Source organism: Prenolepis imparis, unplaced genomic scaffold, assembly GCF_030444845.1.
Source record: "Prenolepis imparis isolate NDT839.2.m4 unplaced genomic scaffold, iyPreImpa1.0 SCAF_14, whole genome shotgun sequence".
Classification (NCBI taxonomy): Eukaryota; Metazoa; Arthropoda; class Insecta; order Hymenoptera; family Formicidae; genus Prenolepis; species Prenolepis imparis.
In genome coordinates this window covers 11,647,685-11,719,773 of record NW_028141172.1, presented here as the reverse complement: position 1 = coordinate 11,719,773, position 72,089 = coordinate 11,647,685, and the positions used below count along the sequence as shown (strand labels likewise).

At 29.2% G+C, this 72,089-nt stretch overlaps 2 protein-coding genes and 2 pseudogenes across 3 annotated transcripts in view; all 4 read left to right on the top strand.

Annotated features, from left to right (window-relative positions):
* LOC145945063 (proto-oncogene tyrosine-protein kinase ROS-like) overlaps nucleotides 1-16,152 on the top strand; it is a 16,381-nt gene extending 229 nt beyond the window's left edge. Inside the window, exons 2-9 of the mRNA XM_083053898.1 lie at nucleotides 250-425; nucleotides 8,032-8,113; nucleotides 8,240-8,899; nucleotides 9,134-10,542; nucleotides 12,035-12,133; nucleotides 12,286-12,479; nucleotides 14,393-14,863; nucleotides 15,151-16,152. Of these exons, the coding sequence (XP_082910024.1) occupies nucleotides 335-425; nucleotides 8,032-8,113; nucleotides 8,240-8,899; nucleotides 9,134-10,542; nucleotides 12,035-12,133; nucleotides 12,286-12,479; nucleotides 14,393-14,863; nucleotides 15,151-15,489 (3,345 nt within the window). The 5' untranslated portion in view covers nucleotides 250-334 and the 3' untranslated portion in view covers nucleotides 15,490-16,152. The remainder of the gene's footprint in view (nucleotides 1-249; nucleotides 426-8,031; nucleotides 8,114-8,239; nucleotides 8,900-9,133; nucleotides 10,543-12,034; nucleotides 12,134-12,285; nucleotides 12,480-14,392; nucleotides 14,864-15,150) is intronic.
* A 7,497-nt stretch (nucleotides 16,153-23,649) lies between these two features.
* On the top strand, nucleotides 23,650-28,460 carry LOC145945064 (proto-oncogene tyrosine-protein kinase ROS-like; annotated as a pseudogene). Its single transcript, XR_014426789.1, has 6 exons — nucleotides 23,650-24,206; nucleotides 24,442-25,874; nucleotides 26,051-26,152; nucleotides 26,308-26,501; nucleotides 27,317-27,787; nucleotides 28,075-28,460. The product of XR_014426789.1 is annotated as a proto-oncogene tyrosine-protein kinase ROS-like (transcript).
* An 8,171-nt stretch (nucleotides 28,461-36,631) lies between these two features.
* Nucleotides 36,632-46,332, top strand: LOC145945062 (proto-oncogene tyrosine-protein kinase ROS-like). Its single transcript, XM_083053897.1, has 9 exons — nucleotides 36,632-37,620; nucleotides 39,181-39,331; nucleotides 39,892-39,973; nucleotides 40,100-40,753; nucleotides 41,020-42,446; nucleotides 42,614-42,712; nucleotides 42,867-43,060; nucleotides 43,874-44,344; nucleotides 45,454-46,332. The coding sequence occupies exons 1-9, from the start codon at nucleotides 37,513-37,515 to the stop codon at nucleotides 45,796-45,798; spliced, it is 3,531 nt and encodes a 1,176-aa protein (XP_082910023.1). The 5' UTR covers nucleotides 36,632-37,512; the 3' UTR covers nucleotides 45,799-46,332.
* A 10,198-nt stretch (nucleotides 46,333-56,530) lies between these two features.
* On the top strand, nucleotides 56,531-61,663 carry LOC145945065 (proto-oncogene tyrosine-protein kinase ROS-like; annotated as a pseudogene).
* Nucleotides 61,664-72,089: the final 10,426 nt, after the last annotated feature.

The window sequence follows — 72,089 nt, the reverse complement described above, 5'->3', positions numbered from 1 at the left end:
TGCTTCGTATTGTTATTGGTTCCCATCGAAAAATTATAAAAATTACTATTTACTAAAAATTCCTTCATATGATCTAAGATATATATATATATATATATATATATATATATATTGTGATTGATTATAAAAAGATATATTAAAATGTAATATTGGAAGACAGTAACGCGATTCGCAAATTAGATTCTAAAGAATTCATCGAGCTCATAATAAAGTATCGGGTCGATTAGATCAAATCTGAATCATCCATAGAATAAAAAGAAAAACAATACTGGTGACTAAAAATTGAGCGCCAACATTCACCGAAGGAAGAGATTATTATGTTTAAGATGAGATTATGCGTTTTATTGAAAAGTTTAATGCTGGTGAAAGCAGCTATCGCGATTTTGACAAAGAATCATACCGTCACGGACAATCCATTTACGCAGGTAAGAAATTTTTTTTGCTTTATTAAAAAACAATTAACTGTTATTACAAGTAATTGTGCAGTTTATTTGAGTAATTACAACGTGTAATATAATAATATTACTTACTGTATAATAAAATAAAACTATACAAAAAACTAAAAAGTATGATGCAATGAGAAAGGATGTATAAAGTTTGAAAATTATATTTTGTTTATAAAGGATGTATAATATAGTACAAAGTTAAACTTAATTAAGACGAAATATTAAAACTTGACTGCATTATGTTTGTGTTTCTATTGCTATTTTTAAGAATAATAATTATTAATATTAATGAGATTTTCTGTTAATTTACCACTATTTTGATACATATATACATATATATATGGCACTTGAATTGAGTTTTACGTGATTTTTCATCAATTTGTAAATAGATTTTATTTACTTTATTAAATATTTATAATTATTTAATGATATAATAAGACTTGTGACTTAATTTTTTTTTAGCTAAATTAATTCAAAGAGTCAGCGTCATTTTTTTGTCTCAAGGATAGTTACATTTGTGCTATATACATATAATGGAGTATCGACTATATTGGTATAATAAAATTCAAATTGTATCAATTAACTTTATAGGGCCAATAGTTAAATGAACAATATACGTAACAGCAATCTATTCCAATCTAACTTGTAAAAATTTATAGATGTATATATATATAACATTCATAGTATATCCATTTATATAGCCATATGAATATAGATATCCATTTAAACAGTTATATGTAGAATATGCACATATTCTTATATCGTGGTAATGTCAATCGAAAGTTTATGGTATCCTGTTTTCCAGAATTTGTTCGCGTTAAAAGATATAACCATAATCAAAAAGAATTTCGACAAGATTTTAAGTACAAAAATTTATATAATTTCTATAATCACACAAACACATTTAAAAGAGAATATTTAAACATTTTGATTCTTGAAATACAAATATTATTATTGTAAGCGCAGATGAACGGCAGTAAAGAAATTGTTCTAAATCCCTCAGTGTAAAATAAGATAGAATATATTTGGCTCAAGATACAATATAATTTGGCAATGTCAACGGTATTAAATTCGAGCGAGGACTGTCCTTTCCGACAGTTAATCGGCTGTATTTATTTCTTTCGCTTAGATAGTTCTCGATTTTTCGGTTATTGCTTTGTCTTACGACCTCGTCAAGGTAATCGGAGATATTGTTTTTACTTGGCTGTCTCACGAAACAATCCGAGTCGACTTACACTGTTTTGTTTGCGTCCATATAATAATACCGAGTTTGTCTCGAGTAAATATAACGGTCGAGACAAATACTTTTATTATCGATTCGCAATATCTAAGATAAATTATTCACGCGATACAATATTATAATTTAAAATAATTCCGATCCTACATTCGGCCGTTCTGACAATTAAATCTGTCCTCAGATTTCGTCATGATTATTATCGATTCGCAATATCTAAGATAAATTATTCACGCGATACAATATTATAATTTAAAATAATTCCGATCCTACATTCGGCCGTTCTGACAATTAAATCTGTCCTGAGATTTTGTCATGATTATTATCGTCATCGCAAGAATCGTCGTTTTCTAGCCATGGTTTTATGTGATCGGCGGCTGTTGAAGTTTCGATCGGTCCTTCGTGGTCGCCGATTTTTCTAACGACATATCTATCGTTGCGCAAAATTTTAACTATTTGATATGGTCCTAAAAATTTAGCGGCGCATTTTAAACCTGGTCCGGCCTGTGTTCTCTTAATAGCTACCAAATCGTTCTCGCGATACTGCTTCGCTTTTTTACGGCGCTTATTATAATTTCGCCTATTCTCGTCTTGTGTGCGCATTATACATTCTCGCGTCTGCTCTCTTAACTCATCTCGACCAATACTGAACATCGCTTCCATTTCCTCTTCAATTAATTCTCTCAATTGCGGATTATCTCTCAGCCTCATATGCGTACCGAACATTACTTGAAATGGAGTTTTACCCGTGCTTCGACTCGATATCGCGTTTAAATATTGCTGAGTTTGACTCAAATATTTGTACCATTCGTCTGGTTTAGAAGCGGTCAATTTTGTCAATACCGGTATCAATGTTCGATTTATTCTTTCTACTTGCCCGTTCGCCCGAGGAACGCCTGTCGTAATTAATACGTGTTCGATATTTTCTTTTCGACAGTACTCATGAAATTCATTCGAAGTGAAGGCCGTTCCTCGATCCGAAATGATTCTTCTCGGGTTTCCGAAATTAACCGCCAATTTATCAAGCTTATCTATTACTTCCGCTGTATTAGTCGATCGCGTTCCGAAAAGCCATACGAATTTAGAGAATGCATCTACGACAACGAAAATGTGATGATATCTTTTTTTCGTCGAAGGAAGCGGTCCTAGGTGGTCGATATGATATGTCTCAAGAGGTACATGACCTTTATCGGATTTAGGTACCCATCTAATTTACCTGTCTTTTTGTTTGCTAAAATACAATTTACGCAATTCCGAATTATAGTTTCGACGATTTTACGCATGTTTGGGAACCAATAATTTTGCTTAATTAACGCTTCGGTTTTTTCAACCGCAAAGTGACCGTTTTCATGCGCGTGACGAGCTACCTGCGCTTGTAAACATTTCGGGACAATTACTTGTAGGTCGCCCTCTTTATACAACAGTCCGCTTCTCACTACATAACCGTCTCTCTCTCCTTTATTAGCTAATGTATAAATATCTCGCAAATTTACGTCCTCTCGCTGGGCCCTCCGAATTCTCGCAACCATACTCTCTTCTGATTCACTTATTAACATACTATGAGGTAACGGGTTTCGACTCAAGGTATCCACGTGAATCATATTCTTACCCGGACGATGTACAATAGTGTAACTGAATTCTTCTAATAGTAAAGCCCATCTAGCGACGCGAACGCACAGATCTTTTTTGTTCATTGTTAACGCAAATGCTTGACAATCTGTCACAATTTTAAAATTAATCCCCAACAAATAGACTCTAAATTTTCGCAGAGCCTTTATTATTGCTAGAGTTTCTAACTCGTAACTTGTATATTTCGCCTCGGCGTCCGTAGTTTTTCCGCTCGCGTAGTATATCGGGTGTAAAGCACCATCGTTATCGCACTTCTGGAACAATATAGCGCCGAAACCGTACATCGATGCGTCGGTGTGTAATTCTGTTTCCGCTTTTAGCTTATACAATCTTAACAGCGGTTTTTCGCTCAATATAAATTTCAATTTATCAAAGGCTTCTTTTTCTTTCGCGCCGAACTCAAATTTCACATTCATTTTTAACAAATTGCTCAAAGGTCTGGCTATTAGCGCATAATTTTTAATAAATTTCCGGAAGTATCCGGTCAGTCCCAAAAAACTCTGTACTTGTTTTATCGTTTTCGGCTGCGGGAATCTCATCACGGCTTCCGTCTTATGTTCGGTTGGGCGCGTCGAACCATTTTCAATAATTAGGCCCAAAAACTCAACTCTAGTTTGCAAAAATTTACATTTCCCCCAATTGATATCTAACCCGAATTTCTCAGCAACGCACAAAACCTTCTCAAGGCCCGACAGCGCGACTTCAAAATTCGCAGACGGGACAATTATGTCATCCACGTAGGTTAAAACCACGCCGTCCCTAATCAGTTCTCGAAAGATCTGGTTTATGAATCTCTGGAATACTGCCGGAGAATTGCATAAACCGAAAGGCGCGTAGAGAAACTCGTATTGTCCATCCGGAACTACGAAGGAGGTGTACTTCCTACTCTCTTTTTCTACCGGCACGTGAAAGAATCCGTTTCTTAAATCGATTGTACTGTATACCGACGCCCCCTGCAACGCATCTAATTGATCATCAATTAATGGGAGTGGGTATCGATCTTTAATTATTTTTTTATTCAATTGCCGATAATCGACACACAATCTCGTTTCTCCCGTTTTTTTTTTGTACTAGGACTACTGGACTCGCGTAGTCTGAAAGCGAAGGTTGAATAATACCCGCGGTCAACCATTCGCTTACATGTGCGCTAACTTTTTCCTTCTCCGACGGAGACAAACGCCTCGGCCTTTGATAAACCGGTTCATCGTCGCGAAGTACAATAGTCATTTTATATTCGGTCTCGCATTTTTGGGTGGGATTATATTTATTAATTATGTCACTTACATTATTTTTATGCTCGCTCGTCAAATGAGATAAATCGACATCGCTAGACTCGCTCGTTAATTCGATTTTAAAAATTTCAGGGAGTCTGCCGCTCGGATCTCCGCACTAGGTTTTCGCACCGTAATTTTCCCTTCTTCGACATATAAATTAATTTTGTTTATTAAATCGGTTCCTAAAATCAAGTCATATTGCAGCAATTCGTTCGGCACTACCGATAGGCTTGTTAAGAAATAGTCGTCATCAATTTTAATTTTAATGTCGAATTTTCCCTTAGTTTTAAAGTTCTGTGCGCCTATACCGCGAAACACAATTTCTTGATGGGTCAAATTCGGTGACCCTATATTTAAATATTGATCCTCGCGAATTAGTGACAAATCGCTGCCGTATCAATTAACGCGACTAAATTCTCGTTATCAATTTTACGTCTTTAAGATATTTACGCTCCGTTTTCGCGATATCACACGCACTTTTAACTTCATTAATTTTGACTTTCTTTTTCTCGCAATTCGCCGCAATATGACCAAATTCTTTACATTCGAAACATCGTGTACCTTTTGCTTTAGAAGGACAGTTCGCTGCACGATGTCCCTGCGCCCCGCAATTATGGCACCGCATCACACTCTTTGTCGCCACTGAGTCCTCTCTCTCGGCACGTCCCTGGGCGCGCCGCTCTCCCGTGCTTCCTCGGGCTCCCGGCTGCTCTCTCCCTCGCAGCGACACTCTCTCGATCGCCTCAAGTAACGCCCTCCTCGTTCGCAGCCGTTGCACTCGTGCCTGGTCTCGTAATACTGGATCCGGAATTCCCTCAATAACATATTCGACCATTTCGTCTTCCTCAATTTTAATTCGGTTTCCGAGAATTACTTTCTGATGCAAGTATTCGTTGAACGTCTCATCCCTTCGCCAGACACGCTGCTCGAACTGCTTCCTCATATGCACTCTTCCCGGCTCGTGGAAGAACATATTCTTCAACTCGAGTAACAGCTCGTCAACAGCGATCTCGGTGTACGTCGAATTGGAATGAAACCATTCTTGCGCCTTGCTTTTCAGGCGTGCTCCGATCAAAATTCTCGTTAGATCGTCTGTCAGATTATATGCACTTCTCAGGGATCCCACACGCTTCACCCAGGACTCAAACGTGCTGCCGTCGCCCTCGAAATATCCTAATAGACCCGCAATGGCATTGATGTTGGTTGCGCTTGATTCATGGGAGGTCGTCGGACTCCTTGCTATTGTTTCATTTCTCGACTCGCCTCCGTCAATATTTGCATTTTGGGTGCGTCTTAATAAATCATTCTCTCGCCGCATTAACTGCAGCTCGCGCTCCATCAATTGCTTATCTCTCCGACACAACTCCATTTCTCGTCGCAGATATTCGACCTCAGTGTCGATCACGCTCGGTTCGTCTACTTCCTCGTTACTCTCCTCCTCACTCGGCACCCGCGACATCCATCCTCCCGCTGGATCTCTCTCAAAAAGTCTGGCTATTAATTCATTTTTCGCGCCAGTAGTCGCCAGGCCCTTCTCTCGCAGTATCGCTTTAAGTTCATTGACGGTGAAATTGTTTGCGTCTTTCTCAGTGCTTGCCATTCTCTCTCGTCAACCAATTTTCACAACAATCGCGAAAAATCAATACTTGTGGAACAATTATCTATTATCGATTTCGCGTCGCAGCCGTTCACTGCCCTTCGCAGCGTCAACTCACGTCAGATCCCGGCTGAGCCCCCAAAATTGTAAGCGCAGATGAACGGCAGTAAAGAAATTGTTCTAAATCCCTCAGTGTAAAATAAGATAGAATATATTTGGCTCAAGATACAATATAATTTGGCAATGTCAACGGTATTAAATTCGAGCGAGGACTGTCCTTTCCGACAGTTAATCGGCTGTATTTATTTCTTTCGCTTAGACTTCTAGATAGTTCTCGACTTTTCGGTTATTGCTTTGTCTTACGACCTCGTCAAGGTAATCGGAGATATTGTTTTTACTTGGCTGTCTCACGAAACAATCCGAGTCGACTTACACTGTTTTGTTTGCGTCCATATAATAATACCGAGTTTGTCTCGAGTAAATATAACGGTCGAGACAAATACTTTTATTATCGATTCGCAATATCTAAGATAAATTATTCACGCGATACAATATTATAATTTAAAATAATTCCGATCCTACATTATTAAAATTTTAATCATAACGGACGGATTATTAAAAAGTAAACACGCTTACTTTAAATTGTTAACTAACAATCGCAAAAAAACTAAATCATTAGCTATAATTATCAGCAAAATCGCGTCAGGAATCGAAGAGAGTAACATTTTCATATATCATTTATTATAAAAGAAACAATTATGAATTCTTATTAAATAATCCTTATTATGCCTATTCTGCGTGAGTTTTTTTTTTTAAATAAGAATCATGTTTGATATTTCGCAAGAAAATATGTTGAATAATAAGAGTAAATATTTTAGAAATGAAATTACATAATATTTAACACATTATAAATGAGGAATGGAATTATAAATAAAAATATCTAGCTAATATTATTACAAATCAAAAAATGTTTTGCTCCTTTTAGTTATTTCGACATTTATGTTATTATTTAAGGTAATCTTGTTCATATATATTTCTATATATACTATTTTATTTATCATTAAAAATACAGTGGAATTTCTGGCTTAGCTGCATTACTAATTTTTGTTATATGTTATATTTTATTAAGGATATTTCAGAGACCGAAAACAACAATCACCTCATTTTACAAAATCTCCAGGCGGATCAGAATTTTTCTGATAGCGTAACTATAAAAAATAAAGTCGATGAAGTCGATGAAGTTACATTTGCAAATATGTCCATGAACCCAGAATCTATTAGTAAGATGCAATAAATATATAGAACAAATTAATAAAAAAATTAACAAATAATTTACAAGTTGCAAGTATAATGTAAATTCAAGAGAGAGTAAAAATTAAATTTAAAAAAATATCAAACCATTTTCTAATAGCAAAAATAATATAAAATTCATTCTGTCGAAAAGAGAGAAAAAATTTATACACTGTATGTAAAATAAAGCAAAATTTAGATAACACCATCAATTACATTATTATTCTTGTTTATTTTAAATCAGTCGAAAATAATGTACCTCTAATTTGTTAATAAATAGGAAATTTTAGAAAAGAGTTTAGCATTTTATTGGTAGTTTATTTGATTATAACTTAGCAATTACTTTTCTAACACAAGTCTTGAAACACATACACACACAAATACACAAGGGTTTTATGTTATTTCATTATTTTAAAAACTTGCTATGTTAATTTTGTAATATATGTTTATTTTTCACTTTTTTCTTTATTTTTAATGCACGTTAAATTATTATTTTTTTTTTTTAATTTACCGGAATAATCAACTTAAACATATTAATATGTACCATTTTAAAATCTCTAGGAATAATTCCGAGCGAGCCAAGAGCATTCGTAGAGTTCAATGGATTTCTAAATGAGAAAATCAACATTTCTGTGACATTCAGGTGAAGAATCAAAGTTTTCAGTCTATATCCTTTTTTTCTCTAAAATTTAACATAGACATATACAATCAAAATATTAATTCTGTTAAAAAATTATTAAATATGAAAAGGCTAAAATTTATCTTACAGATGGAACCAACCTGAATTTGCAAACAAAGCGATACAAGGATATACAGTGCAATGTTGGTTCATCGAGAACCTAAAAAAGATTCAAATCTATGACGAGAAAACTATTTTAACTACAATGGAGTGCACAGAGTATAATCTAAAACCTGATACAACGTACTATTTTCGAGTACGAGCGCATACTAAAGCTGGTGCTGGTCCTTATACAGATTTAATGAACGTATCAACGACGCACGAAAATCCGATACCTCAATTATTGATTGCAGTGAATAATACTATTGCAATATGGGATCTGGATTCAAGAACCTACGGCAATCTCTTTACCCTTAATAGCAATGTTAATGCAATAGAAGTGGCGTATTCTGTAGCGGAACATAAAATTTATTGGATCCAGTTAATTTCTAATGTGCATGAGTATATACATGAGTTAATGATAGGGGATATGAATAAAAATAATATTACAAAAATAACTAGTTTAAAAAGAAATTCACGCAATCTTTGCATCGATTGGATTCGAAGAAATCTATATTGGATGGAATATGACAGCTCAACGAAATACATTATAAAGCTGGACTTAACAATGTGGCAAAATGGTATAGTCAAATATGATAAGATCTTGAGCAGAGAAAATCTTTTTTATTTCACTCTACAGCCGTCTAAGGGGTACGTTAACTTTTATTCACTAAAAAAATGAACACTTTTGTGTCCTTCAGTTAAGAATTTATATTATTTTCTAATTTTGCAGTAATAAGCTATGATTTTGTAAAAAAGATATAATGAATCATAAAATCATTAATTATCATAAAATTGTAAGAACTTAAGTTTATTATTTTTTTAACTTCACGTTTAAAATTACGTTTTATAATATAAATATATAATAATATATACATTTTCCAGATTTTTATATTGGATAGAAGATTTATCAGATTTGCAGTTTGTAATAATGAAATCGGATGTTGACGGAAGAAATGTGCAATCTTTTTTAATAACCGATTGTCCAACATCATATTATATAGTTTTGCATAAAATGAAGCTTGACATCACAAATACAGAGGAGCCCCTAATATTCTGGATACAAAACAATGAATTAATTGTGGCGAACATTAAAATAAATAAATGCAATTCGATTTCAACTGCTGAAATGGGCGCACATTTTTGGCCAGATTTTATAACTGATAAAACAAACATTTATTTACGTGGACATTATGTAAATACATCAGATTTTAATCTTTTTATTTTAAAAAAGAAGTATGCACTTGTCGACAGTGAAAAAAACGCATCTAAACACGTGCAAATAATAAACAGCACGGATTACTTTAATCCCCTAATATCGTTTGGTAAATCATCCTCCTTACAACCATATCCTCGGACGGAATGCCTTACGCCTGATGAAAAGAATTATAATATTACAATAGTAAAAATAACAGCACACAGTATTGTTTTGAACTTTACAAAACCAAATCGCAAGCACAAATGCAAAAACAACATACCAACTCCTAAATATATCATCTACGTAAGCTGTTTGAATAATAACCTTAATAACGAGTTCGATGAATTCTATATGCAGACATACGAGCGGCATTATAAAATTCAGAATTTAACACCGTTTACAAAATACAAGCTGAAGCTAGCTGTGAGCAATTTTTACTCTGATCAATTATCGACGGACCTGCAATTCAGCTCGGAAGTAATATTGAAAACTAACGTGAGCAAGCTCAATGCACCGGAAAATGTAACGGTTCAGGTTCTGACGCCGACTATAGCGGCAGTTTATTGGATTCCACCCACGAAACTAAATTGTACGACAGTAACTTATAAAGTTTATTGGGAATCAATTAACTCGGTGAAAAGCACGCAACCGATAGAAGAACCATTTATTAATAATAAAGTAGACAACCAACATTTTACAATAATCCAACCGTTGCTACCAGTACAGAAATACTTAGTATATGTACGTGTGTATCCAGCCAACTATACCAATCTCTATAATGACAGTTTGAGCAAAACCGTGTACACATACTCGGAACCGAACAATATAACTTTGAGCGAAGTTAGCATAAACAATATGAATATTTCGTGGATTCCTAGCGTTAATCTGACGATACATTACATACTGGAATACAAAAGTGATGCGATGCAAAAGTGGCAAATCGCAGATAATTTTGAGACGAATAATAAGACAGTAACGTATTATATAGAAAACTTGCTACCGGCAACTTTATACAAGTTTCGTTTGATACTGACATATCCTGAGTACGAGAACTTTACATGGCCATCTGATGAAAGATTTATTTTTCGAACACTTGGTAAGCAAATATGATAATACGAGGTCTGTAAATAAAGTAATGAGACTGGTACCAGACCGCACGAATTGGTAACACTGCGCGTCTCCGCGCCACAGTGGGCGCACTTCAACATCTTATGTAGCTTCAGCGTGAGTGGCGAGTCGCTCGTGTCAACAGGTGGATTGTGAGAGCTTTTTTTGCAAAGTGATTTTTTTTGCTGCGTCACTATAATGAGCGAGCGGAATTACGAGCAACGGTGTGCGATCAAGTTCTGTTTGAAACTTGGCTACAACGCGACTAAGACTCTAGCAAAACTCCAACAGGCCTACGGTGATGCTGCTTTGTCAAGAGCCCAGGTGTTCAAGTGGTTCAAGGCATTTTCCGAAGGTCGGGAATCAGTTGAAGATGAGTCTCGGTCTGGAAGGCCATCAACGTCGAGAATTGACGAAAATGTGGAACGAATTCGAGATCTTGTGCGGTCTGACCGTCGGTTAACTGTCAGATTGATCGCAGACGAGCTGAATTTGAACCACACGACCGTCCATCAAATTCTGACCAACGAACTGGGGATGAGAAAAATTTGTGCGAAAATGGTACCCAAAATTCTCACTCCTCAGCAAAAAGAAAACAGAAAAGAAGTGTGCCGCGATCTTTTGGAGCGGATTGAAAATGATCCAGATTTTTTCAAAAATGTGATCACAGGCGACGAGACGTGGGTCTTTGAGTACGATCCCGAAACCAAAAGACAAAGTGAAGAGTGGCACACTGCAAACTCACCACGGCAGAAAAAAGCAAGAATGAGCAAATCAAGAATCAAAACCATGCTCATTTGCTTTTTTGACAGTAGAGGAGTCGTCCATAAGGAATTCGTGTCTCAAGGGCAAACGGTCAACCAACATTTGTACCGTGAAGTTCTGGAGAGGTTGCGAAAACGGGTTGCTCGCGTGCGGTCAGACATCAAAGACACCTGGATGCTGCATCACGACAATGCACCGTGTCACACAGCGCTTTCGATTACGGAGTTTTTGGCACAGAAAAACATTCCTGTCGTCCCCCAGCCCCCGTATTCGCCTGATCTGAGTCCCTGTGACTTCTTTCTCTTCCCGAGATTGAAAACTCATCTCAAAGGACATCACTTTGATACGACCGAAAACGTAAAAGCGGCTGTAACCGACCAGCTGAAGGCTATTCGGGTTTCTGAGTTCCAGCACTGCTATGAAGACTGGAAACAACGTCTCAGGCGCTGCGTGGCTTCCCAAGGGAACTATTTTGAAGGAGACAGAGTTAAATTATAGTTAAATTATAAATAAAAGTTCATCTCGAAAAAGTCTCATTACTTTATTTACAGACCTCGTATGTAGATATTTTAATATGATCTGTTTATTTGACATACATATAAATGTATTACAGAATTTTAAGAATGAAATATTTTTAATGATAAAATTATAAGAAAAAATTATAGAAATATTCAAATAAGACAAAAAAATTAAAACTATATTTTTATGTAACAAAGGTGATGAATCAAGAATTCGAACTACCCAATATAATCTAACATTGATGTTAAGCCTTGCTGCTACCGTTATTGTAATCTGCATCTGCTACTTTATTTATTGTTGTAAGTATATTTGATACAATTTTTTTAATTACAAATTATGATTAATGTAGTAAATAGAGAGATTTTCTAAAAAAAAGTTAACTTACTTGTTAAAAGAGTAATATTTAAAATTAGCAATATTATTTAAATATATTATAACTTTATAATAGTATACCGACAACGCAAAGAAGGTAACGAGCAAGTTTTGACTAGGATTCTACATGAGGTACGTATGGGAAACGTTCAGCATAATGCGCTATACAGTCCTGCGTTGCAATATAATCCAAATAAATTTATGATGACTAAAATCAAACGTGAGCAAATCACACTAACGAAACTCCTTGGTAGCGGCGCATTTGGAATGGTAAATTTTTCGTAACGTCATATTTTAAGTCATTAATGTTTAGATGTAGAAATAAGAAATACACATGTCTTAGTAAATGTTACACCGAAAAAATTGTTTTTTTTGGTATGCATTAATGAGTCCTCTTAATAGATATTATTAATGAATAAGAATATTTCCATCTTTTAAATTGAGAATACATTCTTATTATTTTTGCAACTTTAGCGCCGCAATAAATAAATTAATAATAAATTTAATATAAAAATTAGTAAAATAAAATTATTTAAATTTATAATAAATTTATAAGTTTACAATTAATATTAAAAATAATAACATAATAAGCAAAAATGTGTATTTAACTATGTCAAATACATAAAAAATATTCAATTATATGTGTAACATTTAAATATACATGTAATAAGTAACAAATGTCCATTTGTAAGACTGTTTTTTGTTATATCGATTAATAATTTTAATAATACACGAATAAAATAACATCTCATCAAGTATATATGTATTCTTGCATGTTAAGAATATCTCTTTAGATAATTTTTCTCCTAAATTAAGAGGATCTTTTTGGCGCCTATTTTATTGAAAGACATTATAAAGATAAGTGGCATATACTTAAGATAAGAATACAATTTTTTCGGATATATAAATCAACTTTTTAATAGAAATAGTAATACATTAATTTTTATGAGATATACATATGCACTTTATTTTTTATCATTGAATTATTTAAAATAAAACGAAATATATCCCAAGTAGCAAAGTGACGTCAGAAGACGACATTAGTTGCTTTCCATTTACATCAAAACTCAGATAATTCTCACTTGTGACGTCATAACTCAGTTGAATGCACGTTCCTTTTGAAGCTGAGAAAGTGAGATTCAACTGAGTTTCTGCACACGATCGAGACCGTGTGCTCTAGTGAGTTTAATAGACTCACATTAAAAGTAAGGTTATGAACCTGTATTATTGTGGCGGGACGTCGTTATGCTTTAAAAACTCACGATTGCTCACGATACAATTTACAATGCTAGATTTAAGATTATTGAGAATAGTTTCTCACTTGCGCGTTCCTTTTACTCACTGAATCAATGACGTCATATCTGAGTATAAAATACTCACATAACTGAGTGACTCAGTATCACTTGAGTGTAAAAGAAAAGCAACTATTATGACGTCTACTTTTAGTCATTTTTGGTCCATGACGTCAGTGACTAATAATGGACGTTTATAAGACGTTATTTTTTAGATCAACTAGACATTATTTTGAAGACGTCTTAAGACGTCTTAAATTCGTCCAAATTTAGTTCTTTCATTTATCGCTATGCGACGCGCGATGCACTATCTATCTTGTATTTAAGTTTTAGTCATGGAATTATATATATATAAAGCTGGCAAACAACTGCTATTAAAATTAAAAGTATCATATAAGTACCAAGTACCTCTAACTATAAGGTACACTTAGCAACTGAAGAATGCCTTTTTAACAAATAAATTTACGTATGCGCGTAAATTTATTTGTTAAGGCTTTCTTCTGTTGTCAAATATACTTTAAACTTTTATATTCTAATTATCTAATTTATCGAATATGTAATATATTTATCGAATGATTTATTCTTACTGGGCTAAAACTGATCCCATGAATTAATTATTAAAATATCGAAGTTTTGTCAATTTTAAGTATTATATTCGTCATATTATGTCGTCAATAAGAAGTCAGAAAATGATGTCTTGTGGATGTGACATATCGGTGTTATTTTCGGGTCTTATAAGACCTAATTAAAACGTCTAATCGGTCTTTTTGTGACCAAAATTTACCGTCATTCTGACGTCATTTTGCTACTTGGGATATGTATAATGTTATAAGAAATTAAATTATCTTTTCTTTTTTAATAAAAGTTACATTAATTTTCATGATTTCGCAGGTGTACCAAGGGAATGTCAAGGATTTAGACGAACCGGGATCAGAGACATCCGTTGCCATAAAAATGTTAGAAAAGTGTGCTTCTGTCGAAGAAAAAAAGAAATTTTTGCAAGAGGCTAAGCTTATGAATCATTTGAGACACGAACATGTGTTAAGATTACTAGCTGTCTGCTTAGACGAGGATTCTCCATTACTCGTGTTGGAATTAATGGAAACTGATCTGCAAAAATATTTGAGAGAGTGTCGAATATTACAACCTTCTGATTTACACGCTTTGCGTCTTCAAGATTTGCTCGCTATGTGCGAAGATGTTGCGCGAGGCTGTTGCTATTTAGAAGAGCTGCGCTTTGTGCATAGAGATCTCGCGTGCCGAAATTGTTTAGTGTCTGCGAGAGATCGTGATAATCGTATCGTCAAAATCGGTGATTTTGGACTTGCTAGAGATATTTGCAGGGATGACTATTACCGCAAGGTAGATATAATTAATTAAAAAAGATGAAACTTTTTGAAAGTGTTTTTCTATTGTAGCGTCTTTATATTATTATATTATATCTTTAAGTCAAATAGAATTTAAGAAAAATGAAGACCATGTATATATTTTTATATATATTTCTCCAATATATATGTAAATAATGTATAATGCAAAATATTAGTAAACAAAATGTATAATGCAAAATATTAGTTTTTTGCTTAAGAATACTTATTGCAAAAATGGATAATTAGAATAGGAGATTTATCTTTGTTAAAATTTTATTTTAGGAAGGAGAAGGTCTGCTTCCTGTTCGCTGGATGGCACCGGAATCCCTAGTGAACGGAATATTTACTTCTCAGAGCGATGTTTGGTCATTCGGAGTACTAATGTGGGAGATTACATCATTGGGTGAGCAACCTTACTCTACAAAATCTAATCTCGAAGTGATGAATTACGTACGCGAGGGAGGCAGGTTGCAGATGTCTCTCGATTGTCCATCCTTGTTATATCTATTGATGCAGCGTTGCTGGGGTGTAGCGAATGCCAGACCAAATTTTAAAATTTGTCTGAACAATATTATAGATCTAAGAAGCGACATAAAAGACGCAAAATTGCATCCAATATGAATATTATTTAGCCGGCACAATTAATTAATTATTTGAACATGTGTATATTAAAGAGAAACGAATTTTTGCACATTTATTTGAAATATTTGAAAATATGTCTGTATTAGACATCTCTATATATGTTTGTAAGTAAATTGGTCATTGTCATTTTATAATCTTATTTTTCAAAGAAACGTAATAAACTATATGTTTACTAGATGTTTTATAACTTGATCGAATGCAGATGCATCGTGATCTATTCAAAAGGAAATCTTAATATGTAAGAGTGAAAGAGATAGTATTTTGCGATTCGTTGATTAGCTTTAAAGAATTTATCGAATGATATACGAAAAACATTTAATATTGGACATTAATATTTTAATTATTGTATTTATTCAGTATCATAGCGCGAAAATTACGAGTGCTCTTTAATTATATAAAGGCTAGTCAATGTTTTATTAGAAAGTGGGAGAATTGTTGCCTTGCTTCGTAAATTCGCCAGTGACCTACAATAGGTGTTATCTCAGAGAGGATATAAATGACTCTTTGAAAAATGGTTCTAATTTATTGCATTATGGCATTGCATGTTTAACTAAAAGTACTAACGAATAATCACGTACTTCTCGTAGGATTTAGGATATATTGCAGTTCTGTTCAGTTTCCAGAAAAAGTACTCTACTATATATGGTTGTAAGTTTCACTCCAGTAAAAGATTTCTTTATTTTAAAAAATTAAATATTTTTACATATGTTAATTTACATGTATAACTGTAAAACTATAAACAAAAAATTTGATGTTAAAAAAATTTACTTAAATAATTTAAACTGCATAATCAAAGAGCTTGACATTATATAAGCTTGATATTAAAAGCTGAGATATAAAAAAGATGTATAAAGTTTGTTAATATTACATTTAAAATTACCACATGTAAAAATAGATGTTATGTAGTATAAAATTATGCTTTTATAATTATAAATATGGCCGTATACATATATTAAAAGGTAACCATAATATAATATATGTATATATTTTTTAAATTTTTATATTTAAAAATAATGATTTTTAATATTAATGAATTTTTATTTTCTATATAAAAGTGTTAAAGTAGCGTAAATCTAAATTTTTACTCGGGATAGTTTTAGCATAATTCGTTTCACCATTTGACATTAAAATATGAAAAGAGATCAAGTTTTATCTATCAAAAAGTATCAGTTCAAATAGGTGGTTATTTTCGATACTTTTGGAAATGACATATGAAGATAGATAAAATTACTATAAAATTTTTTGTTTTTTTAATATCCATTCTCGATATTCTATAATTTTTATTTTAAATTTATAATACACAACTAGAAACATGAAGATGAATTAATGTATAGTGTATTAAATACTTAATAAACTTTCTTACCGATAAATTCTTACCGATTTCATTATTTACAGTCAAGTTTTCAGAATAATCTTGGACACAGATTCGTTGTTTGGTGACATTTAGTAATCCTTGATCTAGAAGTTGATTTAAAATGTTCTATTGATATACATTGTATAGCTTGTAAGTGTGATCTATCTCGTTGGATCGCTTGAAAATATTTCAAAATAAATATTACATGTAATGGTTTGCATTATCTTTAATAAAAAATGAGATGTTAATTTTTAAAGTCAATAATTCGCTTACAATACCTTATAATTATATAATATATGTATAATGTTCTATATTACTATTAACACATTTGCATAAGAAAAATATTAAACTTTAGCATATATTTCGTTTACTAACACTGAAAAATAATAAAATAATTCTTTTTTTATAAATGCGTTTATTATCACTCACAGTTTTAACAATGTTTATATTTCAACAATAAATGTTTTTATTATTATTTTCTTCCTCGTCATAGAAATTTTATAACTTTCTGTGTGCGTGCGCGCACGTGTGTGCGCCTGTGTGCGCCAAATATCTTGTTAAATTTATTTTTCTATTGTTATATTTTTAACGCAAACAAATTTTGAAGAGCACGTTATCATAAACTTTGTATTTCGTGAGAGAAAATATGTACCTAATATGTGTGTATATTAAAGTATACATATACATTAAGTGATAAATAGTATATAAATTCGCACATATAGCGAGTGATAGCTGTTGCGTATATTTATTGATTTATTGATTCAGATTGATTGAGCCAATTCGAAGATTCATTGTATTGATCTTTTACTTCGATACTTAGTAATTGTTTTGTTACAATTTATTTTAACTCTAAAATTTTGATTTTTTAATATTGTATTAAATAAAAAATAATTTGCCTTTTTCTCTGTAAGTTCTATACAAAAATTTATAAATATAAATAGATATTTACAGAGAAATAAAAATGTATAAAAAATTACAGAAAATTCATGAATAAATAAATCAATGTGTCATATATATATGTATGTGTTTATCAATGTAACATTGAGTAAACGGACTCATTAATGTTACAATTTTTTATTCTTATATATAACAATTTTGAACATGACAAAAAATAAATACATACTAGGTTTAAATTTTAATATCGCGTTTTAACTACGTTTAATCGGATAGATTTATTATCTTAAAAAATTAGAAACAATTTAAACATGTGTAAATTCGTGTATTTGCGCAAAATAAAAAAAATTTAAAAAGAAATGAAAAAATCAATTTTAAGCTATAAACAATGACAGATTTCTTCATATTTTGACATGAGAAATAACGGTAATAAATTTGAAAAAATTGCGTCTTATGTTCTCCGAGGTTTACTTGTGAAAAGCGATATAGAAGACGTAAAATTGCATGCAATAAATATTATCTAGTCAACACAGTTAATTAATTATTTGTACATGTGCATATGAAGAAGAAACGAGTTTTTGCACATCTATTTGAGAATAGATGTCTGTATTATACATGAATTGCACATTGTTATTTCATAGTATTATTTAAAAAAAAGAACGTAATAAACTATAATATATTTATTAGAAGTTTTATAACTTGATCATGTGCATCGTGATCTGTTACAAAAGGAAATATGTAAGAGTGAAAGATAATAACTTGCGATTCGTAGATTAGCTTTAAACAATTTACCGAATATATATAAAGATTTATATAAAGATATATATAAAGATTTAATTTATTGGATATTAATGTTTTAATTTTTGTCTTATTAATTCAGTATACACGGCGCGAAAATAACGAGTGCTTTTTAATTATGTAAGGGCTAGTCAATGCTTTATTAGAAAATGATTATGTGTTACCTCAGAGAAGATTCAAATGACTCTTTGAAAAACGATTCCAATTTATCTTATTATAGCGTGACACATGTACGTATAATATATAACTAAAAGTACTATAATATTAATAAGCTGTCACGTACTTCTCGAAGGATCCAAGGTATATTGCAGCTCCGGTCAGCTTCCAGAAAGCCATTCCACTGTGTTCGGATCTAAATTTTATTCAAGTAAAAGATATTGCTATTAAAGAAAATTAAATGTTTTTACAAATGTTAATTTACATGTATAACTGTAAAACTGTACAAAAAAGACGTTAAAAAAATTTACTTAAATAATTAAAACTACATAAGCAAAAAACTTGATACAAAAAAAAGATGTATGTATAAAGTTTGTTAATATTACATTTAAAATTGCCACATTTATAAATAGATGTTATGTAGTATAAAATTATGCTTTTATAATTATAAATGTGGCCGTATATATATATATATTAAAACGTAGCCCTAATATGTTTTTGAAACTTTTATTTAAAAATAAAGATTTTTAATATTAAGTGAGTCTTCATTTTCTATAAAATTGTTAAAGTAGCATCAATACTTTTAGTAAAGCACATAATATTTTTAATGTTTCTAACATAATAATTTTCTTCTATGGTATTCGATCGATTTTTACGAGACTCTCGACTATGAGTGATCGATAAAAACGATAGAATAAAAAAACAAATAATATATTATTTATAATTATTATTAATTAATTATATTATTTATAAATTATATAATTATAAAATATTAAATTATAATTATAAAGTAATTTAATAAACTTGCTTTATTGGAGTGTAAAAATTCCTAGATTTATTATGAATAATATAGATATTATTTTTATGTTTTCGATGTAGTAAATTTACTTCTTAATAGTATATGTTTGCATAAATTAATTTATCTTGCAATCCTATTTAGAGAATAAAGCTACTATAGATCGACATGAATAGAATACCTACAAGCAAACTCAACTTGCCAATTATTTATTGCATTAATTATACTTCGGGACAATATTTGTAAGCATTTATAATTTAAACATTTGACCATTAATTAAGAGCATTTTATGATCATTTGCATGTATTAAAAAATCACTTAATGAATTACGGTTTCCCTTAAAGCTTTAAAGAATGGTCTATGATATATGTGAGGCTGTATATAATATTAAATAGGGTATACATTATGCACTTCTTTTACTTTTTTCACGAAGATTGTAAATATAAAAATTTTTTTATTTTAAATGTAAAGCAGTGCAATTAAAAAATTAAAACTCTCTGTGAACAGTTTGCACGAATAATTATATTATATATTCTCTGATTAATATTTATCACATTAAAAAATAATAATATCTATTACAATAAAATATAAAATATGTTTGATTAATTTTACTAAAAGTATAGTAAAATTAATCAAGCATATTTTTCAAATTCTTTCCATACCATATTGTCTCACGATTATCATGATTTTCAAAGTAAGTTATAAGAAAATATTCTCTGTGTTGGAATAAGTAACTGTTGGAGTAACACTGATTGTGAGTATCGTCGATCATGCAGAGAGAAATGCATAAACAAAGCGCAGCAAATAAAGCATGATCAGATCAGTCTAGTCTGCGAAGTCAGTTACGATTGTGATTGCCACGAAAAAAGACAACGTTGCGCGTCATTTGATTCAAATACTGTCATATAAAAGTCACACAACAATATACACATATAGTGGATCCTAAAAGCACATGCGTTGTATATAATATGCATAAAAAAAGTAATCATAATTTTCTATATTTTAGTGAAACAAAAAATATGACAAATATCAACGTGGATAATATTTTATGCTTGAATAGCGGTGAAAGTGACAGAAAATTTATAATTCTATAATTTTCGGATTGCTTAGAAATTGTTCGATTATATTTTTATTGATTATCTTTTTACGAAATAAATTTAAAAGAAATTACAACAAAGATATATTATTATTTTCGATAGAATCAAGTGAATACGTGTCGCTTCGTATTTATTTTTGTTATTGGTTCCCATTGAAAAATTATAAAAATTACTATTTACTAGAATATTGTGATTAATCATAAGATATATTAAAATGTAATATTGGAAGACAATAACGCGATTCGCAAACTAGATTCTAAAGAATTCATCGAGCACATAATAAAGTATCGAGTCGATTAGATCAAATCTGAATCATCCATAGAATAAAAAAAATACAATAATGGTGATTAAAAATTGAGCGCCAACATTCACCAAAGGAAGATATTATTATGTTTATGATGAGATTATGCGTTTTATTGAAAAGTTTAATGCTGGTGAAAGCAGCTATCGCGATTTTGACAAAGAATCATACCGTTCCAGACAACCTTTTCACGCAGGTAAGAGATCTTTTTCGCTTCATTAAAAAACAATTAAATGTTATTACAAGTAATAGTGCAGTTTATTTGAGTAACTAAATCGTGTAATATAATAATATTACATACTGTATAATAAAATAAAACTATACAAAAAACTATAAAGTATGATGCAATGAGAAAGGATGTATAAGCTTGCAAATTTTATTTTGTTTATAAATAGATGTATAATATAGTCAAAAATTAAACTTAATTAAGACAAAATATTAAAATTTGACTGTATTATGTTTGTGTTTTTATTGCTATTTTTAAGATTAATAATTATTAATATTAATAAGATTTCCTGTTAATTTTTAACTATTTTGATACATACTTACATACATACATATATATATAACACTTGAATTGAGTTTTATGTGTTTTTTCATCAATTTGCAAAAAGATCTTATTTACTTTATTAAATATTTAAAATTATTTAATAATATAATAAGACTTTTGTAAATTAATTTTTATTTAACTAAATTAATTCAATGAGTTCGCGTCATTTTGATGTATCAAGGATGGTTACATTTGTGTCATATACATATAAAGGAATGTCGACTATATTGGTATAATAAAATTCAAATTGTATCAATTAACTTTATACGGCCAATAGTTAAATGAACAACATACGTAACAGCAATCTATTCCAATCTAACTAGTAAAAATTTATAGATGTATATATATATATATATATATATATATATATAATATTCATAGAATATCCATTTATATAACCATATGAATATAGATATCCATTTAAATAATTAGAAGTAGAATATGCACATATTCTTATATATCGTGGTAATGTCAATCGAAAGGTTTTGGTATCCTGTTTTCCAGAATTTTTGTGCATTAAAAGATTAAAAAGAATTTCGACAAAATCTTAAGTACAAAAATTTATATAGTTTCTATAATCACACACATACACATGAATGGGAATATTTTAACATCTTTATTCTTGAAATACTAACGTTATTATTGAAATTTTAATTAAAACAGACGGATTATTACAAAGTAAACTCGCTTATTTTAAAAAGTTAACTAACAATCGCAAAAAAACTAAATCATGAACTATAACTATCAGCAAAATCGCTTCAAGAATCGAAGAAAGTAACATTTTCATATAACATTTATTAAAAAAGAAACAATTATGAAATCTTATTAAATAATCCTTATTCTGCCTATTCTGCGTGAGTTTCTTTTTAATATAAGAATCATGTTTGATATTTCGCACGAAAATATAATGAAAAATAAAAAGAATAAATGTCTTAGAAATAAAATTACATGATATTTAACACATTATAAATGAGGAATGGAATTATAAAGTATCAAGCTAAAATTTTTAAAAAACAAGAAATTTTATGCTTATTTTATTTATTTTGACATACGATGTCATTTTTTATGGTAATCTTATTTATATATATTTTTATATATACTATTTTATTTATCATTAATGATACCGTGGAATTTCTGGTCTAACTTATTTTTTCTATATGTTATATTTTATTAAGGATATTCCAATGTCCGAAAACAACAATCATCTCATTTTACAAAATCTCCAGCCGGATCAGAATTATTCTGAAAGCGTGACTATAAGAAGTGAAGTCAATGAAGTAGATGAAGTTACATATCCAAATATGTCCATGAACCCAGAATCTATTGGTAAGATGCAATGAATATATAAAACGTTAATAAAAAATTTACAAAAAATTTACAAGTTGTCAGTATAATGTTAATTCAAGAGAAAGTGAAAATTAAATTTAAAAAAATATTAAACCATTTTCTAATAACAAGGATAATATAAAATTCATTCTGTCGAAAAGAAAGAAAAAATGTATACACTGTAAAATAAAGCAAAATTTAGATAACACCATCAATTTCATTATTATTCTTGTTTGTTTTAAATCAGTGGCAAATAATGTACTTCTGATTTGTGAATAATAGGAAATTTTAGAAAAGTGTTTGGCACTTTATTGGAAGTTTTTTTAATTATAACTTAGCAATTACTTTTCTAACACAAGTCTTGAAACACATACACACACACAAATACACAAGGGTTTTATGTTATTTAATTATTTTAAAAACTTGCTATGTTAATTTTGATAAATATGTTTATTTTTTTTCTTTTTTCTTTATTTTCATTGCACGTTAAATTATTATTATTTTTTTTTATTTATCAAAATAATCAACTTAAACATATTAATATGTACCACCTCAAAATCTCTAGGAAAAATTCCGAGCGAGCCAAGAACATTCATAGAGTTCAATGGATTTCTAAATGAAAAAATCATCATTTCTGTGACTTTCAGGTGAAGAATCTAAGTTTTTAGTCTATATCCTTTTTTTCTCTAAAATTTAACATAGAAATATAAAAATATTGATACTGTTAAAAATTTATTAAATATGAAAAGGCTAAATTTTATCTAACAGGTGGAATCAACCTACACTTGAAAACAAAGTGATACAAGGATATACAGTGTAATGTTGGTTCATCGAGAATCTAAAAAAGATTCAAATCTTTGACGACAAAACTATTTTAACTACAATGGAGTGCACAGAACATAATCTAAAACCTAATACAACGTACTATTATCGAGTACGAGCGCATACTAAAGCTGGTGCTGGTCCTTATACGGATTTAATGAACGTATCAACGACGCACGAAAATCCGATACCTCAATTATTGATTGCAGTGAATAATACTATTGCAATATGGGATCTGGATTCAAGAAACTACGTCAATCTCTTACCCTTAATAGCAATGTTAATGCAATAGAAATGGTTTATTCTGTAGTAGAACATAAAATTTATTGGATCCAATTGGATGAGCATGATTATATACTACGAGAGTTAATGACAGGGGATATGAATAAAAATAATATTACGAAAATAACTAGTTTATAAAAAAATACACACCCTCTGTGCATCGATTGGATAGGAAGAAATCTATATTGGATGGAATATGACGTCTCAGCGAAATCCATTATAAAGCTGGACTTAACAATGTGGCAAAATGGCACAATCAAATATGATAAAATTTTGAGCAGAGAAAATTATTTTTGTTTTACTGTACAACCGTCTGTGGGGTACGTTAACTTTTATTCACTTGAAAAAATAAACACTTTTGGGTCTTTCACTTAAGAATTTATATTATTTTCTAATTTTGCAATAATATAATATGATTTTGTAATAAAGATATAAAGAATCATAAAATCATTAATTATCATATAATTGTAAGAACTTAAGCTTATTATTTTTTTAACTACACGTTTAAAATTATGTTTTATAATACACATATATAATACTATATATATTTTCCAGATTTTTATATTGGATAGAAGGGTTAGATGCAGAGTCATATATACAGTATGTAATAATGAAATCGGATCTTGATGGAAGAAATGTGCAATCTTTTTTAAGAACCGATATGACCTGTAGTCCATACAAAACACCATTTTTTAAAACTTTTTATCAAATTAAGCTTGACATCACAAATACAGAGAAGCCGCTGATATTCTGGAGAAAAAACCTTGAATTAATTGTGGAGAACATTAAAATAAATAAATGCAATTCGATTTCAACTGCTGAAATGGGCGCAAAGTTTGTGTCACATTTTAATAATGATAAAACAAACATTTATTTAAGTGGACCTTATGCAAATACATCAGATTTTTACCTTTATATTTTAAAAAAGAAGTATGCACTTGTCGACAGTGAAAAAAACGCATCTAAACACGTGCAAATAATAAACAGCACGGATTACTTTAATCCCCTAATATCGTTTGATAAATCATCCTCCTTACAACCATATCCTCGGACGGAATGCCTTACGCCTGATGAAAAGAATTATAATATTACAATAGTAAAAATAACAGCACACAGTATTGTTTTGAACTTTACAAAACCAAATCGCAAGCACAAATGCAAAAACAACATACCTACTATTAAATATATCATCTACGTAAGCTGTTTGAATAGTAATCTTCATAACAAGTTCGATGAATTCTATATACAGACATACGAGCAATATTATGATATTCAGAATTTAACACCATTTACAAAATACAAGCTGAAGCTAGCTGTGAGCAATTTTTACTCTGATCAATTATCGTTGGACCTGCAATTCCGATCGGAAGTCATACTAAGAACTAACGAAAGCAAACTCAATGCACCAGAAAATGTGAACGTTCAGGTTCTGACGCCGACTATAGCGGCAGTTTATTGGATGCTACCCACGAAACTGAATTGTGCGACAGTAACTTATAGAGTATATTGGGGAACAATTAACTCGGTGAACAGTACGCAACCGATAGAAAAGCCATTTATTAATAATAAAGTAGACAACAAATTTTTTACAATAATCCAATCGTTGTTGCCAGAACAGAAATACTTAGTATATGTACGTGTGTATCCAGCCAACTACACCAATCTCTATAATGACAGTTCGATCAAAACCGTGTACACGTACTCGGAACCGAACAATATTACTTTTAGCGGAGCTAGCATAAACAATATGAATATTTCGTGGATTCCTAGCGTTAATTTGACGATCCATTACGTACTGGAATACAAAAATGATGTGATGCAAAAGTGGCAAATCGCAGATAATTTCGAGACAAATAATGAGACAGTAATGTATTATATAGAAAACTTGCTACCGGCAACTTTATACAAGTTTCGTTTGATACTGACATATCCTGAGTACGAGAACTTTACATGGCCATCTGATGAAAGATTTATTTTTGAAACACTTGGTAAGCAAATATGATAATATGTAGATATTTTAATATGATCTGTTTATTTGACATACATATAAATGTATTACAGAATTTTAAGAATGAAATATTTTTAATGATAAAATTATAAGAAAAAATTATAGAAATATTCAAATAAGACAAAAAAATTAAAACTATATTTTTATGTAACAAAGGTGATGAATCAAGAATTCGAACTACCCAATATAATCTAACATTGATGTTAAGCCTCGCTGCTACCGTTATTGTATTCTGCATCTGCTACTTTATTTATTGTTGTAAGTATATTTATACACATTTTTTTAATACAAATTATGATTAATGTAATAAGTGGAGAGATTTTTCAGAAAAACATTAACTTGTTCATTAAAAGAGCAAAATTTAAAATTTGCAATGCATAATATTATTTAAATATATTATAACTTTATAACAGTATACCGACAACGCAAAGAAGATAACGAGCAAGTTTTAACTAGGATTCTACATGAGGTACTTATCGGAAACGTTCAGCATAATGCGCTATACAGTCCTGCGTTGCAATATAATCCAAATAAATTTATGCTGACTAAAATCAAACGTCAGCAAATCACACTAACGAAACTGCTTGGCAGCGGCGCATTCGGAATGGTAAATTTTTGGTAACGTCATATTTTAAGTCATTAATGTTTAGATGTGGAAATAAGAAATGCACATTTCTTAGTAAATCTTACACCAAAAAAATTGTTTTCTTGAAATGCATTAATAAGTCCTCTAAACAGACAAGAATATTTCCAATTTTTAAATTGAGAATATATTTTTAATTTCTTTTGCAACTTCAGCGCCGGAATAAATAAATCTAATAAATTAATAATAAATTTAAAATAAAAATTAATAAAATGAAATTATTTAAATTTATAATAAATTTATAAGTTTACAATTAATATTAAAAATAATAACATAATAAGCAAAAATGTGTATTTAACTATGTCAAATACATAAAAAATATTCAATTATATGTGTAACATTTAAATATACATGTAATAAGTAACTATATAAATAAGTATATGTCCATTTGTAAGACTGTTTTTTGTTATATCGATTAATAATTTTAATAATACACGGATAAAAAAACATCTCATCAAGTATATATTCTTGCATGTTAAGAATATCTCTTTAGAGAATTTTTCTTCTAAATTAAGAGGATCCTTTTGGCGTTTATTTTAGTAGAAAATATTATAAATATAAGTGGCATGTACTTAAGATGAGAATACAATTTTTTCGGATATATAAATCAACATTTTAAAAGAGATAGTAATACATTAATTTTTAAGACATACATATGCACTTCATTTTTTTCGTTGAATTATTTAAAATAATACGAAATATATAAGTATAATGTTATAAGAAATTAAATTATCTTTTCTTGTTTAATAAAAGTTACATTAATTTTCAATATTTCGCAGGTGTATCAAGGGAATGTCAAGGATTTAGAAGAACCGGGATCAGAGACATCCGTTGCCATAAAAATGTTAGAAAGGTGTGCTTCTGTCGAAGAAAAAAAGAAATTCTTGCAAGAAGCTAAGCTTATGAGGCACTTTAGACACGAACATGTGTTAAGATTACTAGCTGTCTGCTTAGACGACGATTCTCCACTACTCGTGTTGGAATTAATGGAAACTGATCTGCAAAAATATTTGAGAGAGTGTCGAATTTTACAACCTTCTGATTTACACGCTTTGCGTCTTCATGATTTGCTCGCTATGTGCGAAGATGTTGCGCGCGGCTGTTGCTATTTAGAAGAGTTGCGCTTTGTGCATAGAGATCTCGCGTGCCGAAATTGTTTAGTGTCTGCGAGAGATCGTGAGAATCGTATCGTCAAAATCGGTGATTTTGGACTTGCTAGAGATATTTGCAGGGATGACTATTATCGCAAGGTAGATATAATTAATTAAAAAAGATGAACCTTTTTGAAAGTGTTTTTCTATTGTAGCGTCTTTATATTATTATATTATATCTTTAAGTCAAATAGAATTTAAGAAAAATGAAGACCATGTATATATTTTTATATATATTTCTCCAATATATATGTATATAATATATAATGCAAAATATTAGTAAACAAAATGTATAATGCAAAATATTAGTTTTTTGCTTAAGAATACTTATTGCAAAAATGGATAATTAGAATAGGAGATTTAACTTTGTTAAAATTTTATTTTAGGAAGGAGAAGGTCTGCTTCCTGTTCGCTGGATGGCACCGGAATCCCTAGGGAACGGAATATTTACTTCTCAGAGCGATGTTTTGTCATTCGGAGTACTAATGTGGGAGATTACATCATTGGGTGAGCAACCTTACTCTACAAAATCTAATCTCGAAGTGATGAATTACGTACGCGAGGGAGGCAGGTTGCAGATGTCTCTCGACTGTCCATCCTTGTTATATCTATTGATGCAGCGTTGCTGAGGTGTAGCAAATGCCAGACCAAATTTTAAAATTTGTCTGAACAATATTATAGATCTAAGAAGCGACATAAACGACGCAAAATTGCATCCAATTTGAATATTATTTAGCCGGCACAATTAATTAATTATTTGAACATGTGTATATTAAAGAGAAACGAATTTTTGCACATTTATTTGAAATATTTGAAAATATGTCTGTATTAGACATCTCTATATATGTTTGTAAGTAAATTGGTCATTGTCATTTTATAATCTTATTTTTCAAAGAAACGTAATAAACTATATGTTTACTAGATGTTTTATAACTTGATCGAATGCAGATGCATCGTGATCTATTCAAAAGGAAATCTTAATATGTAAGAGTGAAAGAGATAGTATTTTGCGATTCGTTGATTAGCTTTAAAGAATTTATCGAATGATATACGAAAAACATTTAATATTGGACATTAATATTTTAATTATTGTATTTATTCAGTATCATAGCGCGAAAATTACGAGTGCTCTTTAATTATATAAAGGCTAGTCAATGTTTTATTAGAAAGTGGGAGAATTGTTGCCTTGCTTCGTAAATTCGCCAGTGACCTACAATAGGTGTTATCTCAGAGAGGATATAAATGACTCTTGAAAAATGGTTCTAATTTATTGCATTATGGCATTGCATGTTTAACTAAAAGTACTAACGAATAATCACGTACTTCTCGTAGGATTTAGGATATATTGCAGTTCTGTTCAGTTTCCAGAAAAAGTACTCTACTATATATGGTTGTAAGTTTCACTCCAGTAAAAGATTTCTTTATTATAAAAAATTAAATATTTTTACATATGTTAATTTACATGTATAACTGTAAAACTATAAACAAAAAATTTGATGTTAAAAAAATTTACTTAAATAATTTAAACTGCATAATCAAAGAGCTTGACATTATATAAGCTTGATATTAAAAGCTGAGATATAAAAAAGATGTATAAAGTTTGTTAATATTACATTTAAAATTACCACATGTAAAAATAGATGTTATGTAGTATAAAATTATGCTTTTATAATTATAAATATGGCCGTATACATATATTAAAAGGTAACCATAATATAATATATGTATATATTTTTTAAATTTTTATATTTAAAAATAATGATTTTTAATATTAATGAATTTTTATTTTCTATATAAAAGTGTTAAAGTAGCGTAAATCTAAATTTTTACTCGGGATAGTTTTAGCATAATTCGTTTCACCATTTGACATTAAAATATGAAAAGAGATCAAGTTTTATCTATCAAAAAGTATCAGTTCAAATAGGTGGTTATTTTCGATACTTTTGGAAATGACATATGAAGATAGATAAAATTACTATAAAATTTTTTGTTTTTTTAATGTCCATTCTCGATATTCTATAATTTTTATTTTAAATTTATAATACACAACTAGAAACATGAAGATGAATTAATGTATAGTGTATTAAATACTTAATAAACTTTCTTACCGATAAATTCTTACCGATTTCATTATTTACAGTCACGTTTTCAGAATAATCTTGGACACAGATTCGTTGTTTGGTGACATTTAGTAATCCTTGATCTAGAAGTTGATTTAAAATGTTCTATTGATATACATTGTATAGCTTGTAAGTGTGATCTATCTCGTTGGATCGCTTGAAAATATTTCAAAATAAATATTACATGTAATGGTTTGCGTAATCTTTAATAAAAAATGAGATGTTAATTTTTAAAGTCAATAATTCGCTTACGATACTTTATAATTATATAATATATGTATAATGTTCTATATTACTATTAACACATTTGCATAAGAAAAATTTTAAACTTTAGCATATATTTCGTTTACTAACACTGAAAATTAATAAAATAATTCAACTTCTTTTTTTATAAATGCGTTTATTATCACTCACAGTTTTAACAATGTTTATATTTCAACAATAAATGTTTTTATTATCATTTTCTTCCTCGTCATAGAAATTTTATAACTTTCTGTGTGCGTGCGCGCACGTGTGTGTGTGTGTGTGTGTGTGTGTAATATCTTGTTAAATTTCTTTTTTTATTGTTATATTTTTAACGCAAACAAATTTTGAAGAGCACGATATCATAAACTTTGTATCCCGTGAGAGAAAATATGTACCTAATATGTGTGTATATTAAAGTATACATATACATTAAGTGATAAATGGAATATAAATTCGCACATATAGCGAGTGATAGCTGTTGCGCATATTTATTGATTTATTGATTCAGATTGATTGAGCCAATTCGAAGATTCATTGTATTGATCTTTTACTTCGGTACTTAGTAATTGTTTTGTTACAATTTATTTTAACTCTAAAATTTTGATTTTTTAATATTGTATTAAATAAAAAATAATTTGCCTTTTTCTCTGTAAGATTTATACAAAAATTTATAAATATAAATAGATATTTACAGAGAAATAAAAATGTATAAAAAATTACAGAATATTCATGAATAAATAAATCAAAGTGTCATATACACATGTATGTGTTTATCAATGTAACATTGAGTAAACGGACTCATTAATGTTAAAATTTTTTATTTTTATATATAACAATTTTGAACATGACAACAAAAAAAATACATATTAGGTTTAAATTTTAATATCGCGTTTTAACTACGTTTAATCGGATAGATTTATTATCTTAAAAAATTAGAAACAACTTAAACATGTGTAAATTCGTGTATTTGCGCAAAATTAAAAAAATTTAAAAAGAAATGAAAAAATCAATTTTAAGCTTTAAACAATGACAGATTTCTTTATATTTTGACATGAGAAATAACTATAATAAATTTGAAAAAATCGGCGTCCAATTTTCTCCGAGGTTTACTTGTGAGAAGCGATATAGAAGACGTAAAATTGCATGCAATAAATATTATCTAGTCGACACATTTAATTAATTATTTGTACATGTGCATATGAAGAAGAAACGAGTTTTTGCACATCTATTTGAGAATAGATGTCTGTATTATACGTGAATTGCACAATGATATTTCATAGTATTATTAAAAAAAAAGAACGTAATAAACTTTAATATATTTATTAAAAGTTTTATAACTTGATCATGTGCATCGTGATCTGTTACAAAAGGAAATATGTAAGAGTGAAAGATAATAACTTGCGATTCGTAGATTAACTTTAAAGAATTTACCGAATATATATAAAGATTTAATTTTTTGGATATTCAAGTTTTAATTATTGTCGTATTAATTCAGTATACATATTAAAATCACGAGCGCTTTTTAATTATGTAAGGGCTAGTCAATGCTTTATTAGAAAATGATTATGTGTTACCTCAGGAAAAATTCAAATGACTATGAAAAACGATTCCAATTTATCTTATAATGGCATGGCACGTATAATATAGGTATAACTAAAAGTATTAATATTAATGGACTGTCACGTACTTCTCTGGAAGAATCCAAAATATATTACAGTTCCGGTCAGCTTCCAGAAAGCCATTTCACGGTGTTCGAATCTAAACTTTATTCAAGTAGAAGATTTCTTTATTAAAAACAAATTAAATGTTTTTACATATGTTTATTTACATGTATAACTGTAAAACTGTACAAAAAAGACGTTAAAAAATTTTATTTAAATAATTAAAACTGCATAAGCAAAAAACTTGATATAAAAAAACAGATGTATGTACCTATAAAGTTTATTAATATTACATTTAAAATTGCCACATTTATAAATAGATGTTATGTAGTATAAAATTATGCTTTTATAATTATAAATGTAGTCGTATACATATATTAAACGTAAACATAATATATGTTATGAAATTTTTATATTTAAAAATAAGAATTTTTTATATTAACGAGTCCTTACTTCCTAGAAAATTGTTAAAGTAGCATCAATACTTTTAGTAAAACACATAATATTTTTAATGTTCCTGACAACAATTTTCTTCTCTTTTACGCGATTTTTACGAGATTCTCGACTATGAGTAATCAATACTGATCAATGTTCCATGCGATCTTCTCAATGATTCAGATATACTCGAATCGATGTTCCTTCATGTCTCTCGATTACTTCTTTGTAACACGTCAACTTCGTGTGCGTGCGTGAATGTGTATAAATTACGAGTTTTTATATCTGAATATTACTTTGTGAAACTCTATTTCATGATTAATTATAATAATCTTTATGATCGAGTTATAAAATAATTGATAAATCAATAATTACTGCATTTTCTTCGATCAAAATGTACGCAGTAAAATGTATGTAGTATATTCAATTGTATTAAAGATTGTTATACACACACAGGCGTAATCAAATTTTTTTCGCAATTTTCAAAATCTACAAGTAGAAAAACGATAGAATAAAAAAACAAATAATATATTATTTATAATTATAAATTATAATTATAAAATATTAAATTATAATTATAAAGTATTATAATTATAATTATAAAATATTAAATTATAATTATAAAGTATTATAATAAACTTGCTTTCTTGAAGCGTAAAAATTCCTAAATTTATTTTGGATAATATAGATATTATTTTTATGCTTTCAATGTATAGTAAACTTACTTCTTATTAGCATATATTTGCATAAATTAATTTATCTTGCAATCCTATTTAGAGAATGAAGCTACTATAGATCGACGTGAATAGAATACCTACAAGCAAACTCAACTTGCCAATTATTTATTGCATTAATTATATTTCGGGACAATATTTGTCCGCATCTTTTAATTTAAACATTTGACCATTAACCCAGCGAGAAATGATTGGTTGAATCGATGTCAATTGTACGATCGATTCAATCACGATTTCTCTGGAAAGAGCATTTTATGATCATTTGCATGTATCAAAAAATCACTTAATGAATTACTGTTTCATTTAAAGAAAGGTCTATGATATGTGTAAGGCTGTATATAATTTTAAATACACCTTATGCACTTCTTTCACTTTTTTCACGAAGATTGTAAATATATATATTTGTTTTATTTTAAATATAAGGCAGTGCAATTGACAAATTAAAACTCTCTGTGAACAGTTTCCACGAATAATTATATTCTATATATATATAGTTTCATGGAAACTGTTCACAGAGAGAAATTTTTTCTTAGAATTTACTCTGAAAATCATGATAATCGTGAGACCATATGGTTTGAAAATAATTTTATGAAAATTTCTTTGATTAATATTTATCACAATAAAAAATAATAATATTCATTAAAATAAAATATAAAATATGTTTGATTAATTTTACTAAGAGGATAGTAAAATTAATCAAGCATATTTAAAAAATTTTTTCATACTATATTGTCTCACGATTACCATGATCTTCTGGGGTAAATTCTAAAGAAGATAAATTCTAAAAGAAAAATATCTCTGTGTTAGAAAAAGTAATTGTTGGAAATAACATTGATTGTGAGTATCATCGATCATGCAGAGCGTAATGAATCATACAGAGCGCAGCAAATAAAGCACGTTCAAGTTCTCGGACCGACTTCTAGCATCATCAGATTAAAGTTTTATTTATTATCATATTAATTCAGTATCATAGCACGAAAATGACAAACGCTTTTTAATTAGGCCAAGTCAATGCTTTATTAGAAAGTGGTAGAGAATTCCGTACTCCGTAAAACCGCTAGTTGCATAGATGCTATCTAAGAGAAGAATCAAATGACTTCTTGAAAAACGATTCCAACTTATCTCATTATGGCATTGCATGTTTATTTAAAACTTTAAACAGGTAAGACATTTCTTTCTCTATTTTTTCTTTAAGTAAGAACTATTTTTCTTAGTAAATAAATCATGAGAGCTTGACTTTCTTCGATTGTTGAAGGAATTTTGTCTCATAATTCAGATTTTATATTAGTTTCAAATTAATTAATTAATTTCTTCTGATAAGTAACTCTATCTTAACTTGACTTTCTTTTTCACGAGTGCGTTTGTTATCACTAAAATTTCAATAAGGTTTATATTTTAATATATATATATGGTATATATGTATATATTTTTATTATCATTTTCTTCATGATCATAAAAATTTTATAAATTCCTGTATTTAAAAACATCTTATATAATATTTCTTAATGCAAACGAATTTTCTGGAGAGCACAATGCTATAAACTTTTGATTTATGTCTGATAAAAATATGTACATACATATATAACACACACACACATATATATATATATATATATATATATATATATATATATTTATTAAGTGATAAATAGTGTATATAAATTCTCACATATAGCAAAAATGACAGCTTATTGCGCATATTATTCATAGATTGATTAATTGTCCCCAATTCGAAGTTCAATTGCACCAATCTTTCACTTCGATGTTTAGTAGCTGTTGAGCATGCGAATTTATTTAACTCAAATTTTCTGATTTTCTATATAAATTTCGTTAAATAAAAAATAAATTACCCTGCAAGTTTTAAATAAAAATTAGTAAATTTAAACATATCTAGAGAAATAAAAATGTTTTAGAAATTACAAACAATTTATGTAAATGTGTCACAAACTTATTAAGTAACAAGAAAGATGAAATCAACGAAATCATTAATTTTTTTAATTCTTTCTTTTAAATCTAACAATTATATTATAATAATACATATTGTTTAAAAATTTTAATATATTGTCTGAATTAAATTAAATTTTAAGTTTTAATTTGATTACATAACATTGATTTTTGAATGTGTGACGTAAAATTAATAAACTTTATATACATTTTTTTTTTAATTAAAACTCTTTAGTTTTACGTATTATACAGTTTCAATTACACAAATAGTGTATTATCTGCAATATATAACATTCAATTTTCTTCATGAAAAAAATCTTTTATTTGTGTAAAGTATATAAATTAGAGTATACGAAAATACTTTTCTTCGTAACTTCTTGGACCGAAGCTTCAAAGATCCTCCAGAATCCCTAGATTTCCTGATGAAAACGTTATGGTCATTCTCGTTAGCATTAACAGTTTTAGTAAAACACATAATGTTTGTAACGTTTCTAACATAACAATTTTCTCTTCTTGTAGATATTTTTATACTCGATCGGCTTTCATACGATTCTCGACTATGACCAATGTTCCATGTAATCTTCACAATGATTTAAATACCACTAATCGAATTGATGTTCCTCCATGTATCTCGATAAATTTTGAGTTTTCTCTTACTTAATAAAACTCTTAGTTGATAAAACTATTTCAAGATCGATTATAATGATTTATATAATCAAGCTATAAAACTATATAGTTTATTTTCTTCGATTAAACTCAATGTACAATGTAACGAGTGTAGTATATTCGATTGTATCTAAAACAATAATATAAGCGTAATTAAATTTCGCAATTCTTCAAAATTTTCAAGTAGAAAAGCGATCGAATGAAAAAAAATATATATTATTATTTTACAAAATATTACTATCTTAATATTTTTAATATATTATTATTTCAAAATTAACTAACAAATTACCGCTTTATTAATATTTTTTGACAGAAATCAGCTATTTAAGACGTTTATTTGCTAACTAAATATTTATAATAATAATATATGTTACAGAATTAAAAATAATATATTTAAAATAATATGTTATAATACTTTAAACTCGATTAATATTTTTGACAATTATCAACTAATTTCTGTGAAAAAAATAATAATCCAGGATAAAATATTATAACATATTATTTACAACATATCACTATTATAACATATTATTTACAACATATCACTATTTTAACATATTATTTTACAACTTAAATAGCAAATTAACGCTTAAAATTAACACTTAAAAAAACAGCTATTTGATGCGTTTATTTGCTAATTAAATTTTCATATTAATATATTACATAAGTAAAAGTAATGTTTTAAATAATATGTTACAATATTTTGAACTGGATTGATATTTTTGACAGTTATAAACTGATATTTCTGTAAAAAAAGTATTATTCGCGGATAAGATATTATAGCATATTATTTTACAACATATTACTATCTTAATATTCTTAATATATTATTATTTTAACATTTAATTAACAAACTAACGTTTCATTAATATTTTTTGACAGAAATCAGCTATTTAAGACGTTTATACGGATTTAATGAACATATCAACGACGCACGAAAATCCAATACCTTAATTATTGATTGTATTGCATAAAAGTATTCAAATGGGATCTGCATTTAAGAACCTACGTTAATCTCTTTAATCATTATTTTAATACGATGTTTGAATTCGCTTGTTCGATAGCAGAACACAAAATTTATTGCAATAAAGTAAGCTAGAAATTTTTGATTTTAATGAATTAAATTTATATGTCAAGATCTTTTCTTATTTCAAACCGGATCTTACTTTAAAAATGCGCCTCATATAGGATATACATATATATATAGAATATTATTATTCGTGAAAACTGTTGGAATAAGTAACTGTTGGAAGAAACACTGAGTATCATCGATCAAGCTGAGAGAAATGAATCATAAAGAGAGGGCAGCAAATAAAGCATGATCAGATCGGTCTAGTCTGGGGAGTCAGTTACGATTGCGATTGCCACGAAAAAGGACAATGTTGCGCGTTATTTGATTCAAATAATATACTGTCATATAAACATCACACATCAATATGCACAAATAGTGGATTCTAAAAACATGCATAGTATACAATATGCATAAAAATAGTAATCATAATTTTTTATATTTTTAGTGAAACAAAAAATATGACAAATATCAACGTGGATAATATTTGATGCTAGAATAGTGGTGAAAGTGACAGAAAACCTATAATTCTATAATTTTCGGATTGCTTATAAATTGTTCGTTTACATTTTTATTGATTATCTTTTTACGAAATATTAAAAGAAATTACAACAAAAATATATTATTATCTTCGATACAATCAAGTGAATACGTGTTGCTTCGTGCTGTTATTGGTTCCCATCGAAAAATTATAAAAATTACTATTTACTAAAAATTCCTTCACATGATCTAAGATATATATATTGTGATTGATTATAAAAAGATATATTAAAATGTAATATTGGAAGACAGTAACGCGATTCGCAAACTAGATTCTAAAGAATTCATCGAGCTCATAATAAAGTATCGAGTCGATTAGATCAAATCTGAATAATCCATAGAATAAAAAGAAAAAGAATACTGGTGACTAAAAATTGATTTCCAACATTCATCGAAGGAAGAGATTATTATGTTTAAGATGAGATTATGCGTTTTATTGAAAAGTTTTATGATGGTGAAAGCAGCTATCACCATTTTGACAAAGAATCATACCGTCCCGGACAATCTTTTTACGCAAGTAAGAAATTTTTTTGTTTATTAAAAAACAATTAAATGTTATTACAAGTAATTGTGCAGTTTATTTGAGTAACTCAAACTCACACATGTGTAATATAATATAATATTACAAATTGTATAATAAAATAAAACTACACATAAAACTAAAAAGTACGATCCAATGAGAAAGGATGTATAAAGCTTGAAAATTTTATTTTGTTTATAAATGGATGTATAATATAGTACAAAGTTAAACTTCATTAAGACGAAATATTAAAATTTGACTGTATTATGTTTGTGTTTCTATTGCTATTTTTAAGAATAATAATTATTAATATTAACGAGATGTTCTGTTAATTTTTCACTATTTTGATACATACATACATACATAAACACACACACACACACACACACACACACACACACACACACACACACACACATATATATATATATATATATATATGACACTTGAATTGTGTTTCATGTGATTTTTCATCAATTTGTAATAAAAACTCATTTACTTTATTAAATAATTATAATTATTTAATGATATAATAAGACTTGTAAATTAATTCTTATATAACTAAATTAATTCAAAATGTCAGCGTCATTTTGATGTATCAAGGATAGTTGCATTTGTTCTATATACATATAAAGAAATGTCGACTATATTGGTATAATAAAATTCAAATTGTATTAATTAACTTTATAAGGCCAATAGTTAAATAAACAATATACGTAACAGCAATAACTAGCTACCCGCGTTTAAATTTATTGATGGATGTATATAATATTCGTAGTATATCCATTTATATAGCCATATATATTCTTATATATCGTAGCAACGTCAATCGAAAGTTTTTGGTATCGGGTTTTCCAGAATTTGTTTGGGTTAAAAGATATAACCATAATCAAAAAGAATTTCGACAAGATTTTAAGTACAAAAATTTATATCATTTTTATAATCACACACATACACATAAAAGAGAATATTTTAAAGATTTTTATTCTTGAAATACAAACGTTATTATTGAAATTTTAAACATAACTGACGGATTATTAAAAAGTAACCTCGTTTATTTTGAAAAGTTAAAACTAACGATTGCAAAAAAACTAATCATTAGCTATAACTATCAGCAAAATAGCTTCAGGAATCGAAAAGAGTAACATTTTCATATATCATTTATTAAAAAAAAACGATTATTAATTCTTATTAAATAATCCTTATTCTGCCTATTCTGCGTGACATTCTTTTTAATATAAGAATAATGTTTGATATTTCGCAAGAAAATATGTTGAAAAATAATAGGAATAAATATTTTAGAAATGAAATTACATAATATTTAACACATTATAAATAAGGAATGGAATTATAAATAAAAATATCAAGCTAATATTATTAAAAACAAAAAATTATATGCTCATTTTAGTTATTTCGACATATATATGTTATTTTTTATGAAAATCTTATTTATATATATTTCTATATATACGACTATTTTATTTATCATTAAAGATACCGTGGAATTTCTGGCCTAGTTGCCTTACTTATTTTTTTTATATGTTATATTTTATTAAGGATATTACAGTGCCCGAAAACAACAATCATCTCATTTTACGAAATCTCGAGCCGGATCAGAATTATTCTGATAGCGTGACTATAAAAAATGATGTCGATGAAGTTGATGAAGTTACATTTGTAAATATGTCCATGAACCCAGATTCTATTGGTAAGATGCAATGAATATATAGAACGTTAATAAAAAATTAACAAAATATTTACAAGTTGTAAGTATAAAGTAAATTTAAGAGAGAGTAAAAATTAAATTTAAAATATATTAAACCATTTTCTAATAACAAGGATAATATAAAATTCATTCTGTCAAAAAGAGAGAAAAAAATGTATACACTGTATGTAAAATAAAGCAGAATTTAGAAAACACCATCAATTTCATTATTTTTCTTGTTTGTTTTAAATCTGTCGCAAATAATATACTTCTGATTTGTGAATAAATAGGAAATTTTAGAAAAGGGTTTAGCACTTTATTGGAAGCTTTTTTGATTATAACTTAGCAATTACTTTTCTAACATAAGTCTTGAAACACACACACACACACAAGAGTTTTATGTTATTTCATTATTTTAAAAACTTGCTCTGTCAATTTTTTAACATAAGTTTATTTTTTCTCTTTTTCTTTAATATATTGCACGTTAAATTATTATTATTGTTTTTAATTTACCGAGATAATCAACTTAAACATATTATAATGTACCATCTTAAAATCTCTAGGAATAATTCCGAGCGAGCCAAGAGCATTCGTAGAGTTCAATGGATTTCTAAATGACAAATTCAACATTTCTGTGACATTCAGGTGAAGAATCTAAGTTTTCAGTCTATATCCTTTCTTTCTCTAAAATTTAACATAGAAATATACAATAAAAATATTAATTCTGATAAAAAATTATTAAATATAAATAGGCTAAAATTTGTCTTACAGATGGAACCAACCTGAATTTGCAAACGAAGTGATACAAGGATATACAGTGCAATGTTGGTTCATCGAGAATCTAGAAAAGATTCAAATCTATGACGACAAATCTATTTTAACTATAATGGAGTGCACAGAGCATAATCTAAAACCTAACACGACGTACTATTTCCGAGTACGAGCGTATACTGAAACTGGTGTTGGACCTTATACGGATTTAATGAACGTATCAACCACGCATAAAAATCCGATACCTCAATTATTAATAAATGCATGGAGCAGTATCAAAATATGGGACCTGGATTCAAGAACATACGTTAATCTATTTAATATATTTGGTTTCTTATATGATGCAAGAGATATCGCTTATTCTGTAGCAGAACATAAAATTTATTGGATCCAGTCGACTGATATTGACAATGAGTATATACGAGATTTAATGATAGGGGATATGAATACAAATAATATTACAAAAATTACTAGTTTAAAAGAAAATTCCCACAATCTCTGCATCGATTGGATAGGAAGAAATCTATATTGGATGGAAGATCGGGAGTCAATTTTAAAGCTGGACTTAACAATGTGGCAAAATGGCATAGTCAAATATGATAAGATTTTGAACAGAAAAAATCTTATTTATTTAACTATACAGCCGTCTATGAGGTACGTTAACTATTATTCACTTGAAAAAATAAAAACTTTTGAGTCTTTCAGTTAAGAATCTATATTATTTTCTAATTTTTTTGCAGTAATTCACTATAATGTAATAAAGATTGTAATAAAGAATGTAATAATTGTAATAAAGATAAAAAATCATAAAATTATTAATTATCATAAAATTGTAACAACCTAAGCTTATTATTCTTTTAACTTTAAGATTAAAATTATGTTTTATAATACACATTTAGAATAATATATATATTTTCCAGATTTTTATATTGGATAGAAAAGTTTTTAGATATGCTGTTTGTAATAATGAAATCGGATCTTGACGGAAAAAATGTGCAATCTTTTTTAAAAACCGATATGACCTCTTGTCCATACAAAACATCATTATTTACAATTTTTTTTGAAATGAAACTTGACATAACAAATACAGAGGAGCCGCTAATATTCTGTAGAAAAAACCATGAATTAATTGTGCAGAACATTAAAATAAATAAATGCAATTTGATTTCAACTGCTGAAATGGGCACACTGACTGTGTCACATTTTATATATGATAAAACAAACATTTATTTAAGTGGACCTTATGTAAATACATCAGATTTCTATGTTCATATTTTAAAAAAGAAGTATGCATTTGTCGACAGTGAAAAAAACGCATTTAAACACGTGCAAATAATAAACAGCACGGATTACTTTAATCCCCTAATATCGTTTAGTAAATCATCCTCCTTACAACCATATCCTCGGAAGGAATGCCTTATACCTGATGAAAATATTTATAATATTACAATAATAAAAATAACAGCGAATAGTATTGTTTTGAAATTTAAGATGACAGAATCGACTCGCAAGCACAAATGCAAAAACAACATACCAACTCCTAAATATATCATCTACGTAAGCTGTGTGAATAACCTTGATAACAAGATCAATGAATTTTATATACAGACACACGAGCGGCATTATGAAATTCAGAATTTAACACCGTTTACAGAATACAAGCTGAAGCTAGCTGTAAGCAATTTATACTCTGATCAGTTGTCGATGGACCTGCAATTCCGATCGGAAGTCATACTAAGAACTAACGAAAGTAAACTCAATGCTCCAGAAAATGTGACCGTTCAGGTTCTGACGCCGACTATAGCGGCAGTTTATTGGATTCCACACACGAAATTGAATTGTGCGACAGTAACTTATAGAGTATATTGGAAAACAATTAACTCGGTAAACACCACGCAACCGATAGAAAAGCCATTTATTAATAATAAAGTAGACAACAAATTATTTACAATAATCCAATCGTTGCTGCCAGAACAGAAATACTTAGTGTATGTACGTGTGTATCCAACCAACTACACCAATCTCTATAATGACAGTTTGAGCAAAACCGTGAACACGTACTCGAAACCGAACAATATAACTTTGAGCGAAGTTAGCATAAACAATATGAATATTTCGTGGATTCCTAGCGTTAATCTGACGATATATTACATACTGGAATACAGAAATGATGCGATGCAAAAGTGGCAAATCGCAGATAATTTTGAGACGAATAATAAGAAAGTAACGTATTATATAGAAAACTTGCTACCGGCAACTTTATACAAGTTTCGTTTGATACTGACATATCCTGAGTACGAAAACTTTACATGGCCATCTGATGAAAGATTTATTTTTCAAACACTTGGTAAGCAAATATGATAATATGTAGATATTTTAATATGATCTGTTTATTTGACATGCATATAAATGTATTACAGAATTTTAAGAATTAAATATTTTTAATGATAAAATTATAAGTAGAAATATTCAAATAAGACAAGAAAATTAAAACTATATTTTTATGTAACAAAGGTGATAATTCGATAATTCGAGCTACGCAATATAATCTAATATTGATGTTAAGCCTTGGTGCTATCGTTATTGTAACCTGCATCTATCTTATTTATTGTTGTAAGTATTTGATACACAATTTTTTAATTACAAATTATGATTAATGTAGTAAGTAGAGAGATTTTCTAAAAAAAAGTTAACTTACTTGTTAAAAGAGCAAAATTTAAAATTTGCAATGCATAATATAATTTAAATATATCATAACTTATAATAGTATACCGACAACGCAAAGAAGATAACGAGCAGGCTTTGACTAGGATTCTACATGAGGTACCTATCGGAAACGTTCAGTTCAATGCGCTATACAGTCCTGCGTTGCAATTTAATCCAAATAAATTTATGCTGACTAAAATCAAACGTGAGCAAATCACACTAACAAAACACCTTGGAAGGGGCGCATTCGGAATGGTAAAATTTTCGTAATGTCATATTTTAAGTCATTAATATTTAGATGTAGAAATGAAAAATACACATTTCTTAGTAAATTATACACCAAAAAAAATTGTTTTCTTGAAATGCGTTAATAAGTCCTCTTAATAGATATTCTTAATGAATAAGAATATTTCCATCTTTTATATTAAATTCAGAATATATTCTTATTTTTTTTGCAATTTCAGCGCCGCAATAAATAAATATAATAAATTAATAATAAATGTAAGATAAAAATTAATAAAATATTATTTAAATTTATAAGTTTACAATTAATATTAAAAATAATAACATAATAAGCAAAAATGTGTATTTAACTATGTCAAATACATAAAAAATATTTAATTATATGTGTAATTAATATTTAAATATACATGTAATAAGTAACAAATGTCCATTTGTAAGACTGTTTTTTGTTATATCGATTAATAATTTTAATAATACACGGATAGAAAAACATCTCATTAAGTATATATTCTTGCATGTTAAGAATATCTCTTTAGAGAATTTTCCTCCTAAATTAAGAGGATCCTTTTGGCGCCTATTTTAGTGGAAGATATTATAAAGATAAGTGGCATATACTTAAGATGAGAATACAATTTTTTCGGATATATAAATCAACTTTTTAAAAGAATTAGTAATACATTAATTTTTATGAGACATACAAGTGCACTTAATATTTTTTCGTTGAATTATTTAAAATAAATTAAAATATATATGTATAATGTTATATAAAATTAAATTATCTTTTCTTGTTTAATAAAAGTTACATTAATTTTCAATATTTTGCAGGTGTATCAAGGGAATGTCAAGGATTTAGAAGAACCGGGATCAGAGACATTCGTTGCCATAAAAATGTTAAAAAAGGGTGCTTCCGTGGAAGAAAAAAAGAATTTCTTGCAAGAGGCTAAGCTTATGAGTCACTTTAGACACGAACATGTGTTAAGATTACTAGCTATCTGCTTAGACGGGGATTCTCCATTACTCGTGTTGGAATTAATGGAAACTGATCTGCAAACATATTTGAGAGAGTGTCAAATATTACAACCTTCTGATTTACACGCTCTGCGTCTACAAGACTTGCTCGCTATGTGCGAAGATGTTGCGCGAGGCTGTTGCTATCTAGAAGAGCTGCGCTTTGTGCATAGAGATCTCGCGTGCCGAAATTGTTTAGTGTTTGCGAGAGATCGTGAGAATCGTATCGTCAAAATCGGTGATTTCGGACTTGCTAGAGATATTTGCAGGGATGACTATTACCGCAAGGTAGATATAATTAATTAAAAAAGATGAAACTTTTTGAAAGTGTTTTTCTATTGTAGCGTTTTTTTATATTATTTTATATTATATCTGTAAGTCAAATAGAATTTAAGAAAAAAGAAGACTATGCATATATTTTCATATGTCTTTCTCCAATATATAGGGTGTCCCATTTTAATCTCCCCAGATAAACATCTCGAAAAATATCGAAGATACAGAAAAATGTTTCAGACAAAAGTGGTAGAACTTGAAGGGGGACAGATGATGAAAATGTGGACTTGACCTTGAGTGACCTATTGAAGGTCAGGTTAAGATCATCGATGTTTTCTTAAATGGAACCCCCTATTTTCTATTGCATATTCTTGTAGGCCTTGTTGAGACGTTTTCAAAACACTACCTATTGATGTCTCTTACACAAGCCGTTCCCAAGATACGAAGCTTCAAAGTTGACATATCATCGGCATTCGCATTATCCAATGTACACCGCGGGGAGGTTGTTCAAATTGTGTATGTGTGTGTGTGTGTGCTTCTGTAGTTTAACTTTTCTCTAATTATTTTTCTTCTGGTTATTTTAATGTAAGGGAAAGAATAAGAAAATGGTAGAGAAAGAGAGATAAAAGTTTTACTAAAGAAGCACACACACGCACACATACACAATTTGACTGAACAACCTCTCCACGGTGTACATTGGATAATGCAAATGCCGGTAATATGTCAACTTTGAAGCTTCGTATCTTAGGAACGGCTTGCGTAAGAGACATCAATAGGTAGTGTTTTGAAAACGTTTCAACAAGGCCTAAAAGAATATGCAACAATTAGGGGGTTCTATTTAAGAAAACAACGAAGACCTTGACCTGACCTTCAATAGGTCATTCAAGGTCAAGTCCATATTTTCATCATCTGTCCCCCTTCAAGTCCAACAACTTTTGTCCGAAACATTTTTTCGTATCTTCCATATTTTTCGAGATGTTTGCCTGGGGAGATTAAAATGGGACATCCTGTATATGTATAATGTATAATGCAAAATATTAGTAAACGTTTTTTGCTTAAGAATACTTATTGCAAAAATGGATAATTAGAATAGAAAATATAACTTTGTTAAAATTATATTTTAGGAAGGAGAAGGTCTGCTTCCTGTTCGTTGGATGGCACAGGAATCCTTAGTGGACGGAATATTTACTTCTTATAGCGATGTTTGGTCATTCGGAGTACTAATGTGGGAGATTACATCGTTAGGTGAGCAACCTTACTCTACCAGAACTAATCTCGAAGTGATGGATTATGTACGCACGGGAGGCAGATTGCAGATGCCTCTGAACTGTCCATCCTCGTTATACCAACTAATGCAGCGTTGCTGGAGTGCAGCGAATGAGAGACCAAACTTTAAACTTTGTCTGAACAATATTATAGCTCTAAGAAGCGACACAGAAGACGCAATAGTGAATCCGACGCATCAATGAATATTATATAGCCGGCAATTAATTAATTGTTTGTATATATATATATGTTAAGAAGAAACGATGAGTTTTACATCTATGGGATATTTGAAATTATACTGTCTGTATTATACGTTTATATATATAGGTATATCTGTATGTGAACTTATCATTTTCATTTCATAATTCATTTTTCAAAGATAGGTAATAAACTATATATTTACTAGAAGTTGTATGACTGCTCGAATGCAGATCCATCGTGATCTGTTACAAAGAGAAATCTTAATACGTAAGAGAAAGATATAACTTGCGATTCGTAAATTAGCTTTAAAGAATTTACCGAATGATAAATAAAAAGTATATCATTTTAGAGATTAAAATTTTATATATTATCATATTAATTCAGTATCATAGCACGAAAATGACAAACGCTTTTTAATTAGGCCAAGTCAATGCTTTATTAGAAAGTGGTAGAGAATTCCGTACTCCGTAAATTCGCTAGTTGCATAGATGTTATCTCAGAGAAGAATCAAATGACTTCTTGAAATAAGATTCCAACTTATCTCATTATGGCATTGCATGTTTATTTAAAACTTTAAACAAGTAAGAAACTTTTTTTCTCTATTTTTTCTCTAAGTAAGAACTATTTCTCTTAGTAAATAAATCATGGGAGCTTGACTTTCTTCGATTGTTGAAGGAATTTTGACTCATAATTCTGTTTTTATATTAGTTTCAAAATAATTAATTAATTTCTTCTAATAAGTAACTCTATCTTAACTTGACTTTCTTTTTCACGAGTGCGTTTGTTATCACTAAAATTTCAATAATGTTTATATTTTAACATATATATAAGATATATATATTTTTATTATCATTTTCTTCATGATCATAAAAATTTTATAAATTCCTGTATTTGAAAACATCTTATGAAATATTTTTTAATGCAAACGAATTTTCTCGAGAGCGCAATGCTATAAACTTTAGATTTATATCTGATAAAAATATGTACATACATATATAACATATATATATATATATATATATATATATATATATATACATTAAGTGATAAATAGTGTATATAAATTCTCACATATAGCAAAAGTGACAGCTTATTGCGCATATTATTCATAGATTGATTAATTGTCCCCAATTCGAAGTTCAACTTCACCAATCTTTCTTCGATGTTTAGTAGCCGTTGAGCATGCGAATTATTTTAACTAAAATTTTCTGATTTTCTATATTAATTTCGTTAAATAAAAAATAAATTACCCTGCAAGTTTTAAATAAAAATTAGTAAATTTGAACATATCTAGAGAAATAAAAATGTTTTAGAAATTACAAACAATTTATGTAAATGTGTCACAAACTTATTAAGTAACAAAAAAAATGAAATGAACGAAATCATTAATTTTTAAAATTCTTTCTTTTAAATCTAACAATTATATTATAATAATACATATTGCTTAATAATTTTAATATATCGTCTGAATTAAATTTAATTTTAAGTTTTAATTTGATTACATAACATTGATTTTTGAATGTGTGACGTAAAATTAATAAACTTTATATACATTTTTTTTTAAATTAAAACTTTAGTTTTACGTATTATACAGTTTTAATTACACAAATAGTGTATTGTCTGCAATATATAACATTCAATTTTCTTCATGAAAAAATCTATTATTAGCGTAAAGTATATAAATTAGAGTATACGAAAATACTTTTCTTTGTAACTTCTTGGACCGGAGCTTCAAAGATTTTCCAGAATCCCTAGATTTCCTGACGAAAACATTATGGTCATTTTCGTTAGCATTAACAGTTTTAGTAAAACACATAACGTTTGTAACGTTTTTAACATAACAATTTTCTCTTCTTGTAGATATTTTTATACTCGATCGGCTTTCATACGATTCTCGACTATGACCAATGTTCCATGTAATCTTCACAATGATTTAAATACCACTAATCGAATTGATGTTCTCCCCTCCATGTATCTCGTATAAATTTTGAGTTTTCTCTTACTTGATAAAACTATTTCAAGATCGATTATAATGATTTATATAATCAAGCTATAAAACTATATAGTATATTTTCTTCGATTAATCCCAATGTACAATGTAACGATTGTAGTATATTCGATTGTATCAAAAACAAAAATATAAACATAATTAAATTTCGCAATTTTTCAAAACTTTTAAGTGGAAAAGCGATCGAATGAAAAAAAATATATATTATTATTTTACAACATATTACTATCTTAATATTTTTAATATATTATTATTTCAAAATTTAACTAACAAATTAATATTTTTTGACAGAAATCTGCTATTTAAGACGTTTATTTGCTAATTAAATATTTATAATAATAATATATGTTACAGAATCGAAAATAATATTTTTAAAATAATGAGTTATAATACTTTAAACTCGATTAATATTTTTGACAGTTATCAGCTAATTTCTAGGAAAAAAATATTATAATCCAGAATAAGATATTATAACATATTATTTACAACATATCACTATTTTAATTTTTTTAACATAATATTTTACAACTTAATTAGCAAATTAACTTTTTAAAGCTTAATTAAGACTTTTTAAAGAAAGCAGCTATTTGAGGCGTTTATTTGCTAATTAAATTTTCATATTAATATATTACATAAGTAAAAGTAATGTTTTAAATAATATGTTACAATATTTTAAACTGGATTAATATTTTTGACAGTTATAAACTGATTTCTGTAAAAAAAATATTATTTGCGAATAAGATATTATAGCGTATCATTTTACAACGTATTACTATTTTAATATTCTTAATATATTATTATTTTAAAATTTAATTAACAAATTAATTTTTCATTAATATTTTTTGACAGAAATCAGCTATTTAAGAAGTTTATACAGATTTAATGAACGTATCAACGACGCATAAAAATCCAATACCTTAATTATTTATTAATTAATTCGTATTGCATAATTCGTATAGATTAATTGATTCGTATTGCATAAAAGTATTCAAATGGGATCTGGAATCAAGAACCTACGCTAATCTCTTTAATCATGATTTTAATACGATGTTCGAATTCGATTGTTCGATACCAGAACACAAAATTTATTGCAATAAAGTAAGCTTGTAGAAGTTTTTGCTTATAATAAATTATTTTTAAATGTCAAGATCTTTTTTTATTTTAAACCGGACCTTACTTTAAAAATGCGCCTCATATAAAATATATATATATATGTATAAATATAGATATATATATGTATAAATATATATATACAGGGTATCCGGTAATAGTCGCATCAACCGTCGTGTGCAGGTAGAGCTAGTTAAACCGAGTAGATAAGTCCTCTACCATTTTGTGATATTCTCAATAATAAGAGAGAAATAAATTAAAGAAAATCAGCCAATTCGAGCGATGATAAGCGTTTAGCGAGAAGAGACAGCCCACTCGGGGATCCAGAGTTAGCGCTACTCGTATGTAGTTACTGTCTTTTGTAAAGCGCTCCTCCCCGCTTCATCGCGCGCCAAGCAACCGTGTAACATTATACTGTTTCTTTTTGCCGCATGCTTAGTAACGATATGAAACTGGGCTGTCTTTTCTCGCCGTCGTCACGCGAATTGGCTGATCTTCTTTAATTTATTTCTCATTAATTATTGCGAAAATCGCAAAATGGTAGAGGACTTTTCTATTCAGTTCAACATGCTCTACCTGCAACTGACGGGTGGTTCACGAATTATGGGACACCCTGTATATATATAGAATATAATTATTCGTGAAAGCTGTTGGAATAAGTAACTGTTGGAAGAAACACTGACAATGAGTGTCATCGATCAAGCAGAGAGAAGTGAATCATAAACAGAGGGCAGCAAATAAAGCATGATCAGATCGGTCTAGTCTGCGGAGTCAGTTACGATTGCGATTGCCACGAAAAAAGACAATGTTGCGCGTCATTTGATTCAAATACTGTCATATAAATATCACACAACAATATGCACAAATAGTGGATTTTAAAAACGTGCATAGTATACAGTATACAATATGCATAAAAAAAGTAATCATAAGTGTTTATATTTTTAGTGAAACAAAAAATATGACAAATATCAACGTGGATAATATTTTATGCTTGAATAGCGGTGAAAGTGATAAAAAATTAAAAATTCTATCATTTTTGGATTACTTATAAATTGTTCAATTATCTTTTTATTGATTATATTTTTACGAAATATTTAAAAAAAATTAGAAAAAAGATATATTATTATCTTCGATACAATCAGGAGTGAATACGTGTCGCTTTGTATGTTATTGGTTGTCATCGAAAAATTATAAAAATTACCTTTTACTTACTAGAAGTTCTCATATGATCTAAGATATATATTAATAATAAAAAGATACTTTTAAAAATTGGAAGATAATAATGCGATTCGCAAACTGGATTCTAAAGAATTCATCGAGAACATAATAAAGTATCGATTAGATCTGAATCATCCACAGAATAAAAAGAAAAACAACACTGGTGACTAAAAATTGAGCGCCATCATTCACCGAAATTATTATGTTTAAGTTGAAATTATACGTTTTATTGAAAAGTTTAAAGCTGGTGAAGGCAGCTATCGCGATTTTGACACAGAATCATACCGTTCTGGACAATCCTCACACTGCAAAAAATGGGCGTGTTCGATGTGTGTTCAACGTGTGTAGAAATAAGACATAACACACTTTGCTCACGTGTACTGAACGGCTGCTGTGTTGATACTACACACTTTGAATAGAATAATACGTGTACAATACACGTAAATGTGTAGTTTTAATATGGTTAGGTGTTATACACACTTCTCGATTACAACTCGTTAACAACACGTTAATTCAAACACACTTAAAGCGTGTTGATATAATACAGAAAGTACTATCACTGCAAAAACAAGTGTGTTACTTTTACACATTTTAAGCGTGTTATTCTGTAGACACTTTTTACACGTTTCATCGTGTGTAAAATAAGAACACACGTGTGTTGAATGTATGCATCTATGCGTGTTGTTTTTACACGTTTTACGCGTATTCGTTGCATTATATGTATACGATGTACATGATGCAACATTTTGCACGTTACTTCTACGGCCGTCGAACACCCCTAAAATTGTTTTACAGCGGGATTTCTAATTTTTTTGATTCATTTTTCGTATGGATTTTCCGTAGGATTAATTTATTTATATGTTTATATTAAATTTTTATTTCTTTTATACGAATTTAAACACATAATACAAACTTTTAATACTGATCTGATCAATTATTAATGATTTTATAAATTATAATATTTTGTTATACATATATTTGTATATAGTTGTGTTTACATATATATATTTTAGTTAGGTAGCATGTTATATAGATAGGTCTATATATTAGTTAGCTTATATATTATACATTTTTATTACATGGTTAGTCACCCATTACAGAGTTAGTCATTATATATTTTCTTTAGTTCTTTGTATTTTTTTTCAATTAATTTTTTTACACACTTATAAATGTGTTTCTTTTTTCCGTGTTAGTTTCGCTCGTGCGTTATTATCAACGTGTGTTGTACCGTACGATATGTGTAACATAGTACTTTCTGTATTATATCAACACGCTTTAAGTGTGTTTGAATTAACGTGTTGTTAACGAATTGTAATCGAGAAGTGTGTATAACACCTAACCATATTAAAACTACACATTTACGTGTATTGTACACGTATTATTCTATTCAAAGTGTGTAGTATCAACACAGCAGCCGTTCAGTACACGTGAGCAAAGTGTGTTATGTCTTATTTCTACACACGTTGAACACACATCGAACACGCCCATTTTTTGCAGTGTGTGTGTCCGGATTTAAATTTCACGCAGGTAAGAGATTTTTTTCGCTTCATTAAAAAACAATTAAATTTTATTACAAGTAACAGTGCAGTTTATTTGAGTAACTAAAACGTGTAATATAATAATATTACATACTGTATAATATAATAAAATAAAACTATACAAAAAACTAAAAAGTATGATGCATTGAGAAAGGATGTATAGAACTTGAAAATTTTATTTTGCTTATAAATGGATGTATAATTTGTATTGTAGCAGGTATACTTTACGGGATGAGGAATGCAGTGATAAATAATAACACTTGGTTAGACTAAAAAATATAATCACAGGGCAACGGACGGAAAATAAGTCAAGACAGGACAAAAAGACATACGCTAAAGCTATATAAGAGAGCGCATACTCGATACATAAGTTACTAGGGGCAGCACTTGATATAGTACTACCTCAAGCGCCATATATGGATTTATAGAGATATAAATTAAATTCTAACAAATATAGTACAAAATTAAACTTAATTAAGACGAAATATTAAAATTTGACTGTATTATGTTTGTGTTTCTATTGCTATTTTTAAGAATAATAATGATTAATATTAAAGAGATTCTCTGTTAATTTTTCACTATTTTGATACATACATACATACTGTATATGACACTTGAATTGAGTTTTATGATTTTTCATCAATTTGTAAAAAGATCTTATTTACTTTATTAAATATTTATAATAATTTAATGATATATATATAATAAGACATGTAAAATAATTTTTATTTAACTAAATTAATTCAAAAAGTCAGCGTCATTTTGATGTGTCAAGTATAGTTACATTTGTGCTATTTACATATAAAGGAATGTCGACTATATTGGTATAATAAAATTCAAATTGTATCAATTAACTTTATAGGGCCAATAGTTAAATGAACAATATACGTAACAGCAATCTATTCCAATCTAACTAGAAAAATGTATATATATATAACATTCATAGTATATCCATTTATATAGCCATATGAATATAGATATCCATTTAAATAGTTATATGTAGAATATGCACATATTCTTATATAACGTGATAATGTCAATCGAAAGTATATGGTATCCTGTTTTCTAGAATTTGTTTGCGTTAAAAGATATAACAATAATCAAAAAGAATTTCGAAAAAATTTTAAGTACAAAAATTAATATAATTTGTATAATCACATATATACACATAAAAGACAATATTTTAAACATTTTTATTCTTGAAATACAAACGTTATTATTGAAATTTTAAGCCTAACTGACGGATTATTAAAAAGTAAACTCGCTTGTTCTAAAAAGTTAACTAACAATCGCTAAAAGACTAAATCATTAGCTCTAACTATCAGCAAAATTGCTTCAGGAATCGAAGAGTGTAACATTTTCATATATCATTTGTTAAAATGGAACCAATTATGAATTCTTATTAAATAATCGTTATTCTGCCTATTCTGCGGGACTTTTTTATTAATACAAGAATCATGTTTGATATATTGCAAGAAAATATGTTGAAAAATAATAGAAATAAATATTTTAGAAATGAAATTACATAATATTTAACACATTATAAATGAGGAATGGAATTATAAATAAAAATATCATGCTTATATTTTTCCAAAACAAAAAATTTTATGCTCATTTTAGTTATTTCGACATATATGTTATTTTTTATGGTAATCTTATTTATATATATTTTTATATTTACTATTTTATTTATCATTAATGATACCGTGGAATTTCTGGCCTAGCTGCCTTACTTATTTCTTTTTTATGTTATGTTTCATTAAGGATATTCCAGTGCCCGAAAACAACAATCATCTCATTTTACAAAATCTCCAGCCGGATCAGAATTATTCTGATAGCGTGACTATAACACTGCAAAAAATGGGCGTGTCCGATGTGTGTTCAACGTGTGTAGAAATAAGACATAACACACTTTGCTCACGTGTACTGAACGGCTACTGTGTTGATACTACACACTTTGAACAGAATATTCGTTTTACAATACACGTAAATGTGTAGTTTTAATATGGTTACACTGCAAAAACAAGTGTGTTACTTTTACACATTTTAAGCGTGTTATTCTGTAGACACTTTTTACACGTTTCATCGTGTGTAAAATAAGAACACACGTGTGTTGAATGTATGCATCTATGCGTGTTGTTTTTACACGTTTTACGCGTATTCGTTGCATTATGTGTATACGATGTACATGATGCAACATTTTGCACGTTACTTCTACGGCCGTCGAACACCCCTAAAATTGTTTTACAGCGGGATTTCTAATTTTTTTGATTAATTTTTCGTATGGATTTTCCGTAGGATTAATTTATTTATATGTTTATATTAAATTTTTATTTCTTTTATACGAATTTAAACACAAAATACAAACTTTTAATACTGATCTGATCAATTATTAATGATTTTATAAATTATAATATTTTGTTATACATATATTTGTATAGAGTTGTGTTTACATATATATATTTTAGTTAGGTAGCATGTTATATAGATAGGTCTATATATTAGTTAGCTTATATATTATACATTTTTATTACATGATTAGTCACCCATTACAGAGTTAGTCATTATATATTTTCTTTAGTTCTTTGTATTTTTTTTCAATTAATTTTTTAACACACTTATAAATGTGTTTCTTTTTTCCGTGTTAGTTTCGCTCGTGCGTTATTATCAACGTGTGTTGTACCGTACGATATGTGTAACATAGTACTTTCTGTATTATATCAACACGCTTTAAGTGTGTTTGAATTAACGTGTTGTTAACGAGTTGTAATCGAGAAGTGTATATAACACCTAACCATATTAAAACTACACATTTACGTGTATTGTACACGTATTATTCTATTCAAAGTGTGTAGTATCAACACAGCAGCCGTTCAGTACACGTGAGAAAAGTGTGTTATGTGTTATTTCTACACACGTTGAACACACATCGAACACGGCCATTTTTTGTAGTGTAGGTGTTATACACATTTTCTCGACGCAACTCGTTAACAACACGTTAATTCAAACACACTTAAAGCGTGTTGATATAATACAGAAAGTACTATGTTACACATATTGTACGGTACAACACACGTTGATAATAACGCACGAGCGAAACTAACACGGAAAAAAGAAACACATTTATAAGTGTAAAAAAAAATTAATTGAAAAAAAATACAAAGAACTAAAGAAAATATATAATGACTAACTATGTAATAAAAATGTATAATATATAAGCTAACTAATATATAGACCTACCTATATAACATGCTACCTAACTAAAATATATATATGTAAACACAACTCCATACAAATATATGTATAACAAAATATTATAATTTATAAAATCATTAATAATTGATCAGATCAATATTAAAAGTTTGTATTTTGTGTTTAAATTCGTATAAAAGAAATAAAAATTTAATATAAACATATAAATAAATTAATCCTACGGTTGTCAAAATCGTCATGGGTTTGCTGGCTACATATTATATTTGGGATACAGCGTATCCATTGGCGTACGATAATGTAATGGGTTTTATTGACCATAAGGTACTTGGAACCGACATTAAAAATCACACGATCCACAAATTCATACGAAAAATGAATCAAAAAAATTAGAAATCCCGCTGTAAAACAATTTTAGGGGTGTTCGACGGCTGTAGAAGTAATGTGCAAAATGTTGCATCATGTACATCGTATACACATAATGCAACATTTTGCGCGTTACTTCTACAGCTGTCGAACATCCCTAATTTTGGCGGCAAATATCGTGATAAAAAATTCAGGATTTAGATTAATAGGTGTAAAATATATATTTATCACATAGTTTATCATATTATTCACATAACATAACATCCACAGTGTATATATACATGTATATATATATATATATATATATATATATACATATATTATTTATCATAGTTCGCTTCATATATGTATATTAATCATTGGCACACGCTAATGTAATAAAATATGTATTAATATAAAGTGTATATATATATATATATATATATATATATATATATATATATAAGACCCCAGATAACACCCCTAAAATTTTGGCGGCAATTATCCAACACGAACACGCGTAAAATGTGTAAAAACAACACGCATAGATGCATACATGCAACACACGTGTGTTCTTATTTTACACACGATGAAACGTGTAAAAAGTGTCTACAGAATGACACGCTTAAAATGTGTAAAAGTAACACACTTGTTTTTGCAGTGAAGAAATGAAGTCGATGAAGACGATGAAGTTACATTTGCAAATATGTCCATGAACCCTGAATCTATTGGTAAGATGCAATGAATATATAGAACGTTAATAAAAAATTAACAAAAAATTTAAAAGTTGTAAGTATAATGTAAATTTAAGAGGGAGTAAAAATTAAATTTAAAAAAATATCAAACTATTTTCTAATAACAAAGGTAATATAAAATTTATTTTCGAAAAGAGAGAAAAAAATGTATACACTGTATGTAAAATAAAGCAGAATTTAGATAACACCATCAATTTCATTATTTTTCTTGTTTGTTTTAAATCTGTCGCAAATAATATACTTCTGATTTGTGAATAAATAGGAAATTTTAGAAAAGTATTTAGCACTTTATTGGAAGCTTTTTTGTTTATAACTTAGCAATTACTTCTCTAACATAAATCTTGAAACACATACATACACACACACATTCACAAGGATTGTATGTTATTTCATTATTTTAAAGACTTGCTACGTTAATTTTGTTATATAAGTTTTTTTTTCTTTTTTCTATATTTTCATTGCACGTTAAATTATTATTATTTTCTTTAATTTACCGAGATAATCAACTTAAAGATATTAATATGTACCATCTTAAAATCTGTAGGAAAAATTCCAAGCAAGCCAAGAGCATTCGTAGAGTTCAAAGGATTTCTAAATGAAAAAATCAACATTTCTGTAACATTCAGGTGAAGAATCTAACTTCTTAGTCTATATCCTTTTTCTCTCTAAAATTTAACATATAAAAATATTAATTTTGTTAAAAAATGTTAAATATGAAAAGACTAAAATTTATCTTACAGATGGAATCGACCTAAATTTGGAAACAAAGTGATACAAGGATATACAGTACAATGTTGGTACATCGAAAACCTAAAAAAGATTCAAATCTGTGACGACAAAATTATTTTAACTATAATGGAGCACAGAACATAATCTAAAACCTAATACAACGTACTATTATCGAGTACGAGCGCATACTAAAGCTGGTGCTGGTCCTTATACGGATTTAATGAACGTATCAACCACGCATGAAAATCCGATACCTCAATTATTAATAAAAACAAGGAGAAGTATCAAAATATGGGACCTAGATTCAAGAAACTACGTTAATAATCCTTTAATATCCCTAATGACAATTTTATTACAAGAGATGTCGCTTATTCTGTAGCAGAACATAAAATTTATTGGCTCCAGTCGATTATTAATGTGCTTGAGTATACAAAAGATTTAATGATATGGGATATGAATACAAATAATATTACAAAAATAACTAGCCTTAAAATAAATTCACGCAATCTCTGCATCGATTGGATAGGAAGAAATCTATATTGGATGGAATATGACGACTCAGCAAAATCCATTATAAAGCTGGACTTAACAATGTGGCAAAATGGCATAGTCAAATATGATAAGATTTTGAGCAGAGAAAATCTTATTTATTTAACTATACAGCCGTCTATGAGGTACATTAACTTTTATTCACTTGAAAAAATGAACATTTTTGTCTCTTTCAGTTAAGAATTTATATTATTTTCCAATTTTGCAGTAATTCACTATGATTTTGTAATAAAGATAAAGAATCATAAAATTATTAATTATCATAAAATTGTAACAACCTAAGCTTATTATTCTTTTAACTTCATGATTAAAATTATGTTTTATAATACACATTTAGAATAATATATATATTTTCCAGATTTTTATATTGGATAGAAGAGTTTTTAGATATGCAGTTTGTAATAATGAAATCGGATCTTGACGGAAAAAATGTGCAACCTTTTTTAGAAACCAATACGACCTTCTGTGCATACGATGTATCATTCTCAAGATTTTATTATGATATGATACTTGACATCACAAATACAGAGGAGCCGCTAATATACTGGCTAGAAAGACATGAATTATTTGTGGCGAACATTAAAATAAATAAATGCAATTCAATTTCAATCGCTGAAATTGGCACGATGTTTACGTCACATTTGATAATTTATAAAACAAACATTTATGCAAATAGATATAATGTAAATACATCATCAGGTACTTATCTTTATATTTTAAAAAAGAAGTATGCACTTCTCGACAGTGAAAAAAACGCATCTAAACACGTGCAAATAATAAAAAGCACGGATCACTTTGCTCCCATAATATCGTTTGGTAAATCATCCTCCTTACAACCATATCCTCGGACGGAATGCCTTACGCCTGATGAAAAGAATTATAATATTACAATAGTAAAAATAACAGCGCACAGTATTGTTTTGAACTTTACAAAACCAAATCGCAAGCACAAATGCAAAAACAACATACCTACTATTAAATAAATCATCTACGTAAGCTGTTTGAATAATAATCTTCATAACAAGTTCGATGAATTCTATATACAGACATACGAGCAATATTATGATATTCAGAATTTAACACCGTTTACAAAATACAAGCTGAAGCTAGCTGTGAGCAATTTTTACTCTGATCCATTATCGATGGACCTGCAATTCCGATCGGAAGTCATACTAAGAACTAACGAAAGCAAACTCAATGCACCAGAAAATGTGAACGTTCAGGTTCTGACGCCGACTATAGCGGCAGTTTATTGGATGCTACACACGAAACTGAATTGTGCGACAGTAACTTATAGAGTATATTGGGAGTCAATTAACTTGGTGAACAGCACGCAACCGATAGAAGAACCATTTATTAATAATAAAGTAGACAACAAATTTTTTACAATATTTTTTATAATCCAACCGTTGCTGCCAGAACAGAAATACTTTGTATATGTACGTGTGTATCCAGCTAACTACAGCAATTTATATAATGACAGTTTGAGCAAAACTGTGTACACGTACTCGGAACCGAACAATATTACTTTGAGCGGAGTTAACAAAAACAATATGAATATTTCGTGGATTCCTAGCGTTAATCTGACGATACATTACATACTGGAATACAAAAATGATGTGATGCAAAAGTGGCAAATCGCAGATAATTTTGAGACGAATTATGATGAAACAGTAATGTATTATATAGAAAACTTGCTACCGGCAACTTTATACAAGTTTCGTTTAATACTGACATATCCTGAATACGAGAACTTTACATGGCCATCTGATGAAAGATTCATTTTTCAAACACATGGTAAGCAAATATGATAATATGTAGATATTTTAATATGATCTGTTTATTTTACATACATATAATGAATTACTGAATTTTAAGAATTAAATATTTTTAATGATAAAAATATAAGTAGAAATATTCAAATAAGACAAAAAAATTAAAACTATATTTGTATGTAACAAAGGTGACGATTCGATAATTCGAGCTTCGCAATATAATCTAACATTGATGTTAAGCCTTGCTGCTACCGTTATTGTAATCTGCATCTGCTAATTTATTTATTGTTGTAAGTATATTTAATACAAATTATTTAAATTACAAATTATGATTAATGTAATAAGTGGAGAGATTTTTCAGAAAACATTAACTTATTTGTTTAAAGAGCAAAATTTAAAATTTGCAATGCATAATATTATTTAAATATATTATAACTTTATATAACAGTATACCGACAACGCAGAGAAGATAACGAGCAAGTTTTGACTAGGATTCTACATGAGGTACTTATCGGAAACGTTCAGCATAATGCGTTATACAGTCCTGCGTTGCAATATAATCCAAATAAATTTATGCTGACTAAAATCAGACGTGAGCAAATCACACTAACGAAACTCCTTGGCAGCGGCGCATTCGGAATGGTAAATTTTTCGTAATGTCATATTTTAAGTCATTAATGTTTAGATGTAGAAATAAGAAATACACATTTCTTAGTAAATGTTACACCGAAAAAATTGTTTTCTTGAAATGCATTAATAAGTCCTCTTAATAGATATTCTTAATGAATAAGATTATTTCCTTCTTTTAAATTGAGAATATATTCTTATTTTTTATGCAACTTCAGCGCCGCACTAAATAAATATAATAAATTAATAATAAATTTAAAATAAAAATTAATAACGTAAAATTATTTGAATTTATAATAAATTTATAAGTTTACAATCAATATTAAAAGTAATAACATAATAAGCAAAATGTGTATTTAAGTATGTCAAATACATAAAAAAATATTCAATTATATGTGTAACATTTAAATATACATGTAATAAGTAACAAATGTCCATTTATAAGGCTGTTTTTTGTTATATTGATTAATAATTTTAATAATACACGGATAAAAAAACATCTCATCAAGTATATATTCTTGCATGTTAAGAATATCTCTTTAGAGAATTTTTCTCCTAAATTAAGAGGATCTTTTTACCGCTTATTTTACTGGAAGATATTATAAAGATAAGTGGCATATACTTAAGATGAGAATACAATTTTTTCGGATATATAAATCAACTTTTTAAATTAAAAGAAATAGTAATACACTAATTTTCATGAGATATACATATGCACTTTATTTTTTATCGTTGAATTATTGAAAATAAATTAAAATATATATGTATAATGTTATATAAAATTAAATTATCTTTTCTTGTTTAATAAAAGTTACATTAATTTTTAATATTTCGCAGGTGTACCAAGGGAATGTCAAGGATTTAGAAGAACCGGGATCAGAGACATCCGTTGCCATAAAAATGTTAGAAAAGTGTGCTTCTGTCGAAGAAAAAAAGAAATTCTTGCAAGAAGCTAAACTTATGAGTCACTTTAGACACGAACATGTGTTAAGATTATTAGCTGTCTGCTTAGACGAGGATTCTCCATTACTCGTGTTGGAATTAATGGAAACTGATCTGCTAAAATATTTGAGAGAGTGTCGAATATTACAACCTTCTGATTTACACGCTTTGCGTCTACAAGACTTGCTCGCTATGTGCGAAGATGTTGCGCGAGGCTGTTGCTATTTAGAAGAGCTGCGCTTTGTGCATAGAGATCTCGCGTGCCGAAATTGTTTAGTGTTTGCGAGAGATCGTGAGAATCGTATTGTCAAAATCGGTGATTTCGGACTTGCTAGAGATATTTACAGAAATGACTATTACCGCAAGGTAGATATAATTAATAAAAAAAGATGAAACTTTTTGATAGTGTTTTTCTATTATAGCTTTTTATAATATTATATATATCTTTAATCAAATATATATATATATATATATATATATATATAATTTAAGAAAAATGAAGATTATGCATATATTTTTGTATATATTTCTCCAATATATATGTATATAATGTATAATGCAAAATATTAGTAAACAAAATGTATAATGTAAAATATTAGTTTTTTGCTTAAGAATATTTATTGCAAAAATGGATAATTAGAATAAGATATTTATCTTTGTTAAAATTTTATTTTAGGAAGGAGAAGGTCTGCTTCCTGTTCGCTGGATGGCACCGGAATACCTAGCGAACGGAATATTTACTTCTCAGAGCGATGTTTGGTCATTCGGAGTACTAATGTGGGAGATTACATCATTGGGTGAGCAACCTTACTCTACAACAAAATCTAATCTCGAAGTGATAAGTTACGTACGCGAGGGAGGCAAGTTGCAGATGCCTCTCGATTGTCCATCCTCATTATATCAGTTGATGCAGCGTTGCTGGGGTGTAGCAAATGCCAGACCAAATTTTAAACTTTGTCTGAACAATATTATAGATCTAAGAAGTGACGCAGAATTGCATCCAATATGAATATTATCTAGTTGGCACAATTAATTAATTAATTATTTGAACATGTGTATATTAAAGCGAAACAAATTTTTGCACATCTATTTGAGATATTTGAAAATATGTCTGTATTATACGTCTGTATACATATTTGCATAAAAAAAATTTTAAACTTTATATACTTTGTTTACTAACACTGAAAAATAAAAAAAAAACAAGTAGTTATACCAGTGTTCAAATAGATAACTACTTTTGATTTTAGTTATAAATGGCATTTAGAGATAGGTGAAATTACTATAAAATGTGTAATGTACTAAATTCTATACAAATCACATTTTTAAAAAATCTGTTTTTATATATCTGATCAAAATTCTTCATGCATATCAAAAATATTTTGTATGTCAAACAGGAAATAAAGAAGGACGCGAGAATGGGTTAATAAAGGTTAATAAAAATTTACATATATTTGTTTCTCTTAGCAAATAAGTCATGGAAAGCCTGACTCTTTTGTTGGATTAGCTTAGTCTAATAATTCGTCTAATAATTATAATTTATATTCTAATAATTTGGTTTACGTATTAGTTTCAGATTACTCAGTTAATTTCTTTAAGTAAAAGTGGCTCTATCTTTATTCAACTTCTTTTTCCATGAATGCGTTTATTATCACTGACACTTTTAACAATATTTATATTTCAACATTAAACGTTTTTATTATCATTTTCTTTATAATCATAAAAATTTTATTTTTCCTGTATTTAAAAACATCTTATAAATATATTTTAATGTAAACAAATGTTCTAGAGAGCACAATGCTATGAACTTTTGACAATGTTATGACTTTCGATTTATGTCTGATGAAAATATGTACATACATATATGACATATATATGTATATGTATATGAATTAAATCAGAGCTGTCCACGTTTTGCACTTTTCGGCCGATTTCCGAGGCTCACCGCCTAGCGGCCCTCACTATGGTTATCGGGCGACGCGTTGCTAAGGTCTCGAGCGTTAGTGGGGGCCGCTAGGCGGTCAGCCTCGGAAATCGGCCGAAAAGTGCAAAACGTGGACAGCTCTGAATTAAATATATATATAATTTTTTTATAGTCAAATCAGTATAGAAGTGGTATTAAATGTGCTTATTAATAATGCATATACTGGTAAACAATTATTTGGCGAGGTAAATTTTATACTTGTTTTATTATAAAATTTTCGTTATAATTACTTATTTTTTATCACAATGTATTACATATCATATATTGTAAATGATGTACGTATTTTTCTGTTTCTTTCGGAGATATCTTGTATATCAATATAATTTATGCTAATTATTTAATAAACTCGTTTTTCGTGATAATTAATTACAAAATTTTGATTGATAAAACAATCAAAATTAAAATAATATTAATTTTAGATACGTGAATTTGCGGGAAAAAATTAAGACCCTCATATTTAAAATATAGTATTCACTACAAGTTAATAACACGTTCTCATGAAATGGACGATCAGATGCAATTTTTTCACCGTTTGTTCGAATCAGAAAATCGAGAAGCTCAATACGTATATAATATAAATCCAGTAAAACACTCATTCTTATTAAATGTTCAATATTATATCATAAATATTTAAAATAATTTTTTACATATTTTAATGTTTTATATATTTATTATTTATTTATAAATTACCTGTTTCTTACGTGAGCACTTGATTTCAATTATTTTCTTGATTATTTCTAATTATATTGTATTATATTGTAAATGTGTTTAAATGTATTTAATGTTAAATTAGTTTTTATATATTATTCAGTTTTATTAATTTTATATAAACATTAATAATTTTTACGTAATGCTTATTATACATATATGCATATGTATGTGTATATGATATTATGTATATTAATTATACTTATAACACTTTATTAAATATTAATATAAAGATATGTCAAATAATATAATATAAATATAAGATAGAAAATTTAATATACATGTAGGATATAAACATTAATATTTGATTTATTATTAATATTTACTTAGTACATTCAATAACGTAATAGTTAATATTAATATTAGCAATACTATTTTATATTACTGTTTACAATAATTAATATTTTATTATTAATATCTTTATAATATTATATATTAATGGTGTTTATTTTTCTTGTAAAATAATGAAAATTTTAATAACGAACTTTAATGTAATTATAATTTCAACATGCCAAAATATATAATTTTACATATATGTTTATTTCGTATCTTTTAAAAAATTTTTCTACGACTTCTTAAATATATGTATGACATTGTGCAATAATATTAATTTTTTAATCATGGAATAAGATAAATAAAGTAAAATCAGAATGTATAAATGAATAAAATATGTATATGTATATTAATTACCATTAGTAATTTTCTTCTATCTTTCCTAAAGAGGAAGGTAAAGTACAAGAAAACAAAGAAAAATAAAATTCACACCTTGAAAATATTTTTTAATTATAATTAGGTATATTATTTACTATGCGCGTTTTAATAAGATAATTATAGAAAATAGGAAAAAATCGAGATAATATAAAATAAAAAAATTAATCAAATTGTGTGAGTTACTAATTTAACTACAAACACACATTAAATTTCAAAATTAAAATTGTTTAGGGCTTTAAGAACTAAATGATACTGATTAAATTAAAAGAAAAGCTATTATTTTTTTTAAAGAAATTAAATAATTATGTACAAGTGCATAATTTCTAAAAATTCATTGTATAAACATCTCTTTATGTACATTATGTACATTAATAGAATTGTGAAAAAAATGTTTTATATTGAAGAAAAAAGAAAATCTTTTTTATAAAAGTATTGTGTTTCAAAATATGAATACGATGTTTAAATAGATGTGTTTTTACTATAAAACTTTTGTACTGCGTAAAAAGGTAATTAAATTGTGTTTCTCATATGAAAGCCACATTGATTTAATTTACTTGTAAAAAGTTGAATTTTGCATTACTGATTCCGTATCATTAGAACAAAATTTTTAATTCTTCTCACATTACAGTAGAATAAAAATTCAGAAAAAGATAGAAAAAATGTAAAATAATGTACTTATTTCATACATTATCCAATGAGTTGTAACAAGGAAAGAAATAATTCTTTATAAAAATAAGACAAAAATAAAAATTATAATTCTGTTTGCATATAACATACAATTTTCTTAATTAAATTTCTTGAAAATTATTTTATATGTATTAGACACAAAGTGTTTCTTGAAAACTCTAATTATGTATTGACTTTTATCGATTTACTAACGATCGAATAAGATGATTATTACGTATAACCTTGAGAAGCTTTTGATACATAAGATTATGTATTTCATATGTTATCATACCGCAAACGTCGTCAGTTTTCGGTGATCTTTCGAAGTGGTAACATCGGAATTAAGCAATTCATTTTTGGCTAAAGTGATTCGGCTCGTGATTCTACAAAGATAGATTAAGGTAAGTCAAATACAAAACATTTAGATATTCCTTTTAAATATAATCATGTAAAAATTAGTAAAGAATTCGCTATCTTAAAGTTTTCAATTTCTAAAAGATATTTTATGCAATGTTTAAGTAAACGTTTAAATGTTTTTTTATTTCTTTTAACAATTATCTTTATTATTTTGCATATTGCATATAACATGAAAATAGATTTAGATGTAACATCTTTTTATTTTTTGATCATTTTAATACATAATAAGAAAAATAAAAATAAAAAAATGGATTAAGCCTTGTTATATTCTTTCCCTAATAGATATCTAAAATCAATATTTTCTCATATATTAAATTAAATATGTAATAAATATAAAAAAAATATAAGCCCAATGGATATTAATTTACTTTCTTAGAGAAATGCTTATACAATAATAAAAGTAAAAATGAAAAGTTTGCATTATTTTGTTTGATTTGCTGATGGAACATATATCGACAAAATTTTAATTAAACTTAACATCAACATGTTTATTATCCGTTTCTTCAAAGTATACATTACTTACACGTGACACGTAAACCTGATAATAACTTATTGGTAACAAGCATTATAAACTCCAAAGAAGTGTTGTGTGCCTCGAACAAGGCACTGGGGTTGCGCCGAATTAAGGATGAGGATCTTCGGGTCGACCGGGACGTCGTAGGAAGATAGGAGGATTATTCTCTTTGGTTTTTTCTTTAAATATATTTTTATTTCGGATTGAATATGGTTTCACTTTATTTCTCGTCCTTTCTTTAAATATATATTCGCGTAACATTCGATGAGCGTATATTCGTATTCCTCTCAATAATTCAAGTCTTTATTAGTGAGTCTCGTTCTGATGTTCTTTCTTATTAGCGATTTCGTTACTTCTCATTCAGATCTTAACTTGCGACTGCCCCGCGGGCTGACTCTCGGTCTTTTATAATCTTTGTTTCTTGAATTTCTTTCGGGAGAGGCCCTTGGAAACAGGTCTCTGATTGGTTAGTAATATTCACGCGTTTTTATTCTAACTGCAAGCGAAGCAGGTTGAAGTCGCAGGTCTTCGCTTGCATCTCGCGGTTTCCGGTGCTTCGCGCGTGTCTCGCTGCGTTAGCGTTTTCACGCGACGAGCGTTTGTCGAGAGCGCTCTTTTATACGTAAAAATATCTTATAATATTCTAATAACTACTGGTTATAGTTCGGGCTATAACATTCTTCCCCCGTAAAAAAAAGAAAAACGGAGGTACGAAGTTTTTCGCTTCCTTTCTTATTTTATGTTAAAATTATTTCTAATGCTACGTACAATTATAATTCCCGTTTACAATGTAGTTTTATAATCGTTTCTTATTTCTAAAATCTAGTACTTTGACTCCTTTTTAATATTGATCTTGGTATGCCAAAGTCATTGACTATCCTAACTGATGGTCGTCCTTTGTTTCTATTTCTTTGTCGTATTATTATCCAAAATACTATAATGATTATAATAATTAATATTATTATTATTCCGCTAGATGTCATCGGATAGATAAATTGTTTCGTTGCGTAGAAGTTTTGTTCGTTGTTTTGTAAGTCGTTATCTATATCTGTTAATTTGGCTTTGAGGTTTGTTAATTCTAAACGATGTTGTGAGATATTTTCTAGCGTGTCTTCGTTATATCTTGTTATATTTCCGTCTCCTGGAATTGTTATATTGATACTAGGTAGAAAGGTTTCTAGAACGGTTTCGTATGTTTTTTCTTCTGTTTCTATTATTGTGTCTGGTGTTGTCAGTTTACAATTTCCGTTTAGCGTAATTTCGCCGGTATTTCTTATTATTTTATTTTCGAGCTGACCGTCACATTGTATGGTTATCGTTTGTTCGGCGTCCGTCGAGTATAACCAAGTGTGCTCTTGGTGTAATGCTATCCATGTGGGTCGAGACATAGTGTCTTACATTACATTTGCTCTGATAATGTTGTCGCTGCGTATACATTTGAATTTCGCATGGTGCGTCTAAATCTACGCGGTGTATAGGTGAATTGCGTTTACATACATATTGTGTATTAATTTTATTACAATTTCGCAATTCGCTTTCCGTCATTGTCGCATATGTTAATTTTTCTTTATCTATAACAATTATTTGATTATCTATTTTGATATAATTGTATACATTATTATAGGATGGTGTGGGGAATTTTATTACTTTTACAATATCATAGGTCGGTTGCGCAATTAAAGGGAAACGCAAAATAGTATATATTGTTGTCGGATCACAGTACGCTGTTATCGCAGTGTTTTCTTCTATCGCTGACCAGTCGTCTGTGCGGACTTTAAAAGGAAAATATAATCCTTCAGGCAGTTGCGCTGCCGCTTCTTTTAAATGGATACCAATGTCATTAATTGGCATTAATTGAGGGTGCATTTCGCCTTTTCGTATATATGTTAAATATTCCATTATATTTTCTGCGTCCTTTACTAATTCGCTTATAATTGTATCTATGGCCCTGAAATGGTCACGTATTTCCTCTAAAGAAATAGATTCGGTTATGGTTTTTCGCAATATTTTTTCGTTATGTTAAATTATATTTTTTAATTTATCTAAATGCGCTACAGTAGCATTTACTAATTTTAATTGGTTTCTAATCGCGTGTTCTGTTACTTGTCGATTATTTTCTAATAATTCTAGCTGTTCGTTTATGCGTTTTTCGTCATTTGCGTCCATGGTCCCAAATAATGTTTTCGCTATTGAGCCTATTCCGTCTATTAGTCCTCGACGTTTGTTTATAGGTCTTTTGTATATAGTGTTGATTTGATTCATTATGTTATTTAAATATTTTAATTTTCGTTTCGCGATATTATTTGAATTGATACATATGTTCTTATAATAAGGAAGTCGCAAAATAGTTGAATCGCACATTATTTCTGTTTGTTTTAGATAACTTTTTATTTGTTCTTGTCTGTAGTTTAGGGGTGCTAGGTCTAATTTTACTACTAATTTCCATGTTTTCTTGGAATAGTGTAGTTGACCGATTTGCTCAAAGTATATCCCTGGGCTATGCTTGAATTCCGTTATTTTATACGGTCGATTCTTCTCGCGTTGATTCGCGGATGCTGCAGCGTTGCAGATTAAGAGTGTGAGTGTCCTGTAATAATATATTGAGTGTTTATTTTATCTTTAATGGTATTGCTTTGGTTCGCAACTTTTATCAGGTGAGAAAGGTGTTAGTTTCTTATGTGACTCTTGAGTCCTGGGATGCTTCTGCATCTCATCGCTTAGTCTTATGACAACTTTTGTGCCGCAAGGTTTAAAGGGAAAAAAAAAAATTATAATGAGGTCCTTCGATCTTTATTTTAATTGCGTGGTTTGTGCCGATTTCACCCCGTGGTGGGAGCCTCTATGCTCCGGGTGTCGGCGTGCGGTGCGTCGTGCACCGGTGGTGGGACCGGAGCTACCCGCCACCCGCCTAGGACGGGCCCGTGCGGCTATCCGCCGGACCGCGGACACCCCATTTTCCCTTCGGGTGTCCGTGGACGTCGCGACGGGAGTGCGTACGGTACAGGAGGTGGTGCCTGTGCCTCCGGAGGAGGCCTTTATGATTCCGGCCATGCGGACCATTGAGGCCCTTCAGCAGGGGCGGCCTCTACCATACGGTTTCGCTGGCCGTGACACCGACGAGGAAGATGATTAAGTAAGTATTAATTTTCTATAAATAGCTTTAATCTATTCGTATGCATGCGCACTGCTTTTCTTCCTTTTTTAATTGTGTAGTTTACGTCGGAATTCTTTTCGGTTATTACGTAAGGTCCTGCCCATAGTGCATCTAATTTTTTCGATCGTCCCCGTCGGAGCGTCTCGTCGTATACTAGTACTTTGTCGCCTATCTTAAATTTTGTTTCTTTCGCGGATTTATCGTAGTACCCTTTGGCTTTTATTTTGTCTTCTTTAATATTCTCTTTCGCGAGTTGATTTGACGCCCGTATTCTTTCTTTTAATTCTTGCGAGTAGTCGTCGTAACTATACGTTAGTTTGGGCGGTCTCGCTAGAGCTGTCGGTAGGTCCGCTTGATGCCCGTATACTAATTCGAAAGGTGTATGCCCCGTAGCCGTGTGTGGGGTCGTGTTATACGTAAACATTGCGTAGGGAATCCACTCGTCCCAATCTGTTTGGTCGGCATTTATATAGTGTCTTAAATATTCGGCTAACGTACGGTGTGAACGCTCTAATGCTCCGTTGCTTTCGGGGTGATAAGCTGTTGTCTGAATTTTATCGATTTTAAGTAATTTGCACGTATTCTTAAATATTTCACTTACAAAATTTGTTCCTTGGTCGGTTAGAATTTTTTCGGGAATTCCGTATTCGAAGATTATTTTCGTGGCGAATTCTTTCGCGATCGTGTTAGCTTCTTGGTTTGCGATCGGTATCGCTTTGCTAAATTTTGTTAAATTATCTTGGAAAGTTAGTAAATATTTATTTCCGTTATTAGTAATTGTTAACGGTCCAACTATATCTAGCGCGCATTTCTCGAATGGTTTACTCGGCGTGTCCGTAATAATGAGGGGTGCTTTTACTTGTCGCGATAATTTATTTTTCTGGCAGGATTCGCATTTCGAGATATATTTTTCGACGTCTCTTGTTAATCCTGGCCAGTTATGTTTTAATCGAATTCTTTTTATTGTGCGTTCGATTCCCTGATGTCCTCCTGTGGGTGCATCATGATATTCGTAGAGTATTTGTTGTTTCTCCTCTTCGGTATATACTCTAGCGTTATCGGCGAATTTTTCTTCTCTCTCTTCTTCCTCTTCTTCTACTTTGAAGATTTCTCTCTTTCTTTTCTCGCTTGCATCTCGAGTTACGTGTCGACTTAGCGCGTCGGCGTTCGCGTTTGCTCGTCCGGCCTTGTGAATTATCTCGTTATCGTATTCTTCTAATTTTAATCTCCAGCGGATGAGTCTTGATCCGGGGTCCGTGACGTTAAATAACCAAATTAGAGGTTTATGGTCGGTTATTATTTTAAATTTTGTTCCATAAACATATGGTCGAAAATGTTTAACTGCCCATACGATTGCTAACAATTCTTTTTCGGTCGTATTATAATTTTGCTCTGCCCGAGATAACACTCGGCTGGCGTAAGCGATAGGTCGGTCATTGCCTACCGGTCCCTGTGACAGCACGGCTCCGATTGCGTAATCGGAGGCATCGGTGGTCACGTTGAATTCTTCGATGAAGTCCGGATATTTTAACACTGGCGCGGTCATTAATTTTTCTTTTAGGGTGTCGCGATTTGTTGTTCGTTTCCCCATACAAAAACTTCCGTCTTTTTTGTTAGTTTTGTTAACGGTTTCGCGATTCGCGAGAAATCTTCAATGAATTTGCGATAGTAGCCCGCTAGTCCGATAAACGATTGTATGTCTTTTATTTTTTGTGGCGTCGGAAAATTTTTTACCGCGTCTAGTTTCGACGGATCGGGTAATATGCCGTTCTCGGAAATAATATGCCCTAAGTATATTACTTCTTTACGTAAAAATTCGCACTTTTCCGGTTGCAATTTTAAATTATGTTTTCGTAATCTCTGTAGTACTTCCACGAGTCTTTTGTTATGATCCTCTAAACTGGATCCGTATATTACGATGTCGTCGAGATAAACGAGACATCTGAGCCCTTGTATCCCTGTTAGTACCGAATTCATTAATCGTTGGAAGGTTGCAGGCGCGTTTTTTAATCCAAACGGCATTCGGTTGAACTCGTAGTGTCCATAGGGGGTTGAAAAGGCGGTTATATTTTTATCGCGCTCAGCCATCGGTATCTGGTGATATCCTGATGCTAGATCAAGCGTCGTAAAATATTTGGCGTTCCCTAACTGGTCCAATATATCGGTAATATTAGGCAGGGGAAATGAGTCGCCTATAGTTAAATCGTTAACTTTTCGGAAGTCTACTACTACCCTGAGTCTTTGTTTTCCTGACGCATCGGCTTTTTTCGGCACTACTAATAATGGAGCATTCCATTGACTCATGCTTGTTCTAATAATTTGGTCTTTTAGCATTCCTTGCACTTGCTTATTTACTTCTGTTTTATGCTTCTCGGGAAGGCGGTATGGTCTTACGTTGACTGGCGAGGTGTCGGCGCGCGTGTTTATCTCGTGCTTTATCGTCGCGATGCATGTCAGTGGTTCTTCATTTAAATGAAATATATCGCTATATTCTTCGCATATCCGTTGTACTGAGCGTTTTTCTTCGACGTTTAGATGATCCGTGCGTAATAATTGTCAGATTCGTTCGTCGCGCGTTGACGAGTTATGAGTGTCGCCCGTGTGTATCGTGTATACTTTGTGTGCGTTATCTTCACATATGTCTTCTACGGTTACGAGCGGCGTACTAATCTCTACGGTCTCGTCGGTCGTATTAATTATACTGACGGGGCACACAAAATTTTTTGGTTCTACCAGGCATCGTCCGATATATATTCCCGGTGCTGTTTCTTCGGCCTTTATCACGCCTATCTTATTACGATTCGTTGCCGCTTGTATTATCGTTTCGCTACGCGGTTTTAATTGAATTTTATTGTACGGTCGTAATTTTAATACGGCATTTCCTATTTGAATCTCCTGTTTTTTGTAATCGCACGTGACTTGTTGCTTTTGTAGAAAATCGATTCCTATGATCCCTTCGTATTCCATTGGGAAGTCGTCCTTTACGACATAAATCGCGTGTTTGATTTTTCGGCTGCCTAGATCGATAGTCGCGTAGAATTTTCCTATTGTTCGCGCTTTATGCCCGGTTATGCCGATCAAAGTAATTTTCGTTGTATATCTCGGTTTCACCTTTCAGATGTTTAACTTTTATTAAAGAGACAGTAGCTCCAGAATCGTAGAGCATGTTAATCTTGCCGTTCTTTACTTCGCGTATAGGTAGAGTTATTAAATTCAGGCTCGCTGCTCCACGAGGCGTCTGTCGCACGTGAGTCACCTGATATTCTATCGCGCGTGTCTTTTTATTCTTTTCTTCTTGCCGTTCTTCCTCGTCACTGCTATACTCGGATTCGGTAT

Bases quoted from the DNA above. Each gene is read 5' to 3' on its own strand.
- LOC145945062 (XM_083053897.1), top strand. From the start codon at position 37,513: ATGTTTAAGATGAGATTATGCGTTTTATTGAAAAGTTTTATGATGGTG. The intron at 37,621-39,180 runs GTAAGAAATTTT...TATTTTATTAAG, and splicing joins CGGACAATCTTTTTACGCAA to GATATTACAGTGCCCGAAAA. The intron at 44,345-45,453 runs GTAGATATAATT...ATTATATTTTAG, and splicing joins GGGATGACTATTACCGCAAG to GAAGGAGAAGGTCTGCTTCC.